The sequence below is a fragment of the Daucus carota genome, chromosome 8, assembly GCF_001625215.2.
Source record: "Daucus carota subsp. sativus chromosome 8, DH1 v3.0, whole genome shotgun sequence".
In the NCBI taxonomy this organism is placed as follows: Eukaryota; Viridiplantae; Streptophyta; class Magnoliopsida; order Apiales; family Apiaceae; genus Daucus; species Daucus carota.
Window position 1 is genome coordinate 12,205,822 of NC_030388.2, and position 72,089 is coordinate 12,277,910.

The 72,089-nt window shown below is 32.2% G+C and overlaps 4 protein-coding genes and 3 non-coding genes across 10 annotated transcripts in view; 2 read left to right on the forward strand and 5 right to left on the reverse strand.

Annotated features, from left to right (window-relative positions):
- Positions 1 to 26,605: 26,605 nt before the first annotated feature.
- On the forward strand, positions 26,606 to 32,878 carry LOC108199929 (cellulose synthase-like protein D3). Of its 2 annotated transcripts, XM_017367953.2 has the most exons (5): positions 26,606 to 26,902; positions 27,304 to 27,378; positions 27,722 to 28,614; positions 29,566 to 30,373; positions 30,890 to 32,878. In XM_017367953.2, exons 3-5 carry the CDS (start codon positions 27,764 to 27,766, stop codon positions 32,648 to 32,650), a joined length of 3,420 nt encoding a protein of 1,139 aa, XP_017223442.1. In that variant the 5' UTR covers positions 26,606 to 26,902; positions 27,304 to 27,378; positions 27,722 to 27,763; the 3' UTR covers positions 32,651 to 32,878. The 2 variants fall into 2 exon arrangements, with proteins under 2 accessions (XP_017223442.1, XP_017223443.1); XM_017367954.2 differs by lacking the exon at positions 27,304 to 27,378.
- Positions 32,879 to 33,175: 297 nt separating this feature from the next.
- LOC135148604 (U6atac minor spliceosomal RNA) lies at positions 33,176 to 33,306 on the reverse strand. The gene has a single exon (XR_010286681.1). It is a non-coding gene; the product is annotated as a U6atac minor spliceosomal RNA (small nuclear RNA).
- Positions 33,307 to 39,015: 5,709 nt separating this feature from the next.
- On the reverse strand, positions 39,016 to 39,175 carry LOC135149019 (U1 spliceosomal RNA). The gene has a single exon (XR_010287082.1). It is a non-coding gene; the product is annotated as a U1 spliceosomal RNA (small nuclear RNA).
- A 5,062-nt stretch (positions 39,176 to 44,237) lies between these two features.
- Positions 44,238 to 44,397, reverse strand: LOC135149018 (U1 spliceosomal RNA). Its single transcript, XR_010287081.1, has one exon. It is a non-coding gene; the product is annotated as a U1 spliceosomal RNA (small nuclear RNA).
- Positions 44,398 to 45,598: 1,201 nt separating this feature from the next.
- On the reverse strand, positions 45,599 to 51,619 carry LOC108198127 (UV-B-induced protein At3g17800, chloroplastic). 2 transcript variants are annotated; one of them, XM_064083304.1, is made up of 4 exons: positions 51,401 to 51,609; positions 49,244 to 49,521; positions 45,901 to 46,709; positions 45,599 to 45,810 (listed from the first exon to the last, which is right to left on the reverse strand). In XM_064083304.1, the coding sequence occupies exons 1-3, from the start codon at positions 51,506 to 51,508 to the stop codon at positions 45,902 to 45,904; spliced, it is 1,194 nt and encodes a 397-aa protein (XP_063939374.1). In that variant the 5' UTR covers positions 51,509 to 51,609; the 3' UTR covers positions 45,599 to 45,810; position 45,901. The 2 variants fall into 2 exon arrangements, with proteins under 2 accessions (XP_063939374.1, XP_063939373.1); XM_064083303.1 differs by having other exon boundaries at positions 45,599 to 46,709; positions 51,401 to 51,619.
- A 1,912-nt stretch (positions 51,620 to 53,531) lies between these two features.
- LOC108198129 (cation/H(+) antiporter 3) lies at positions 53,532 to 56,076 on the reverse strand. The gene is made up of 3 exons (XM_017365900.1): positions 55,834 to 56,076; positions 54,746 to 55,753; positions 53,532 to 54,662 (listed from the first exon to the last, which is right to left on the reverse strand). The coding sequence occupies exons 1-3, from the start codon at positions 56,074 to 56,076 to the stop codon at positions 53,532 to 53,534; spliced, it is 2,382 nt and encodes a 793-aa protein (XP_017221389.1).
- A 13,173-nt stretch (positions 56,077 to 69,249) lies between these two features.
- Positions 69,250 to 72,089, forward strand: part of LOC108197584 (protein AE7) — a 6,812-nt gene continuing 3,972 nt past the window's right edge. Inside the window, exon 1 of one of the 2 annotated variants that reach the window (XM_017365236.2) lies at positions 69,250 to 69,402. The gene's annotated coding sequence lies outside the window, so the exon portion shown is untranslated. The remainder of the gene's footprint in view (positions 69,403 to 72,089) is intronic. The other variant, XM_017365237.2, reaches the window with a different exon arrangement.

Here is a 72,089-nt window from a genome sequence, read left to right on the forward strand (position 1 = left end):
GATCTATTGGCTATATATTACGGGTTTAAAATGCCTGATGAAGAAGAAGCTAGGTATATAGAAGTGGAATTTGATACAGTGCTGGATTTAATCTTGTTAATTCTCCGATTGCGAATTCTTATATATGTATTGTTCTAATAAGTGTTCTTATAGGTGTTCTTATAGAACCAGAAAATTTAAGAATAACATGTTTAATCTAAACCACAAAATTTCAAAAATTATATTATTTTAAATTCATGACTTTGATTGCTATCATACTAACTCAAATCATATGTGATAGTTTTAGAAATTTAATGTCTAAAAGATTCATTATGATATTCCTCCAAATAGCTTTCCATTTATTTTGTTTTGTAGAATTTAATAATATATTCTTCACTAGGAGACGTTAATAAAAACTGAAGAATCCACGAACACCTATGATATTAAATAATGGAAAACACTTTAAAGAACACCTATAAGATTAAAGAATCAAAAACACTTTAAGGAATCATAAATTATAAAAAAAATTATTTGACATAAACAATATATTTATAATTAGAAAATATTATTAAAAATTATTCTGAGAATTTATAGAAGTCATATATTAAATTATCCTCCAAATTATATCATCATATTTTAAAATTTTTGATTTCATAATGTATTTTATTTTTTAAATGAGATTCTTTAAAGTGTTTTATTCATATTTTATATCTCTTTCATAATAACATTTTCTTGGTAAAGTCATTAATTTATTATTATTTTAAAATGTGAGAAACTTTATGTTGACTTTTGGTAAGGTGAATAGAGATTTGAAAAGGTTTGTATTAAGGATTTAACCGTATAATTTATATGCAGATTTCATAACGTGTTAATAAAAAGTGATAATAATAATTATATTGTAATATTATAAATAATTTTTATTTAAAAGCATAATAATATCAATAAAGTTCCAAGGTCTTAGACAATTATATGTTTTAAGGTGTTCCTTAAACAATTATATATTTTTACAAGATTGTATAACGTGTTCGTGAAAAGTGATAAAAATAATTATATATTATAAAATTAAAAATAAAATAAAATTAAAATAATATTAACAAGGTCTACTTTTAATATCTGCAAAATCTCTTGTATTTATTACTATTATGAGTTGAACGAGAAATCCTCATTCTTTCTTAACCGTTGTAGTATATTTTTCCTACTAATTTATATCTTTTTAATATTAAATTACTAACTCATTTTTACTGGATTCTTTCTTGTGTTCCTTAGACACAAGATAATAATTCAACGATCAAAAATATTTTGTTTTATTAAAAGTTAGATAATAAGGTATAAATATTTTAAATTATTTAAATAAGAATATATTAATCCATTAGTTCTTCAGCAATGTAACATATATTATCGAATAATTTATATTTCTAAATTTTTTCCTTTTGATTTCATAGATATTCTTTAAAAATGTTACTTACGAATACAATAAAAATTGTACCTTTTTGTTTTATTTAATTTAGATGATTAATCTAAAAAAACAAATAAATTAATTCATTAAGTGTCTTACTAATTTAAAATTTTCATATATTAATTCAATATATTCTTTCTTGGAGATTCTTTAAAGTGTTACGTAGCCATACAATAAAAATATATGGTTGTGTTTTTATGAAATTTACTAATAGAGATTTATTATTTGATTAATATGAAGATTCATTAAGATATTCTCAAAATACTAAGGTTCTAATGAGAGATCTAACAACATTTTTTTCTTGGAATATTTAGGCTTGTGCATAATATAATATATGAATTGTTCTAATGTAAAATTTAATATAATTTTTGTGAGTAAATATTGTGAATTTTTAATTTTATACAATTTTTATATATGTTTATATTTCACTTATCTTATCATTGATCCATTTTAGTGTTCCGGTGTAAGATTCAATATTTAAATATTATAGTATAATATTAAATATTTTATTATTTCAGAATAAAAATTTTATTCAGCTGTTGTTTCTTTATTTGTTGAAAATATAACATTAGCTTTGGAAGTAAGAATCTGAGGAGAATTCTGAAAGAATGGAAAGAATCTCATCCGTAGCAAGCAAATCGTACTACAGAAACATAAATAAGTAAACTAGTAAAGAAAATTTAAATTTCAAAATCATTAAATACAATGCATATATCATGGGATTGTAAACGTATGCATTAATATACACCTTGAATGTTAATATGGTAAAACTTTAATACAATCTTTTGATATGATAAAACTTTAATACAAATCTCTTAATAATATTAGAATCTCTATTAGAACACTATATAACTTTAATACAAATCTCTTAATAATATTAGAATCTCTATAAGAACACTAGGGAGAAATAAACAAGCTTAACACACACACACTCACTTTCCATATATAGTCATCCTTCTTAATTCTTTGGATGTCCGTTTCTTGCTCTTCAGCATCTGGTCGTCCTGATCTACATCATACAAAATATTATGTTCACGTACGGAGTAGATGAACCCTCTATCAATACGTTGCTCATAAGCACCATAAAGTTCATCTTGAATTCATTATCAGCAGCATTGTTTGAAATAATAAACTTGCAAAGTTCGGCAAGCGTGACTTGATAACATTGTTTTGCTCGCCCGAAAATTTCCACCCAACTTTTTTTCAGATGTCTATTTTTCAACAAATCCAACATCTACTCCCCCAAGAGGAAAACCCATAACTTTATGTACATCCTCCTCCGCTATCTCAAATATTCTTTTCATTAATCCTTAAAAACTGCAGGATTTGGTTCAAAAGATGATAGCAAAAATTCAGAAAGCTTCAACGGGGTACTCGTTCAGTTCAAAACCCATTATGGAACCAAACCCGGTAGAAGAAATCCATGATTTTTATCATCAGACAGTGACGACAAAACATCAACAAGCATACAAGGTTTAATTCTAATAATCGGCTTCTCTTGCCTGAACAAAAAACATCAACAACAAAGAAGAATCATTGTTCTTTATACTGTTCTTTAAACAAAATTGTCTACAAATGTGATTCAGAGAAATCAAGAATAACAACGAACCTTGAGAAAACAATGTTAGGATCAATCGACGATGACCTTACTAAATTCTGCAACTCTTCTCCACGGTTCTCATCCCTGAACAAGAACATCAAAAAACCATGAACAATTAAGGTTCCTTGCAGTGTTCTGTACGAAAATCGTATATAAACTGTCATTCAATGAGATCAAAAGTAAGAACAAACCTTGCGTCACCCATGTTAGCTTCAATCGATGTTGACATTTAGAACTCCCTGCAACTTTCCTCAGCAGTTACAGACTTGATTCTGCGTTGTATCTCGTATATATTAAGCCCTACAAAGCTTCCAAATTTAGGGAATCCCATAATTGAAGCGCGGAATCAAAAGAATATACACCTTACCTTAAAAAAACGTATGTGGATCGTATACATGTAATTTGTATCAGCGTATAAAATTATTTTTTGACTAGCGTACCCCTGTAGCTGTTCAAAGAGTAGAGATATGATCAACGGCTAATATTACGTCTCTCTAGTCTCTTGATAAGGTGCGTCTCCCTGGAACTTGACCATATATATATATATATATATATATATATATATATATATAGGAGGAAGATCCTAAGAAAACTCAGCTTATCAAGAAAACCAAGAAACCCACTTAATCACCGTTGATTTTATAATCATGATATAAATTATGATTTATCAAAAAAATCAATCAAATCTAATTCATAAGGGATATTATAGTAACCTTCAACATATATTTAATGCATTCAATTAGTACATATATTTAATGCATTCAATCAGTACATTTAATAAGATATGTAATTAATTGATTTTCTTTTCTATATTATCCCTATCTCAATCAATCAATCAGTATCAAATTTGAATTTCAAATTTCAAAAAATTCATCTTGCTAAAAAAATGATCGAATATCTTAGAGAATCTTGTTTATATATTTTGCGTTATTTTGTGTATGATAACGAATCTCTTAATATTGTTATAACGGATCATCTAATAATTTTGTTTATTACGATCTTTTAAGTGTTTTACTAATAAATTTAATATTTTCCTAAGATTCTCTTAAATGCTCTATTTATTTAAAGTAAATTTTTTTCTAGGATTCTTTCAAGTGTTTTACTCATTTAAATATATTTAAGTTTTTTTGAGATTCTTTTAAGCGTTTTACTAATTTAAATTGAATATTTAAAATAAGATTTTTCTAAGATTCTTTCAAGTGTTTTACTCATTTAAATCTATTTAAGATTTTTCAGATATTCTTTTAAGTGTTTTACTAATTTAAATTGAATATTTTTTTAAAGATTTTTATAAGTGTTTTACTAATTTAAAAATATTTAAGATTTTCCAAGATTCTCTTAAGTGTTTTAATGATTTAAAATTATTTAAGATTTTCTAGGATCCTCTTAAGTGCTCTAATAATTTAAAATAAATTCTTTTCTAAGATTTTCTGAGATTCTTTTCAGTACTTTACTAATTTAAATTGAATATTTTTTTAAGATTCTTTTAGGTGTTTTACAAATTTAAAAATATTTAAAATTTTCCAAGATTCTCTTAAGTGTTTTACTAATTTAAAATTATTTAAGATTTTCTAAGATTCTCTTAAGTGCTCTATTAATCTCAAATTTAAAATAATTTTTTTTCCTAAGTTTCTTTCAAGTGTTTTATTCAGTTAAATATATTTAAGATTTTCAGAGATTCTTTTAAGTGTTTCACTAACTTAAATTAAATATTTTTTTAAGATTCTCTTGAGATTTTCTGAGATTCTTTATGTATATGACTAATGTGAGATTCTATAAGGTATTTTATATCCATAACACACAAGACTTATTATTTATATAAATTTGTAAATGATTAATGTGCTAAAAAGATTTATGTATACTATTTGGACGAATCTTTCATTCAAAATATATAATTTTAATGCTAAAAGAATCCATCATAAATATTTTAAATATTTTTGACATAAGTTATTCAATGTTTAAGCCCTTAATTTTTATTTATATATTCTAAAATCACTTTTAAAACACCTTTGAGAATCTTAGAAAGAACACTTTTAAATCACTTTTAAGGAACTGTAATAGGAATCCAAAGGTGACACAAAGAACAGTTTTAAATGTGATTTAAAGAGTTGATGTAAAGATTACAATAAAGAATAATTTCAAGAATCTTAAATCTCCATGATTAATATTATTCACTTTTTGTCATACTCTTTGAATTTTATTACCTTTTATTAAAGATTTTATTATGTTTTAGTAAATATTCTTTGAAATACTTAATTACAAATTTGATTTGAGAAATCTATAAATACGATAAAATTTTGAAATTCTTTAAAAAATTCACCCTAAACATTTTAACATCATCAGTGAATTCGTTAATAGAATCTTAATATTATTCTCGAACTCTTATCAATATATTTTCCTACAAAAACTTAACGTTTTATACTACATTTCACGGTAAACATTCTAACATCATTAGTGAATTGATTAATAGAATCTTAATTTTTTAACTTACTGCAAAAATAAAAAAAACATAATACATCATATTTTTTATTAAATAGTAAAAAATTAATTAAAATATTAAATAGAAAATATTTATTATCATACCAAATGTTCGTAAAATCTAATAATTTTTTGACAAAAAATATTATTAAAATATTCTTATTAAACATTCTTATTAACATCTTACAAAATATACACATTATTTGATTAACATAAATAATAATATATACAATTTATTAATTTTTTTTCTATATAATTCATATCTCAATCAATCAAACAGAGCATTTACTGTATATTAAATTTGAATTTCAAATTTTAAGTTTCAAAAGATTCACCTTAATAAATAGAGAAGTTTTATCACAATATTTTAGTATTTATTTTTATTTATGATTTCTTAACGTAAGAGGTTTGTTAAAGTGTTCTTTTTGATATTATTATAATTTTTGTATTAGAATTCTTTTATATTAATTAGTTTGAGATTCTTCAAATTAATTATTAAAAGTACTAGGAGAGTCAAAAGAATATCATAGGGAAAATAATTTTTACAAGAAAAATCTCAAATTTTGAAAGAATTTTGCATGTCACAAATATTTATTATTAAAAATAATAAAAAAATCTCAATGAATCTTGTATATATATTGTAAAAGAATCTTGTATGGTGCTTAATAGTTATATTGAGTCATAACATGATCATTACAAAGTTCCGATGCATCGGATCATTTTTTTCATGTAGACCCGTATACACTTATTAAACTCGAATAATATGACAATATTGATTGTGGGATATTTTTAACAATAATCAAATCATTTTAACTATTTTAGATTATGGAACTCAAAATTACCATGTGATTCTACAGATTGATATCAAATGTTGAAGACGCAATGGAACTCTTATAAATTACATACTTAAGAAACAAATCGAATTCTAATAAGAAACATAATTGCAGACTTTTTTTTATAAGCAGTAGAAATTATATTAATAAGCGAATAAAATTCAGAATACAAGAGAACACAGGTTGATTATAAATATAACTAGAACACAAACTAGAACACCCAAAAGTTAACTCAAGATCAACTTCCACCTTAGTAAAGAACCTAGTATTCTAAGAAGATCCTTTAGAATCAGCCAAGCTTTCCAACTCGAGGAGAACCTGATCAACATCCATCAAGTCTTTACTCACATCGCGGAAACAGGAAATCAAAGAATCAAAAGGAAGGACCTTCGAGGAAAACAGAAGCTCTTCAGAACCTAACTTAGCATTCTCTAAAATGTTTAGATCATGGAGATTCCTGATCATTTTATCCTCTAGACTTGGGAACTCACAGAAGAACCAATTTTCTCATAAATTTGTCTTCCGCTTCGTTCTTCTTCGGTCCAACTTCTTCCGATTTCTCTTCCAACAACTTTCAACCTTCCTCGTCAGCCTCCCGTGCCTTCTTCTCATCTTCATTTTTCTTTATTGCTTGCCACTTCAAGGGATTATAATATGCAACACCCAAAAAAGCCACCCCATATCCGGCCAAATTAATCGGAGTCACTTGATCATTATCACCGATCACGAAAAAGCATCAACAACCAATTCTTACCTACCCCCAACATTCATAGTCAATTCAGAAGTATTCCGAACAAGCAAAAACACAGCAAGATTCAAAGCAGGTGCACAAATTGAATTTGTCCCCAAAAATCCAAAAATCAAAATGGAAACTCGAAGTCTACCCCAACACTGGGAACTCAACAATCAACCAAGGCACTGACGGAAACACAAAACAACATGGTGAAACATAATAAAGCGGAGTATTTGGGTTCAATTCAATCCCTATAGCAGCCAACGGAATCTGAATCATTACCGCTGATGTTGTCATGGAGATTCTTCTCCACCATTGAATTCTGAAAAAGATTGGATGGTTCTGGAGATTATACGAATGTGATAACAAATAAATTTTATAAAGAAGTTGTAAGATCCATGATAATGGGATGTAGTATAAACCTTGAATCGATGAAGTATAGTGTTTCAACGTGGGTGTCTTTTTCTTACAACGAGAGAGATTCTTTTCAGAGGAAATATATATGTAATGATTTTTTGTGCTATGATTGAATTGTGGCAGATGCCAAAAATAAAAGATTCTTAATTAATCAACAACAGATTCTTCACGATTTTGCCCCTGTGTGTGTTAGATTAGGATGTATATTTGATTGATTTCAATTTGGGAAATAATTATATATGACAAAAATAATCAACGGCATCTAAAAGGGTTCCTCGGTTTTCTTGATAACTTGGTTTTCTCTGGAACCTCACTCTATATATATATATATATATATATATAAAGGAGGATGCAGGGCATCTCTAAAATTGTTCGATTCAGTCTTATAACTTCTTGAATTTGGATAGAAAATATAATTATAATTCAAAAAATCAGGTTTAAGAATTCTAAAGGTAATATAATTCTTTTTTTATCGGATTCTGAAGGTAATAAATATTCTAAAATCTTGAAAAAGGATTTTAAAAATAATATAATTCTTTTTCTTATATAAGTATCATAAAAGTTATACAATTCTTGTTTTTAATTACATATTATGCAGCAAGCCATGTGTAATTTCACTGTTCTATAGCTTAACCTATTCATAGTCTGCTTTTAATCTAGATGGCTATAACTTGCTCTGACTTGGCAACGGAGGCTATGATTGTGTGCTACAGATTGCTCAACATTATACTAACACGCGTAAGTTCTCTACTCATAATCTTCTGTATCTTTTTCTCAATCAATTTTAAGGTGAGTAATTCGAGATGTGTGATAGCCAACTGTTGAATGTTGGTTACTACAATGTGCTTGTGTAATTGTCTAGATTAGCAAAATCAAGTGTCTGACTTCAATGTGTTTGTGTAATTGTCAAGGTTAGCAAAATCAAGTGTCCGACTTCAACCATTCTAGAAAACCAATCATCACACTGAACCTTAAAAGAATTCTGGCAGGAACGAAACTTAAACAACCGATAGTAAAATATCCAAGTATTTTTGTTCCGAGCAACCCATCTGTGATGATGCAGATGATACTTGATAGTTAGTACACCGTTTGACACAATTACAATTAAGCCAGCAAGAATGGCTAGAACACTTTAAAATCTGAAACACAATTAGCCCCTCCAAAACATTAATAGGAAACTGTTGCCTGTAGTCACTCCCCCCTCCCCCCACCCAGTCATGTTCAACTCTGTGAATAAAAATTTTATCTGTCAGAACAATATTTGATTGTGATATTAGTTATTATTATGCTACATATGTTAAATTTCTGCAATTGTTCTGTCTCTGTAACTGTTGCATGTGTAATGTTTGGTTATTATAATGTTGAAAGTTTCTGTTGTGACACGTGACAATTACATTGGTTTATTGGGGAAGCTTTATCAAACGAATTATGATATCATGTATAATAGTTCAAGGAAATAGTAATTATTTACGTTTTGATATTTGTTATATGGGATTTTATACTTTTAAATTCTTGACCATTCATGTTATTTAATCTGTTGAAAATGTATTTGTAGGTAAGTTGACCCTCATATTGACCGTCATGTGTTAGATTTTTAATAAGATTGAATACATGAACATTAGTATTGTGAATATTGTATGATCTCCTCAAATATCATGGTCAGTTTGTGTCTTTTAGCTGCCATTGTATAATTCGAATGTTATGAATAGTGTGATTTCTTGATTACCCTTCTTATTTTGCGGCAAATTGAACGTATTTAAAAGAAAATTGTTAGAGTATGAGCGAACATACCTTATGCTCTTGCGTTGGAGAAGCAGCGTGTGGTGATTTATTGACCTGACAAATACTAAAAACTAGATATGTTGGCATATTAAGAAAAGAAGATCCTCTACTAATAATGCTCATAACTCCAGAAACTAAGCAAGTACACCACTTTGAACAGGACACCATGTGCCAGTTTTCGATTATTCTGAAATCTTGAGGTTTAAAAACTAAATGTTGCATCCTGTGTCATAATAAATATTGTATTTTGACATGCCCACCGTGCCCAGTTGTCATTCATTTTGTGTTGTGTAATTGCAATAAGTCCTCCTGTTATTAGATTTATATTACTTGCTCAGTTATGATCAATCTTACAGTAAGGCAGAGCATTTTTCTGCCTTCCAAGAGGTTTGGCTGTGATCATATTTTTAACTTATTTTTTACAGAATACAGAATTTTTACATTCAACTATGGATAGATATGATATTTCCACACAAGTGCAACATTTGCAAAGGCATCTCAGCTGTAGCAGGCCAAGAAAGGATTCTTAAAATGCAGCTAAAGAAGCATCCATCAAGTGCCAATCATAACACAACGTTCATAGAGAAGAAGATATGCAAGCATTCACGATTTAGACGGAAGATATCCAGGACTGCAAATAGTTTCAATGGTCAGTTATTTGTAAATTTCTTTTCGGTTGCAAGCTTATATGTGAACATATATTTGAATAATTTTAAAAACGAATAGTCATAAAAATAACTATAAATGTATATAAACATACATGATTCGAACGTGTATTAAGTATTCTCCTTAAATTTAGTGCCGAAAATATTGGACAAAATTCTACCCAAATGGAATTGGAGTCTATACTACCGGAAGCAAATACATCCAGGATTGCACATAGATTCAGTGGTCAGTTTTAAACAAGTTTTTTTGCCGGTCTTTGCAGCCATTTATTATAGTTATTGAATGTATGCTCTTGCTTCTATATCACATATAGTACATATGTATCTACAAGCTTTTTTGTAATTCAATTTGTGGGCTAATTTACTTAACATGTGCTCATAATATTCTCATTCCATCAATCAACAGGGGTTTACATAAAGCCATGGAACTTTGGACCACTTATATATGTATGCAAATATTGTAGTGTTATGTTATGGTATGAAGAACGGATTGAAAAATCACGCACTCCTTTACAACCAAAATTTACATTTTGTTGCATGGAAGGAGTGGGCAGATACCATTACTTAGGGAACCAAGGGAATTACTCAAGTACCTGCAATCACCTGAATCTGAACAGAAGGGAATCAAATTCATGATGAACATAAAGACTTATAACTGCATGTTCGCAATGACATCTTTGGGAGTCCAAGTCGACACTGCTATAAATAGAAGTAGAGGTCCGTTTGTGTTTCGAAAGTGGTGTAAATATTCATTTTATTGGTTCATTACTCCCTGAAAAATGGCAACGACCAAAATATGCACATCTCCATATCTACGACACTGAAAATGAAGTTAAAAATAGAATAGCAACAATGCAAAAGAATGGTCCCACTGAAGACATTGATGAAGAAATTATCTCTCAAATATCTAAAATGCTGGATGAAAAAAATCATTTGGTCAAATCCTTCAGGAAGGCTCGAGACAGATATAACCATGGATCAGAAACTTCCTTTCAATTGCGAATTCCTGGCCGCAGAGCTCAAGATGGTCGGCAATATGACATGCCAACAGTTTCTGAGATAGCTGGCTTAATTGTGGGTGATATTGATAAGAAAAACTATAAACGTGATGTTATTGTACACCACCAAACACGCGGTCTAGAACAAATAAGTGATTTACATCTAAGCTATACATGGCCATGACATTATCCATTGATACATCCCTATGTGAAGATGGATATAGACTCGGAATATCTTTAAGAGATGGACAAAAATTAACAATGTGCTAGTATTATTGTTTTAGATTACAACAAAGATTGAATGAGGGTCACACTCTTCTCCGAAGCGACAGACTCCAGCAACAATATATAGTGGATTGTTACATGACAATTGTGCAACTCTGTGTTTAGATTTAGATAGGAAAACATTACTTTCTCGCAATCATACAATTTGAGATAACTGGTTTTTGGTTTTAATAGTAGATAGTTTATTTTACATTATATCAAGATTTGAAAACCATGTGGAATTAGGTTTTACTTTATATTGATGCTTAATAGTTTCCACATGAGATTGTCAGTGTCTTAACTCACAGTAATTAGCTCTTTTAAAATAATTTAAATACCAATTCTGCAATCACCTTAATATATAGTATCTACACCCACCAACACGCTAATTACAGTCATCATGAGATTTTAAAAGGTACATTTGTTTGAATACATTCATCTTTTCTGTAAATTTGCAAAATTTACAACAATAATATTACAAATTTATTATAATATTTAATTTCATAATTTATGAATAGTTATTATACGTCACCGCGAAGCGCGGCATTGACAGCTAGCTTACTTTTATATGACTACTGTTCGGCATATATTTGTGTTCTTACTCATGATTAATATTCTTTTATTGATGTCATTGTCATTTTATTCCCTCAAATAAAATTGCACGAATATATATGTTTTTTGTTTTTTGTTTGCTTGATGATTTGAGAGGGAATAGAATGTTTTGTATGATCATCGTTTAATGACCAAATTAACTGATTATCTTTCGTAATATGTAATAGTTTGTATTTAGAATAGGATTATAATTATAGTACAAAACCTCTCTAACGCTCTCTTCTTTTCCTAGTCGCCGGAGATTTCATCGATTTTCACTGATGAAAAGTTCTGAATCAGTTAATTTTTTTTTTGATTTGTTCTTATTTTTTCAATAATACTCCCCACCCGAATCCGTTCCTACATGTAGGGATGGGCATTAAAATTCCCTGAATACCCATGGGGATCCCCGTTCCCCGTGCCCATCCCTACCTACATGTTAGATCTACTCGATCTTCAATATGTTGATTCAGTGATAAAACAATTGAGATAAGTCAATGACGAGTTAGACGACTGCACAGTTTTAGCTAAATCTGGTGAGTACATATATTTATATTCGCTAAGGTAAGGATCGTGTGAATTGACCCCACGACAATGGTACGAGTTTAAAATCTTTTAACTTAGTGCTTTTAAATGTATTTGTCGTATATGTCCTTTGTAATTGGTTATATATTTCGTGTTTGAATTTTGTGATTCATTTATAACTACATGTGTAAGACTTTATATTGCAAATTGTTAGACTTGTTGTATCTTTAGTTTTAGTTGTTGTGTTCCTTTCGAGGGAGTTCATAGTTGATGGCTTTTTGATCGTATATTGCGATTTTATTTGTCGTTAATTAACGATTGTGTCATTTTGATGAATTTTCGGTGTTTGGCATAATCTTTCGTGTCTGATTCTTTCTTCTTTTCCCTCCTTTTTTTTCTCTCACTTTTTATTTTTTTCTTTTCCGCAGATTTTTGTCTTTCATCTGGGTTTTCTTTTCAGTCCTTAAAGTTTTATTGACTAAATTTTTGGGGCTATCTTTGCATGACCTTTGGTTAGTCAGTAGATATTTTTGAATGACTTTCTCTTAGTTCCGTGCATTTTGCTTTTATTTCGAGTATTTTTTTTTCAAACATCAAAAAATTTATCTAATTATTTGTGGGACATTTTGACATGCCCTCTGGTTAGATTAGATTTTCATGTATGACAGAAGCTCTTCCGATCTTTTCGGTATTATATTTCGTTACAATTCACCGAAAGTCTTATAAAAAAAATAGTATGACAATTGTGAAAAGCTGATTAAATCAAACTACACAATAATTATTATTGTGTCAAACGAAGAAAATGGATACGGATTTGCCCATATCCGTATCCATATCCGCCTACTCAAAATCGGATCCGAATCCGGATACGGATACACAAATTTTAGAATAAAAAGATCTATATCCGTATCTGGCCGGATATTATCCGGATACGGATATCCGTATCCGCTTTTTCAAACATCACCAAAAATCAAATATACATTCTGAGATTAATTAGAAAAACATATTTTGAACCGTTCAACAGCAAATGTATACCCAATCAGAAATTAATAACATACTTTAACCGAAATTTGGGCATTCAGGCCAAATATTTCGAACAAAATATTAATTTTAACAACTTAAAATCACAAAACAACACTATCTGCAACAATTTTATAAAGAAAAAGCTTAATGAAGATAGTTCCATTTTCTTCATTTGCAAGATACTTAATGTTTCTTTTTTATTTTAAATATTAATTCTTTTTCAAAATTTATATGTTAAAATAAAAAATATAAGTAAATAATAAATTTATATAAGTATTATTATATACATATAATAATAATAATTTCGCATACGGATATTTTCGGATACGGATACGCCTATATCCATATCCGTATCCACAAACTCCGGATTCGAATACGGATAATATCTGTTTTATTCCGGATACGGATTATATCCGCTTTTTCTCGGATACGGTGACGGATTTTTCGGATGGATGTCGGATCTTTCGAATTTTTTTGACAGCCCTATTATTGACAGACCTATTATTGAATAATAGGTAATTTTATCTAATTTTAAAGGTTAAGTTAAAGTTAGGTGAGCCCGTGAGAAATTGATACCGGTCAATTAACACTATCATTCTAATCATTACCTTTACAGACTAAAACATGCCAATCAATCACGCCAGCTTCGGGTAAATTAGCAGATTATTATCCCAACTCTTTCAGACATGACTTCTTCTCTCCGCAGTAGGTTTAAATTTACTCTTTAAAATTATCAAACTTCTCTAATTCTTATATTCCGCGTTAACACCAGATTTTTGATGGTTGTTTAGAAAAGTTTGTTATAAAATATTTTTATTTTTAATAATTTGATCTTTTAAGATATGCCAAGTAAACAAAACAAATTGACGTCTTTACAAATTTATTATTTTCGTCTGACATATATATTTAAAGTATAATCTGATAAAAGTGGGATGTTAGGAAATTTGTTAATTAGTATGGTTAGAGAAGGATATGGATCAATCCATACACATGTTTTGTAGTAAAAGTTTTAGTTATAAAATGATTTGATTACAAGCTTTTAATACAAAGTGTATTGCAACCGGAAATTGTTTGGACTCCGCCATGACAGGGTCATTGAGTTTTGACTGAACCCTTTAAGCAAAACAAAATATACATTCCGAGGTCAGAAACAACTTGCTTAAAAGAGCACGCAGGGTTTAATAATTCTTAGAGCTAAAAATGAAATTAAAGATCTTCCAAACGATCCAAACTGCACCAACATCACCGAAAGCAGCAACATCACAATACCTTATCATATAAAAGCCGGTGTTAGAACAGTGTTCGAAAACCCTAATCTCATAAACAGAGATTGGAGGAGCGGCACCCTGTCTACATGTCAGATATCAGCTATAAACATGCCGAAAGTGTAAATCCCAAAACAATCTTTGGTTGGTTGTGAAAGATGAGCTCTTGCCATAATTACCACCGCCTAATATTTAACACGGGAATTTTCAGATAAGAAAAACATCAATAAAATCATTCTCCATAGATCCAATATCGGATGAATCCAAACATAATTAAACATAAACATAACAAAAAACTCCAAAAGGAGAGACAAACCAAACACAGAAGAGACACACAAACACCCAAAAAATTGGATTTTATTAAAAGAAAATCAACAAAGATGAAAGAAAACAAAGGGATTGGGGCTTTTCACCGGAGAAAAAACCGATGAAAGCCCCTCAACTAACTTGAAAAAAACCGGAGACTTTTCAAAGCCTAATTTTTGAGAGAGAAGCGGAAGTGTAAATGCCTAGACATAAATGCGATCATACTTGATAAATCTTGCCGCAAATGGAAATATGGAATAGACACCGCCGAATTACAAATTACTCCCTCCGTCACTCTAATTTCTTTACAGTTTTTTTAACTGCTTGACACACATTGTAAGACTCTTATTGAACATAATTCTATAATTTATTTTTGAGATTTTATTTCCGTGTATAAAAATTCAAATATCAAATTTTTATTTAAAAGAAAGATAATTTAAAAATAAATTACGGAATTATATTTTCCAGGAGTATTAGAATTCGTGCTAAACTCTTATCCTCCAAAATAAACCACCAGGGGAAAAGAGGGAATATAAGCTTGGAGTTGATATGAAAATTAGTACTACCATAATCCAACGTTTGTGTAAGAGCTTCCGAAATATTTTTAGCATGATATACTTGATACTTGTTCCAAAATACTAGTGAATCTTTTCTTCTTTTTTTACCGCACACAGTAATTTAAAAAATTGCAAGAAATAGAAATGACAAATTATAAAGAACTAGGTTTTCAGCAACAATAATATTAAAATAATTTATAATAAATAATTATTTAAAATTTAGAACCCTGTGTTCATGACCTAAGAGCAAGTCCAATAGGTGTGCTAAATCAAGTCTTAAATCTAAAAATAGGGAATATGGGATAAAATTGCACTCCAACACGTGATGTGCTAAATCAGCACAAGCCTCCCCTTCCCTATTTTTAGAATATGCTAGCCACTTCTAAACTATTTTTATCATTAAAATATTCATTTCCCTCTCTCCTCCACATCATTTCCCTCTCTCCTCCACACCAAAGTTGTTTAAATTTAATATTATTATAATAAATAGGGAATGGATATAGGGAGTACTATTGGAGCTCAGGTGCTAAATCTTGTGCTAAATCACTAAGACATATAATTATATATTATTTTTAGGGAACCTCTTAGCATAGTGTTGGACTTGCTCTAATGTCTTACGGAATGTAGGGGTGTGCACGGGTCGGTTCGGCTCGATTTTTAGCTAAAACCGTTACCGAACCATACATGTCGGTTCGGTTCGGTTTCTACCTTGAAACCGTTACCGAACCGTTTCAAACGGTTTTTTTCGGTTCGGTTAACCGTCGATTTGGTTACGATTTTTTTCGGTTTTTGTATAATAAAATATATTATACAATAATCATCTCAAAAAAAATTTTAATGACAAATAAAGTATAATCACTAATTAAATATTATTCATTAGTACGTATTTTACCAAAATAAATAAGAAAGAACATATTTAAAATATAAATACTTATTAATATAATCGAAATGAAGTAGATGAGCACTGTTACGGTATGTAAAAGATGATCCAGAAATGTAAAGTATGAATCAGTCCAGTGTTTCTTATTTATACAAGACTTAGTTACACAATATCTCTCTATGGAAATGATGTTAATTACTAACTACTACTATAGTTGAGCTGGATAGTTCCTTACTTAGTAGATAATATACCAATAATACTAAAGTAATAATTTATTTTATATATAATATATAATATATAATAAAATTATGTTAGATATAATTGATGATTACTAATGTTCTTAAAGTTTGTTTTAGAACAGGAGTGATCAGAGTTTAAGCTGGAAGCTGATCAGAGTTTGATGAAGCTGATCAGAGTTTAGTAAAGTCTGACCAGAGTTTGATAAAGTCTGATCAGAGTTTACATAGTCAAGACTCGTCAGAGTTTACACGTGGAAAGAGCTCAGAAGCGGATATACTTCAAGGAAGGATAGAAGCGGAGGAGTGATTTGCTGACTATGGAAACTAAACAGAAAACTGGAGCAATCTTTGATTGATAGAATACATAGCTGATTTATAGGATATCAAATCAGAGATTGATTTTGTAACTGTGTCTATATAAACACAGATTAGGGTTACTCTATATGAGTTGAGTTATCGAGTACATTGTTAAGAACCCTAGCAGCTCTTAGTGATAAAAAATAAATCACTGAGAGAGTTTTTGTAACCATTCAAGCTTTGTGAATAAGAGTTTATTGTTTTCAATCTCTTATATTGTCATACTGTGTTACATATTGTGATCACTATATCATCTTATATAGTGAGTTTATAGGACCTAACAAGTGGTATCAGAGCCAGCTCTGTTAAGATTACTACAGTGAGATCTTAATCACAATCATGTCTGAAAAATCACAAGCTTCATCCTTTAGAGTTCCAATCCTTAAGGCATCTGAATATCCAGTCTGGAAAGAGAGAATGATCATATTCTTAGACTCTGTTGATGGACCACATATGCCCACCAAGCTCTCTGTTGGGCTTGCTGATGAACCTCAGAAGATGGTTCCAAAAGAAAAGAAAGATTATACCCCTGAGGACATCTTGTCAATTGGTAAAGACTCCAAAGTAAAACACCTTCTGCACAGTGCCCTTGATAATGCAATGTCTAATAGGGTGATTGGGTGCAAAACTGCTAAACAAATCTGGGATGCCCTGGAAACCAGATGTCAGGGAACTCAGGCCATAAAGAAAAATAGAAAAACAATCCTTACACAGGAGTATGAGCACTTTGACTCAAAGTCTGGTGAGTCCTTGACAGATCTGTATGACAGATTTGTCAAACTGCTGAATGACTTATCTCTGGTGAACAAGGAATATGATCTTGAAGACTCAAACCTCAAATTCCTTCTGGCTCTTCCTGAAAAGTGGGATTTGAAAGTCACCACAATAAGAGACAATCTTGATCTTGGAGAAATGTCTCTTGATGATGTTTTTGGAAGACTGAAGACCCATGAACTTGAGATGGAGCAAAGAAGCAAACGTCATGGAGGCAAATCAAAGTCTGTTGCTCTGAAAGTTCAAGAGGAAGCTGCTAAGAGCAAAGGAAAAGCTCATGTCACAAAGTCTGACATTGAGTCATCAAACTCTGATGACTCAAACTCTGATGTCTCAGACTCTGATGACAGTGATGGTGAAATGATGCAGTTAGCAGCATTGATGGTGAAAAGCTTCAAGAAGTTGGCTTATAAAAAGTTCAACAAAGGCAAAAGTTTTTCAAGGAAAGACAGAAACTCTGACAGAGTTTATGATAAGAAGAACTTCAAGAAGAATGAGGGCAAGGAAGGGAAAGCTGGAAAAGCTGACAAGTATACCTGTTTCAACTGTGGTGAAAAGGGTCACTTTGCATCTGAATGCAAGAAAGCCAAGAAGGAAAAAGAAAAAGCCTTTATCACCAAGAAAGGAAACTGGACAGATACATCTGATTCAGAAGAAGAAGTCAATTATGCTTAAGCATAAGCTTAAAGAGGTAAAGTCTGATAGCAAAGACAAGGAGCCTAGGAAAAATAGAAATGGCAAGGTTGGAATAGACAAGAGTAATAACTACATGCCATTTCCAAATGCACCTAGGAAGACATGCCATAACTGTGGAAATACTAATCATCTTGCTAATTTTTGCAGGAAGAACAAAGACATTAACTCCTTACCTACAAAGTCTGGAGTTAGAAAAAGTAGTATTAGATATAAACCACAAGATCCATGTTTTCATTGTGGTAGTTTATGGCATTCTATTTATACTTGCAAAGAATATCATAGTTTGTATTATGATTATTATCAATTGAAACCTTCTTTGAAGAAGATTAATAAAAGCTCTGCAAGTACAAAATCTGTTTCAAGTACAAACTCTGATCTAAAGTCTGTTAGCTCAAACTCTGATAAAAATAATTCCGCTGCAAAAGCTAACAAACTTAATAAGGCCAAAGGATCCAAGCAAGTCTGGGTCCTTAAAACTAACAATTAGTGGTCTTTGTGATTGCAGGGCAACAGGAAGAATATTCTAGTCTTGGACAGTGGATGTTCAGGACACATGACTGGAAATAAGGCCCTGCTGTCAGAGTTTGTGGAGAAAGCTGGCCCAAGTGTTTCTTATGGAGATGGCAACATAGGAAGGACTCTGGGATATGGCAACATCAATCTTGGAAATGTCATCATATCAAATGTAGCTCTTGTTCAGGGGCTAAAGCACAATTTACTCTCTGTCAGTCAGATCTGTGACAGAGGATATCATGTTGATTTCTATGAAGAACACAGTGAGATAGTAAGCAAGTCAACAGGCAAGGTGGCAGTGATTGCTCACAGACATGGAAATATTTATGAAATCCACCTGCCTACAAACTCTGAAGGAAAAGAAATTTGCTTATCTACAAGAATCTCTGCAGAAGAAAGTTGGAAGTGGCATAAGAAGCTCTCACATCTAAATTTCAACTCTATAAATGAGCTTATAAAGAAAAAGCTTGTGAGAGGACTCCCTGAATCACTACTCACATCTGATGGATTATGTGATTCATGTCAAAAGGCCAAGCAGAGAAAGACATCCTTCAAGAGTAAGACTGAATTCTCAATAAAGAAACCATATCATCTTCTACATGTTGATCTATTTGGACCAGTTAATGTACCATCCATTGCAAGGAAGAAATATGCTCTTGTCATTGTTGATGAGTATACTAGATACACTTGGGTATATTTTCTTCACTCTAAAGATGAAACAGCCTTGCATCTGATGGATCATGTGAAGCAACTGGATCATGGATCTGAAGACAAAGTGAAGATCATTAGAAGTGATAATGGAACTGAGTTCAGAATTTCAACAATGGAAGAGTTCTGCAAAGAAAGAGGTGTAGTGCAACAATTTTCTGCACCTGGTACACCACAGCAAAATGGTGTAGTTGAGAGGAAAAACAGGACTCTTATAGAAGCTGCCAGAACTATGCTTGATGAGGCTAAATTGCCTACTTATTTCTGGGCAGAAGCTGTTCAAACAGCTTGTTTCACTCAAAATGCAACACTGATTAATAAGCATGGCAAGACCCCATATGAGATGGTGAAGAAAAAGAAGCCAAATCTGAAGTACTTTCATATATTTGGGTGCAAATGCTTTGTATTGAAGACTCATCCAGAACAGCTTACCAAGTTTGATTTAAAAGCTGATGAAGGCATTTTTGTAGGTTATCCTCTGATAACAAAGGCCTTCAGAGTCTACAATCTAAGAACCAAGGTGATCATGGAATCCATACATGTGTCATTTGATGACAAAAGAATTATGGGTTTAGCAGATATGGATGATCATGAAAAACTGCATTTTGAAAATGAAGAAATATTCTCTGATTCAACAAACTCTGATGAACAGTCAAACTCTGACTGTGAGCAAAATACAGCAAACTCTGGTGAAAACTTACAGGTTCATGATGATGAAGCAAATGTTGAGGGGGAGCATCAGAATGTTTCAGACTCTAGCTCATCAGAGAATGCTGACTCAAACTCATCAGAGAATACTGATTCAAACTCTGATAGCACAAATTTAGGGGGAGCTACAGAAAATGATCAACAGAATCAAGAAAGCATGGATCAAGGGGGAGGATCCAATAATGAGAATGGCCAACTTCCACATGCTAGGAAATGGACAAAATCTCATACACCTGATTTAATAATTGGAGATCCAGAAGCAGGTGTGCAAACAAGGACAGCTACAGCAAATGAGTGTTTACATCATTGCTTTCTGTCACAAACAGAACCTAAGAAAGTGGAGGAAGCTCTTCAAGATGCTGACTGGATTCAAGCAATGCAAGAGGAGCTAAATGAGTTTGAGAGAAACAAAGTGTGGACCCTAGTACCAAGACCTAAAGATAGATCCATAGTTGGTACAAAATGGGTTTTCAGAAACAAAACTGACAGTGAGGGTGTCATAACAAGAAATAAAGCAAGGCTTGTGGCAAAAGGGTATTCACAACAGGAAGGTATTGATTATGATGAGACATTTGCTCCAGTTGCAAGATTGGAGGCAATTAGAATCTTTCTGGTCTATGCTGCTCACAAGAAATTCAAGGTATTTCAGATGGATGTCAAAAGTGCTTTTCTAAATGGGAAACTGGATGAGGAGGTATATGTTGAACAACCTCCAGGCTTTGTGGATCCAAAGCATCCAGACTATGTCTATAGATTGGACAAGGCACTTTATGGACTAAAGCAGGCTCCAAGGGCATGGTATGAAACTCTGGCTCAATTTCTTCTTGAAAGTGGATTTACTAGAGGTACCATAGATAAAACCCTGTTCTATTTGAATCATGGTAATGATCTGCTTTTAGTCCAAATCTATGTTGATGACATTATTTTTGGCTCCACTAATGCTAAACTCTGTCAAAGATTTGCCAAGCTCATGCAGTCTAGGTACCAAATGAGCATGATGGGGGAACTCAGTTATTTTCTGGGTTTACAAGTTAAACAGACTGAAGATGGGATTTTTATAAATCAAGCCAAGTATACCAGAAATCTTCTGAAGAAATTTGGTATGCAAGACAGTTCAGCTGCAACTACTCCTATGGCAACAGCAACCAAACTAGACAAAGATACTGGTGCATCAGTGGATATCACAAACTATAGAGGAATGATTGGATCTTTGCTTTATCTGACTGCAAGTAGACCAGACATCATGTATGCCACATGTCTATGTGCAAGATTTCAGGCAGATCCAAGAGAGCCTCATCTGATTGCAGTAAAGAGGATATTCAGATATCTCAAGGGAACCACATCATTGGGATTATGGTATCCTAGAGAATCAGATTTTAGTCTAATTGGATACTCTGATGCAGATTTTGCAGGTTGCAAAATTGACAGGAAAAGCACAAGTGGGAGTTGTCAATTTCTGGGTGGAAGACTTGTTTCTTGGTACAGCAAGAAGCAGAAGTCCATTTCCACATCAACAGCAGAGTCAGAGTATATAGCTGCAGGCAGCTGCTGTGCTCAAATTCTTTGGATGAAGAATCAATTGTTAGACTATGGGTTATCCTTTTCTAAAATTCCTATTTATTGTGATAACCAAAGTGCTATTGCTATGACAGGAAACCCAGTTCAACATTCTCTGACAAAGCACATCAGTATAAGATATCATTTTATAAGGGAGCATGTGGAGGAAGGAACCATTGAACTTCACTTTGTTCCTACTGAACAGCAGCTAGCAGACATTTTCACCAAACCATTAAGTGAAGCAACTTTTACTAGGCTGGTGAATGAGCTAGGAATGATATCAGGAACTGAGTAAACATACTGGTTAGATCTTTCAAATTTGAAATTGTCAACTTACCATATGTATTGCTCACACATTTGTAATGATATACTCTGATTATTAAACTCTGATGACATTCTCTGATGATATACTCTGTTTGCTATACTCTGATTGACATTCTCTGACGTCATTCTCTGACGATATTCTCTGATGTTTGTAAACTCTAAATCTTGATAAATTATCTCATTTTTATTTCTCTGAGACAAATAACCTGTGAAGATACTATGAAGCATGATCTGAATTAGTAATCATGAATCTCAGTTAAGTTCTTTAATCTTGATCTCAATTTTGTGCTACTACGTTACACCATATGCATGTTGATATCATTGAGACTCTATTACTTCACATATCTTAATTATAAGCGAGACTGATTAATTTGCATTTTCTCTCAGTAAATCAGACAGTGTTTATAAACTCTGATGCTATACACACCCCTGGAAATAAGCATGGTACTCCTTTGAGATCTTAGATGTCTATATGACAGTGATTGGGAAGACCCAAACATTTACTGGTATTAAGTAATTGCCAAGATTTTATAATCTATGGTGACCAGTCACAATCTCTGATTACTGGAGAAATACTGTTGCAAAAATATATTTAAAGGTCGTAATTCATTTACACTGAAAAGCGTCCTTAAAAAAAAAAAAGGGTTAGTTTATTTTATATATTTCTCCATCAGAGTATGTCTGTTGTCTATGTCTTGAGAGTTTAAATAAATTATTCTTGTCTACCTTATAATTACGAAATTGTGAAATTCTCTAGTCTCTGATTTAATATGTTAAATCACACACATTATTTCACAAGCACATTATTGAGCTATGGATTTTATGACAAACTCTGATTTTTTGATGAATTTTCTAAAAATTATGTCTTTATTCTGAGGTAATTAGAAATTTATTTTCTTTGATTTAAATCTCAGAGTTTAAATTTCGAGGGATTCGATCTTGATTTTCTAAACTCTTATACATTTCAGGAGTTCAAATATTCAGAGAATGTGAAGAGAGTATCCCAAACGGATGTATTGTTAGTGGGTTTACATGAAAAACATTTTAATAGGAGAACGTGTAATCAGCATTTATAACTGCACATGTTTTACTGCACTCATGATTATTAATCTCGTTTCTCCATCCCACTAACATTCATCTACCAGTTAAAATCTGACAGGTGTCCAAGTGAACAAAGAGCCCAAGTGTGAACAGCTAAACAAAATCTGAAGAGTTTATCACATCAGATTTTATTGCTTATTATTCACTTATACACTTAATCTTTACACTCACTCTCTCAACAAACTCTTACGCTCTTCTCTCTGAATTTCAAATCTTCTCTAACACACTTTCTCAAAACCCTTTTATGAAGTTTAAAAGGTTTGATCTCATCTGCAGCATCAAAATCCACTTCTCCAACAAATGAGGTATGGGATAAACTCTGGCTGAGCCACCAGCATTCTCTGGAGCCAACAAAAGCTGAAGATTTTCTATCTATGGCAGAGAATAAAATCTCAAACTCTGATGTCATGTCAAGCCTCAAGGCTACAGTTCTTTATCTAAAGACATTTCATCCTGCTCAAGCTCAGACATCTAAGTCTATAGATGGTCTTAGAACAGAGGTAGCCAGTCTCAAGGAAACTCAGACTATGGAGAAGAAAAGGACTCTACTACCTCTGAAAGATGATGTTAAGAAGCTGGTGTCTGCAAATGAATCTCTGGAAAAGAGGATGACCACCATTGAGTCTACTCAAGAGAAAATGTCCAAGCAGCTGGAAGCCATTCAATCTTCGCTTTCTCTGATCACATCAATTCTGATTCCTGATGAGGATGATGTCAAAAAGGGGGAGAGAGTAGCTAAAGTCAAATGCAAGTCTACTTCTCAAGCTCTGAAGAGAAAGAAGAATGATGATGATGATGATGTGGATGACTTCACAAAGCACAAGAGATTTCAAGCAGGGATTGGTGGAAGAGTTTCAAACTCTGACAGTCAAAAACAGTCTAAGCAAAGCACAGAGTCTGCTCCAACACATAATGTCACATCTGGATCAAAGCACAGACCAGTGGCTGGAGCAGATAAACCATTGACTGATGAAGAGCTTGCCAGATTGATTTTTGAACAAGAAAATCCAGAAGCCAAATTGGATTTGGAGTTGATTGCTGCAGAGGAAGCTGAGCTGAAGAAAGAACATGTTGAAGCTATAAACTCTGGAAAGATCCAAAAGCCTGCAAAATCAACTACCAAGCCAAAAGAAAAAGGGATATTGATCAAGGAAGCTACTGTTGCTGATCAGAGTTTACCAGTCAAAAAGATATACTCTGAAGATGAGTATACATCCAAGGGAAAAAGCAAAGTAGATGAACACCTTGAGAAAGGATTGAATAAGAAGAAGTCTACAACCTCTGACAAAGCTCAAGTTGTAAAGGAAAAGAAATCAGAAGCTGCAATCTCTGACAAAGCTCATGTTGCAGAATCACAAAAAGGAAAATTAACCTCTGACACAGCTCAAGTTAATAAGGAAGCAAAGAAAGACACAACCTCTGACAAGGCTCAAGCTGTGTTCAAACCAACAACTACTCCATTGCCAGGATTTGCAAAGCCTAGTCTGATGACTGAGATAAACTTTGAAAAGGGCTCAATTCAACCAATCTCTCATCGTAAAGCAGGAAGAGATAAAGGAGGGCTGGGATCTAAATATGAAAAATTTGATCAGAGTATAGGATCAATGTCAACAGACCCCTCATCTCTCTGTGCTCCCAAGACTGGAGCATTGCAAGAAAGAATGGACAAACTGGATTCAGTCCAACTGGTGAAGAATGACAGAGGAGATAATATACTTATCTACTTCATGTCTGATGGAACAGTGTTTAGAGTAATTGAAGCTGATCTCTATGCTAAACACTGGGAGGAATTGAGATATGTCTCACACATATTTCTTGTAAAGAACAAGTCATGCCAACACATCTCCAATCTGCTCAAAGATCAAATCAGAAGAAAGATGGGTATTACAGGAAACAAAAATGCTGGACCTTTCATTCCTAAATACTTTAATCATCAAGGAAAGCTGGTTGAGATGAAGAAAAATTCAGCAAGAATAGTAACAATAGCTGGAATCAGGACTCTTGCATTCAATGAAGAGTCTGATAAAGCTTACAATATCAGGCTGGATAGAGACTTGAAGAGAAACAAGATATATGATCTCAGAGCTGCAATTTACCAAACTGGAGTTTCAGATCCGGAGCTGAGAGAGATCAAGAGACAAATGATTACAGTACTTGAAGAAGCTGAAAGAGAACTCCTCAAAGGATATCTAAAGACAGCTCATGGTGTCTATGAAGCTAGGGAGTAAAGTATCTGTAAGTTTTAAAAAGTTTTCTGTTATATAGCTAAACTCTGTTGCATTTGACTTATCTGTTTTGACATCATCAATTATCTGTTAACTTGCACATAACATATTTATGCACAAGTTGGGGGAGATTGTTAGATATAATTGATGATTACTAATGTTCTTAAAGTTTGTTTTAGAACAGGAGTGATCAGAGTTTAAGCTGGAAGCTGATCAGAGTTTGATGAAGCTGATCAGAGTTTAGTAAAGTCTGACTAGAGTTTGATAAAGTCTGATCAGAGTTTACATGGTCAAGACTCGTCAGAGTTTACACGTGGAAAGAGCTCAGAAGCGGATATACTTCAAGGAAGGATAGAAGCGGAGGAGTGATTTGCTGACTATGGAAACTAAACAGAAAACTGGAGCAATCTTTGATTGATAGAATACATAGCTGATTTATAGGATATCAAATCAGAGATTGATTTTGTAACTGTGTCTATATAAACACAGATTAGGGTTACTCTATATGAGTTGAGTTATCGAGTACATTGTTAAGAACCCTAGCAGCTCTTAGTGATAAAAAATAAATCACTGAGAGAGTTTTTGTAACCATTCAAGCTTTGTGAATAAGAGTTTATTGTTTTCAATCTCTTATATTGTCATACTGTGTTACATATTGTGATCACTATATCATCTTATATAGTGAGTTTATAGGACCTAACAAATTATATAATACTATATAAGCGGTTCGGTTTTTCGGTTCGGTTTTAGGTGTAAAACCGTAGCCGTCGGTTCGGTTAACCGTCGGTTCGGTTGAGCTACGGTTTTTTTCGGTTTTTGTCGGTTTCGATTTTTTTGGGTGTGGTTTTTCGGTTTTTCGGCTCGGTTTCAGTTTTTCGGGTTTTTTTCTCACCCCTAACCGAACGAGTAGAAAGGATATAAAACGCGGAAGTTGGCTGGTGTGAAATCTCCAAAACGGGACCCACCAGGGTTCATTGTATTACAAAGTACGAGTATATTAACGTGTGCGTATGCCAGACTGCAGACAGGTTCACACGAGAAACAAACGACACGCAGCCGTATCTCTCATTTGTCCGAACATCTTCTCCTCTCTTCACTTTCTCTCTTTACCCCCTCAACATTCCTTAAATACATTCTCCACTCTTTCTCTACTTGCTTCTTTTCTCCTGCTCTATCTGTCTTTTCCATTTTTCCCTATTCTCTTTCCTTGTACTAAATCTTCTTTTTAAGTAATTCTTTTATTATACCGAATCAACTGAATTAACTTACATATTAATTATTGCTCCTATTCTAGGCCACCAGCTGATGTTTTTTCTGCTCTGCTCTCTTCCAAGCTCACGATTTTGAGGTCCCCTCTTCTTTTTTTAATCTTTATACAAGATTATGATGATTTACATGTACACATATTTTTTTAATAGTATTAAAGTATTCTGATTGCGCCATCCTCTTGTTTATGTAATCATCTGATTAAATTAACTCATAAATACCAAGTAAGCAGACTGATTTTTTCTCATGGGTTTGGTGTATATTATATTATTATTATGTGGCTGAATGGGTCTACTGAGAATATGTATTTTGTTGTCATAGCTGTGAATTTCAATGTTTTACACACGTAGTATTGGCACATGTATCTTGAATGTTTCCCCCACACGTTATTTCAAACGCCCCTTCCCTTTTTTCTGTTTTACTTTGTGTTATATATGCTTCTGTGTTTGTATATAACATTCCTGCTCTATGTGTCTGTATCAGATATTATGATGGTCTGAGAAGCTACTTTATTTTGGGTTTTCAGTTCGACTTGTTTCTGCATCTCTCAGATATAGGGTACTCCACTTTGTTATAAGCTTACTAGTGCTTTCTTCTGTGTTTCTGATTCAAGGGTTGCTGCTTCTTTTTTTTTTTTGAGTGACTTATAAGTTACCAATATGAACTGCTGCTTATATATCTTCGAATTTGGTTCATATCTAATTTTTTAGTTTTGCGATGACAGAAGGAATTCATGTTGAAATTTTGGGAATAAAGATGCTTTTGAAATATGTACTCATGATCTGATGTTCTGTTTTTTGTTGGATTATTGAAATAGAGATGTGTGTTAGCTATATTTAAAAAATTTGTATGTTGCGTTCTTAAATGAAATACTGCTGATAGGCTTGTGATTTGCTTTCAGAATTAGGTGATATATAAAAGCTCCTGGTTGTTCACCACAAGTATGGCTTTGCGATCGCCGAGAGCCCCCCATGACAAGGGGGAAGGTACTTCTGTGGTGACCTATGTGAGAAGGACTTCATCTGGTAGAAATGTCAATTATTCGAGAGATGATTTAGATAGTGAAATTAGTGGTGAATTTAATAATTACACTGTGCATATACCTCCTACACCTGACAATCAACCGATGGATCCTTCGATTACACAGAGAGTTGAGGAGCAGTACGTGACGAGTTCTATTTTCACAGGGGGGTTTAACAGTGTTACTCGCGCCCATTTGATGGACAAAGTGATTGAATCAGAAACAAACCATCCACAGATGGCTGGAACAAAAGGGTCTATGTGTGCTATACCGGGTTGTGATGGAAAAGTGATGAGTGATGAGCGGGGCGAAGATATTCTTCCATGTGAATGTGATTTTAAAATTTGTAGAGATTGTTATATTGATGCTGTGAAATCTGGTGGTAATGTTTGTCCAGGATGTAAAGAACTTTACAAGTCAACAGACTTGCATGAGGATGTAATGGAGAATGGACGGGCAATGCTACAACTTCCATTTAATGTTGAATCGAAGTTGGAGAGGAGATTATCATCCAAGATGGACAGAAGGTTGTCACTGGTGAGATCAACTAGTAACTCTGCACTAGTAAGAAGTCAAACGGGGGATTTTGATCATACAAAGTGGTTGTTCGAGACAGGTGGAACTTATGGATATGGGAATGCTATGTGGTCGAAAGACGGACTAAATAATGAAAAACATGACGACGCTAGTGAGCCCAAGGAGTTTCTTAGCAAGCCATGGAGGCCCCTTACTCGCAAATTGAAAATACCTGCTGCAGTGATAAGTCCATACAGGTACAGTATTATAATTATTCGTTTTGGTGTTCTGCAATTACAAGGTTTCAATATTATACAGTGTTCTAAAAATCGCCGAGTCGGCCGAGTACTCATTCCGAGTACTCGTTTTTAACCCCTCGTCCGATCCGAGTTCCGAGTAATCGGGTTCAAAACCGATTTATTACAAAATCGGTCAGAACTCGGTTTGACTTCGAGTACTCGAGGTCAAATCCGAGTTTCACTTATCAATTTTTTTATTGTTTTATTTGAAAATTATTTCAAAAGAGACTAAACGTAAATTTATATATGTTTTGGTATTTTTATTTTTTTTTGCAAAGTATTGACATTAATTAGAAAGTATATGTATTTTATCATTAAAACTTGTGAAAGATTATTATGTCAAAAACTATCAAACAAGTAACTTTTATTTGAACTTCATTATTTCAAGTGTGTTATTAAAATATTTATATTGTTAGATAGTTTTATATTAATCAGTATATAACTATATATGAGAGAAAAAATTAATTTAAAAACAAATCCGATTAGTTATCCGATAACTCATTCCGAGTACTCTCCCGAGTTCCGAGTACTCATTTTTCCGGAACCAAACCGAGTTGGACCGATTTCCGATTTTTACAACCTTGATATTATATAACGAATTTTTTGTTGTTATGCTACAAACAAAAATTGTTTGCATCTCTTTCTTTTCAGTTTGACATCTTTTATTATTATAAATTGGTAGAACTTGTAAATATACAGCATACTAGTATTTTACGTACATAGGTTGCAGGTTTGTATCAAAAGAAATCTACCTCGTTTTTTAGCAAGTCCACATATTTTAATTTTGGAATTGCTTTGTTTTTTTAGTTGTATTATTAGCTTATTTTGTTGTGCAGTATTGTTCCGTATGTGTTTTTTTTGTGTAAAGAAATCAAACTAATACTATTATCCATGCTAATGTATTTTCAGGCTACTAATTTTTGTGAGGATGGTTGTCCTGGCATTGTTTCTCCAGTGGAGGATCACCAACCCAAATGAGGATGCAAGATGGCTCTGGCTTATGTCGATTATATGTGAACTTTGGTTTGCTTTTTCTTGGTTACTTGACCAACTTCCAAAGCTCTCCCCTGTTAATCGTTCTACGGACCTTAACGTATTGAAAGAGAAGTTTGAATCACCAAGTCCAGGCAATCCCACCGGAAGATCGGATCTTCCTGGTGTAGACATCTTCGTCTCTACTGCTGATCCAGAGAAAGAGCCACCACTTGTTACTGCCAATACAATTCTTTCGATTCTTGCTGCTGATTATCCTGTTGAAAAGCTTTCATGTTATGTGTCTGATGATGGAGGTTCTCTCCTAACCTTTGAAGCCATGGCAGAAGCCGCAAGTTTTGCTGATTTATGGGTCCCATTCTGCCGGAAACATGACATTGAACCAAGAAATCCAGAATCTTATTTTAGTTTAAAGAGAGATCCTCTTAAAAATAAGGTGCGTCAAGATTTTGTCAGAGATCGTAGGCGAGTTAAACGTGAGTATGATGAGTTTAAAGTTCGGATCAATGGTCTTCCTGATGTGATACGGAGGCGTTCTGATGCTTACAATGCACGGGAGGAAATGAAAGCTGTAAAACTTCAGAAAGAACGAGTCGGTGAAGAGATGCCCGAAACTTTGAAAATACCTAAAGCTACTTGGATGGCAGATGCCACACATTGGCCTGGTACTTGGATGGCTTCAAATCCAGATCATTCCAAGGGTGATCATGTAGGAATCATACAGGTGATTTTTTACACTCTTTTGTATACATACGGTTTTCTTTTACTATTGATTAGTCTAAAGGGAATGGTTGAGTTTAAATGCAAACTCATGGTGGAAAGCCTTATACTTGCTGGACATTGAAACTTTAGTTCCTGTAGGAATGATCGTGAAGGAATATAAAAATTACATGACTGAAGTTTAGAAATTTCTGTCCAGTTTTTTATAATAATAATGAGCAGCAACTAAATCACTTGACAGAGACAGAGGCATGATTATTAAACTTGCAGTACTGCTTGTCAATAGGAGTATATTAGTTAACCTGAATTTGATATAATTAAGATATGCTGCAATATTTCTTGGTGAATATTCGCTGGTTTGAATTTTATTCTCGTTGTTTATTGTTCATTTGTCAGAGTTTACCTTTTTACATTTTTTGCAATAATAGATTCGCAAGAAAAATATAATACTTAAATGCACAGTTCAATCTACATATTTTGCAGTACAATTTATATAGTGTTTTAACTTTTTATATGGCAGGTGATGTTAAAACCTCCTAGTGATGAATCCCTACATGGCACAGACGATGATGCAAATCCTATTAATTTTACTGAGGTTGACATTCGGCTTCCACTTCTGGTTTACGTTTCACGTGAAAAACGCCCTGGCTATGACCACAATAAGAAGGCAGGGGCTATGAATGCTTTAGTTCGAGCCTCAGCTGTTATGTCAAATGGACCTTTCATTCTTAACCTGGACTGTGATCACTACATTTACAACTCCCAAGCAATAAGAGAAGGCATGTGTTTTATGATGGACCGAGGTGGTGATCGTATATGCTATGTACAGTTCCCTCAGAGGTTTGAAGGAATTGACCCATCTGATCGGTATGCGAATCACAACACAGTGTTCTTTGATGTTAACATGCGTGCCCTAGACGGTCTCCAGGGTCCAGTTTATGTTGGTACTGGATGCTTATTTCGAAGAATTGCACTGTATGGTTTTGACCCGCCAAGATCAAAAGAATACAACTCTGGTTTCTGGAGTTGTTTTTCTGGCCGCAAGAAAAGGAGTGCATCTGTTTCTTCTGCTCCTGAAATAAACGGATCACTTAGAATGGGAGACTTGGACGACGAAGAAGAAATGGCCCTTCCTCTTTTCCCAAAGAAGTTCGGAAACTCAAGTTTTTTACTTGAATCTATCCCGGTGGCAGAATTCCAAGGTAGGCCTCTTGCTGATCACCCTTCAGTAAAGCATGGACGCCCTCCTGGTGCACTTACCGTCCCTCGAGAACTTCTGGATGCCTCTGCTGTTGCCGAGGCAATCAGTGTTGTCTCATGTTGGTTTGAAGATAAAACTGAATGGGGTGGTCGAGTTGGGTGGATCTACGGCTCTGTAACTGAAGATGTGGTGACAGGATACAGGATGCATAACAGGGGTTGGAGATCTATCTATTGTGTGACAAAGAGGGATGCATTTCGAGGAACTGCACCTATCAATCTAACTGATAGACTCCACCAGGTTCTGCGGTGGGCTACAGGTTCAGTTGAAATTTTCTTTTCTCGTAATAATGCTTTTCTTGCCAGCTCAAAGATGAAACTTTTGCAAAGAATAGCCTACCTCAATGTCGGAATTTACCCCTTCACCTCATTTTTTCTCATCGTCTATTGTTTCCTCCCAGCACTTTCCCTCTTATCTGGAGAATTCATTGTCCAGAGTCTTAACATCACCTTCCTTGTATATCTTCTGGTTATTACCATAACTCTTTGTATGCTGGCCATTCTTGAGATCAAGTGGTCAGGGATTGATCTTGAAGAATGGTGGCGAAATGAACAATTCTGGTTAATCGGAGGCACAAGTGCCCATTTTGCTGCTGTTCTCCAGGGCCTACTTAAAGTCATAGCAGGAATTGAGATATCATTCACCTTAACCTCAAAATCATCAGGTGACGAGAATGATGAAGATTTTGCTGATCTCTACATAATCAAATGGTCATCGCTCATGATTCCACCAATTACGATAATCTTCATAAATATGATAGCTATAGCCGTTGGTGTCAGCAGAACAATATACAGCACGATACCGCAATGGAGCCGTTTGTTAGGGGGAGTGTTCTTCAGTTTCTGGGTTTTGGCTCATCTCTACCCTTTTGCCAAAGGACTCATGGGAAGGCGCGGAAGGACGCCAACAATTGCCTTCGTTTGGTCAGGGCTTATCGCAATCACAATCTCGCTCCTTTGGGTTGCAATCGATCCCCCATCAGGGAGCACTGAAATTGGAGGCTCCTTTCAGTTTCCATAAGCTGTCATGTAGCTAATGCAATCAATACATTGCTGATTCATTTTATATGTTATGCACAGAAAGGGTTACTACTTACTAGTTACAGCTTCCATTTAAACTGTAGCTTGTACAAATTACATATATACATTGTTTATACTGTTCATGCATGTTCCATTAGTGCAATTTTGTACTCCTTCAAATGGCTTTTTTGATCATTTCTTGAGTGTTGTATTGGCCAATTTTTTTCAACATTGTGTTCAGAAACTGAGAACTGCTATGTTATATGTTCGCTTAAAGTAATTTGCGCGGCAGCACCATCAACAAATACTATATAATCCACAGCAGAGTGCCAGGTTTTTTTTTTTTTTAAGGATAACCAACTATTTAGAAAGTTCTATAGGTTTGTGATCCTTTTTTTATATCTTTATATTTAAATATTCCTTAAATATTCTCTTGGTTTTTCGTTTCAGGACAATCACCCAGGCATATAAGCCTAAATTGTAGAAAAGAAAGAAAACGATTGCTAAACTGAATGGTAAAAAAGTAAAAAAAATTGGGTTATAAGATCCGCCGGAGCGGAAAGCCTTAACCGGATGTGTGGTAACAGGTAATGCTCAAGAGAGCAGTTCCCGTCCCTGTCAGGGGAGATGCCAACCATCTCTCCTTTCTACGAACACAATCTTTTTGGAGAAATTTACTTCGTATTTCAAGCAAGCACGGTTGTTGATTTTCCTGATGTGGGAGTATCATTGAAGTGAATACATATACTATGCATTAGTTCTACTCAAAATATTACGACAAGCTATCTGATCCATAATGTAATGTAACGACATGAGGTGAAAACTTATTTTTGTTGAGAAGCTTCGAACGAGTTCGAGAAAATTTTGACCTTCTCGCTCTGAAGTTCCTCTTCGGCATTTTGTTGATGGCATAGTGAACATCTTATGACTAACACCTCCTTTGATATCAGTAACAAGGTATAGCCAATACAATTTAAAACAAAACTCAGCTTTATTTGGTGGGGTGCGCCAGGCCATGGCAATAGTGCAACACCAAGGCGACGCTTGAAGCTCCCACTAGCAAGCTATTGTGATGGATCTTCCCTTAATATGGTATGCTTACTCCATTGGTGTGATCGTGCTTATAAAGCTCAGCTTTTGTTCCTCTAACCTCTTTCTCTCGATGTGGTACCTCGAGACTTGCAAACACTAAAAACACCTAATATTTGAACAAATAATTATGCTCTAATCCCCTGGGAGTAGGGCTGCTCATGGGTTGTCCAACCCGTTCAAACCAACCCAACCCAACCTTGAACTAGGCCGACTAACCCGACCCATTCCAAACCGTGGGTTAATTGGGTTGATTTTTGGTTGAGCCGTTTATAATGGGTTGGGTCGAAATATGACTTTTAAAAACCCTAAACCAACTCAACCCGGTCAAAATATATCTTTAACACTCTGATACTCCCTCCGTTTCTTTATTCTTTTCTCGTTTGATATGTCGGGACTGTTCATAACATGTGACTAATTACTAATTTACGTCTATAGTCGTGAGTGATCTTGTTGGATTCGTATTCACGAGTACTTTAATACAATGAAGTTTTTATATTTAATACTAATACAAAATTAATGATATTAAGGATCAAAAGTGTGTATTGGCAAACGTGCTAGAGAGAAACAGGAAAAGTAATAAGAGACGGAGGGAGTAGAATATTTTTGGTTGCTTACGGAACTATATTTACTTACTAGCATTTTACCCGTGCTACGCACCGAATGATTATTTTTATAAAATAAAAATAAATTTGTATACTTACAAATTCAAGTACATATTGTTTTATCATTTATATAATTTTATTACATAATATAGGTATAAATTTTAAAAAAAAATAATATTATTTCTTAAATACTCTGCTCAACACCCTCATATTATATGAAATGAAATAATTATATTTTCTTTTCAATCAAATATTATATAAGGATCGACTATCGTTTAGAGATCATGGAATGCGAATGCAATCCCTGCTCCCGGTTTCGGATTCAAAATCTGAATTATCTCAATTTCATACTGAATCCTGAATTTGCACCGATGTTGATCTAAACTAATTTGTTTTTTATAATATGAGATATTGAAAACTAATAAGAGAATAAAAAATGTACAAATAAATTTATATTATCGTCAACAATTATGTAATATTTGTATATGAATTTTTTTTATAGTATATATGAGGATTGGGGAGGCAGTTAGTAAACAGGGAAGGGAGCGTGGCGGGTAATTTCAGGGCCATAAATTTTTTCAATTTTCCGTATTAAATAAAGTAATGTCAGATTAAGGTCGATCGGGTCGGGTGGATGCATCCCCTGATATCAGTCATTATTATTATAATATATAATTTAATTAATTTGTACGCAAAAATTCATTTATATCCGCATGATTAGTCTTCGTTGCCATAGTTTAGAAAATTTGTATGCACTTCACTTATTTACGAAGTAATATAAATTATTAAATTCAATGGAGCATGCCTTAAAAGTATAAATTTGTAACAAAATCACTCATGTAAATAAGATTTTATGAATTTAAAAAGATAAATATATTTTATTTTTATATCTATTTTAATCACGAACATAATGAAAATTTTCTCCTAGTAAATTGTAAAGTCATTGTGAGATTTCTATATTGGTCATTCTGTATGTTAACTTGTGTTTATTTTATATTATTTTTCTCATTATAATTATAAATTTACACTTATAAAAACGATGTTTATATTAGAGGGTGAATATCCAATATAACTCATTTTCTGCGCATATTGTCCATAATGATCACCCACACTAAAATGGACCAAAATAACCACAAAGAGTCGCATTCTCTGAATGCGAATACTGAGTGCGGATCTAGTTAATGCGCGTGCTTTGGCTGATTTTGTGCATGAGCATCAATCGTGTGTGAGGATTAAACTAAATTTTAAATCTGCTTGCAAGTTACGCATATATAATATGCGTGACCAACAAACACGCATAGTCAGAATGCGTGTCATTTTTTTTTGTTCCCTTTTGAAAACACATATATGATCATACATACAGCATCACGGAGTCCAAAGCTATTTTGGATATGAAGAAATATGCATGGGTTGTCTTTATTTGGATCAGAAGTACTCCGTAGTGGTTAAATCACTTGATTCATATACACGCATCCTTTGAATGCGCCACTGATTGGTTAAAAGAGGCATCAAAAAGGCATCAAACTCGACGTTTGTTATTTTGGGCATGCATTACTTAAATATTAGTTATTTAGGGCATTTTCACTATATTAGATGAGTATGAATTTAATTTTATAAAATACGAAATATTTAATTTTATATCATATAATACTCAAAAGACCATGTATGTCACGTAATACATGTTAATATTTTAACCACCGCAATAAATTAGAAATATTGTTTAGTCATATAAAAATTTATGGGTGGACTCGTATAAAATTATTTTAACCACCGCAACATATTAGAAATATTTTATATTTAATTTTATATTATATAATACTCAAAAAACCATGTATGTCACGTAATACATGTTAATATTTTAACCACCGCAACAAATTAGAAATATTGTTTAGTCATATGAAAATTTATGGGTGGACTTGTATAAAATTATTTTAATTTTAACAATATTGTAATATTTATGTATAAATTTTTTATAATATATATATGAGAACTGGGGAGCCAGTTAGTGAATGAGGACGCGAGCGGGCGAGTAATTTCAAGGTCATAATGTTTTTTAATTTCCCCTATTGAATAAAGTAATGTTGGGTTAAGGTCGATCGGATCGGGTGGATACATGCCTAATATCAGTCGTTATTATTATATCATATAATTTAATTGATTTATACGCATATTCATTTAATTTGCATAATTGTCTTTATAGCCATATTTCTGATAATTTGTATGCACTTAACTTATTTATGAAATAATAAAAATTATTAAATTCAATCGAGTATGCCGTAAAAGTGTATATCTTGTAAAAATTCACTTATGTCAATAAATTTTATGGATTTAATAAAAAATTTGTCTTAGTAAATTATAAAATCAGTGTGAGGTTTATGAATACTGGTCATTCTGGAGGCTAACTTGTATTTATCCTATATTATAATACCTGAGTATACCCAGGTATGCAGTTAACCAATCACATTATAATTATATATTTATAATTATAAAAACGATGTTTATATTGGCTAAGTGTGAATTTAATTTTCTAAAATAGTAAATATCTAATTTTATATATCATATAATACTCGAAAGACCATGCACGTCATGTAACATGTTAATATTTTATCTACCGCAACAGAAGGAAACTGTTTTTCTTTGCCATCAAGTAAACAAAAAGCTCGTTCTAATCTGTAGGGTGTAGAGACTCGTATAATTTTAAAAAAGATTTATCAAATTGATCTAAACATATAATTATTGATTATTCATATAAAAAAATTTAAGGATGGACTCTGATTTGTTCTAAAATTATTTAAAGTTAACGAATGAATATCATTGGCTTAAAATAAGAAATGATATATTGGTACTAAATTAATTCCTCTCTTTTTTATTGGTTAACATCCTAAATAATTTATTTTTTTCATAAATTTAATTGAATTGAATTAAATTACTTAAAGTAAATCTCAAATTCTATTATTATCTAATTAGATTATTTTTAATTAGATAATGAAAAGGAGTCTAATTAGTTTAGTTATAATCAGATAATGAAAAGGAGCTGATTAATTATATTGTATAATAAAAAACTGTATTGATTAACTCATGATTAACTTGTATGTGGTTAATATTTTGGATAAAATTTAATAGAAGAAAAGTTGGATGATGAATAATATTACTGCTAAAATAATTCTTTTTTTCTGATTGGTTAACTGCATAAGGTGGTTGAAAGAAAGTTGAAGAATTAATATGATTGGTCTAAAATTTAGGAATGACATCTGATCAGTCCTAAGATAATTCTTCTTTTTTATTGGTTAACTGCATTTGAGGATGGACTCTGATTTGTTTTAAAATTATCTAAAGTTAACGGATAAATATTATTGGAGGAATGATATATTGGTACTAAATTAATTCCTCTTTTTTTATTGGTTAACATCCTAAAATAATTTATTTTTTCATAAATTGAATTGAATTAAATTAAATTACTTAAAGTAAATCTCAAATTCTATTATTATCTAATTAGATTATTTTTAATTAGATAATGAAAAGGAGTCTAATTAGTTGAGTTATAATCAGATAATGAAAAGGAGTTCATTAATTATATTGTATAATAAATACTATTAGTGCTAAAAAAATTCTTTTTTTCTGATTGGTTAACTGCATAAGGTGGTTGAAAGAAAGTTGAAGAATGAATATGATTGGTCTAAAATTTAGGAATGACTTCTGATTGGTTCTAATATAATTCCTATTTTCTGATTGGTTAACTGCATATAGTGGTAGAAGGAAAGTTGGAGAATCAACATGATTGGTCTAAAATTAAGGAATGAGCTCTGATTGGTCCTAAAATAATTCCTCTTTTCTGATTGGTTAACTGCATAGTATTAGTGCTAAAATAATTCTTTTTTTTCTGATTGGTTAACTGCATAAGGTGGTTGAAAGAAAGTTGAAAAATGAATATATTTGGTCTAAAATTTAGGAATGACTTCTGATTGGTCCTAAAATAATTCCTATTTTCTGATTGGTTAACTGCATATAGTGGTAGAAGGAAAGTTGGAGAATCAATATGATTGGTCTAAAATTTAGGAATGAGCTCTGATTGGTCCTAAAATAATTCCTCTTTTCTGATTGGTTAACTGCATAGCTGGGTAGACTCAGGTATTATAATATAGGATTTGATGATAGAATGTGCAGTGAGTGTAGTGCAGTGTGCAGAAACAATTAGAAATAAAGCTTTATAGTTCAAATCAAACGACTCACATTGCTAGTTCTTATGATTATATATCATGGCGGAAACATGATTTTTAATAGTTATTAGTGTATTAAGATTCAGCTGTCCCCCTTAGTATGAAGAGAATATCTGCACTCTAAAAGCACCTGATATTTTGTATCGGTGCAGTGTCCTATGTTATTACTAATTGTATACAACAAAACGGTGCAAAACATATTTTGGATTATGCTTATCTTGCAAATTTGCAAATTTTTCAACCCGATCAACCCAACCCGTCATATAATTAGTAGGGTTGGTTTCTAATTCTTTTTATGATTAATGGGTTAAATTTTTCTAACCCATACTAAATAGGTTGGGTCGCTTGAATGACCGAAACCGGCCCATGTGTAGCCCTACCTAGGAAGACACAAACAAATAACAACAATAAAATAAGGCTATGTAAAAAGCCTCAGTTTCGTTTTGACTTGAATTGTGGGGACTGCGCGAACGCAAGTCCCCCTTGCACAAATTATGATGTAGGCTCCACCACTTGGGTAGACCTTAGGCAAGCACCCCTCCTGAGTGCAATGGAGGTCACTAACCTAGGCCATGGACCTTCTTGATCATACATTGACCCCATCCAGGTAAGTAATTTGTGAGGTTGCCCCTTTGTCCTCATTTATCTTTTGCTTCTAATGCTCTGTTCTTATTCCCCTCGATGTGGGTTCTGCGTGGCAACAAATCTTGCCCCTCCCCCCTTTCCGTCTTGGAATTGTAACCTTCAAGCAAATTAAGCTTGCCCACTTTATTTGATAAATTTATTTATTTTGAAACCATAATTAAGCTTTCCCACTTTATTGGATGAATTTATTTTTTTTGCACCATGGTTTCGGACTTTCTGTTAACCGAATGTATACCTTCCTGCACAAACATTTTTAATTTTGATACGGTTGCATTTGTCTTAAAAAAACATAGATAAATCTCGATCGGTCTCTACTATGCGAAATTTGTTGGTTTAGGTATTAATATCTTCAGTTCTGGTGCCTCACTTGTATAGCTGAACTCTTTGAATTAATATTTTTTGAAGTGGTAACTTCTAAATTTATAAAAAAAAAATTACTTTTTGAAGAATTCAAAGTAGCTCACTTATGTAGAAAAAGTCCTCTAAATTACTCTAATTTGATAAAAGTATTTGATCAAGGGTTCGATGTATCACAGTTATATAGATATAACTATATCCTTAATTATTCTTTTTAACTAGCTTATAACCCGTGCAATGCACGGGCGGTTATAATATTTGCTGTTTTATCGTATATATTTTAACTTAAATTAATATTATTGTGAGAATAAAATTATGATAGAATAATATGATTAAATAAATTTTTTATTTAACTAATGACAAAATTCTAAATAGTTAATTTCGTCAAATGACTAATTAAAAATTAGGTCGAGCATATATATTTTACTGAGAATGTTAAAATACGGTTTTTTTCATGTTATAATTTAAGGAGATCTATAAAATCAGATATAAATCAACCAATCAATCTTTTAATATTTCATTATTAGTAATTAATAATATAGTATGGAACATATTAAGTTAAAAAAGACACGTCAAACCAAATATCAACCCATCATACTAACCTAAATGTTTGGTTTAATAGATAATAAAATATATATTATAACATGTTATAAATTAAGGAGGTTTGTGGGTCGAATACCAACCGGCTCACCGAACTCGACTGACCTACCGACTAACTGAACTTTTCGTTTCAGATTTAACAATATTATAATAAATTATAGATTTATAATATTACTTTTAAATTGAGTTCATTAGTATATTCAAAAATAATGTTAATGTATTTTGATTGAGAAATATCACAGGTTATTTATTAATAATTATATATAATAATATTATATTTTTATATATGTAGCTCGTGTTAATTGTAGAAGATCCGTTTTTTAGTTAAGAAATTTAAAAAAGATAATGTGTTTTAGTTAAAAAGGTAATTACTATGTTTCTCGATGTTATTTTAAATGATGGAGTTTTTTCAGTTAGAAAATATAAAAAAAAAAGATAACATATTTTAATTAAAAAGAATAATTGGTATATAGATAGGCCCGTATTTTGGCCCAAGTACCGACTGATCAAACTTTCAATGTTTCGGCTTTAATAGTATAATAATATAGATATATAATATCTTTTTTATGTGAATGTTGCATGTGTTATTTTTGGAAAATCGATTTTTAAATTAGGATTCTGAAAAAGATAATGTGCTTTAGTTAAAAAAAAGTAGTTGCCATGTTGTCCAATATTAATTTTAGAAAATTGAGTTTTTTTAGTTAAAAAATATAAAAAAAGATAATAGATTTAGTTAAAAAGATTATTGATTATATAAGTAGGCCCATAATTTGGCCCAAGTAGCGACCGATCAAATTTTTAATGTTTCGGCTTTAATAGTATAGTAAACTAATATTATTGTGAGAATAAAATTATGATATATGTAGCCCGTGTTAATTGTAGAAGATCCGTTTTTTAGTCGAAATATATTAAAAAGATAACGTGTTTTAGTTAAAAAGGTAATTACTGAGTTTTTCGATGTTATTTTACATAATGGAGTTTTATTAGTTAGAAAATATATATATAAAAAACATGTTTTAGTTAAAAAGAATAATTGGTATATAGATAGGCCCGTATTTTGGCTTAAGTACCGACTGGGCAAACTTTCAATTTCGATTTTAATAATATAGTATGGATGGGTATATATTTTTTAAGGTTTGATTTTAGTTTTTGGTATAGTCAAATAGGTCCTATATTAGTTTTCTGTTTTGATATTATATTTGTTTTATGTTTTGATTTGTGTATATTTTGTTTGAAGTCCACTAATTTTGTTTGAAACCGGCTAATTATAAAAGTCCGTATAAAATCCTGTGTATCGACCAATCAAATTTTTAATGTTTCGGCTTTAATAGTATAGTATTTTTTTAAGATTTGAATTTAGTTTTAGTATAGTCAAATAGGTTTTATATTTGTTTTATGTTTTGATCGTATATTTGTTTTATGTTTTTTAATTTGTTTATATTTTTTTTTGAAACCCACTAATTTTGTTTGAAACCCGCTAATTATAAAAGTCCGTATAAAAGCCCGGGTGACCGACCGGCTTCAATAGTATAGTATAAAAGCGATTGTATATTTGTTTTATATTTGTATTTGTTTATATTTTGTTTTAAGCCCATTAATTTTGTTTAGAACCCGTTAATTATAAAAGTCGGTATATAGATAGGTCTGTATTGGCTCAAGTACCGACTAAGTAAACTTTCAATTTTTCGATTTTAATAATATAGTATGGATGGGTATATATTTTTTAAGATTTGACTTTAGTTTTTGGTATAGTCAAATAGGTCCTATATTGATTTTCTGTTTTGATATTATATTTGTTTTATGTTTTGATTTGTGTATATTTTGTTTGAAGCCCACTAATTTTGTTTGAAACCGGCTAATTATAAAAGTCCGTATAAAAGCCCGTGTATCGACCGATCAAATTTATAATGTTTAGGCTTTAATAGTATAGTATTTTTTTAAGATTTGAATTTAGTTTTGGTATAGTGAAATAGGTTTTATATTTGTTTTATGTTTTGATCGTATATTTGTTCTATGTTTTGATTTGTTTATATTTGTTTTGAAACCCACTAATTTTGTTTAGAGTCCATTAATTATAAGAGCCCGTTAATTATAAAAGTCCATATAAAAGCCCGCGTACCGACTGTTTAGAACCCGTTAATTATAAAAGTCCGTATAAAAGCCCGTGTACCGACCGACCAAACTTTTAATGTTTCGGCTTTAATAGTATAGTATAGAAGTATAGATAGATACGATAAACTCTCAAAATTATAAAAAGAACTGGTTTCGCGAGTCCAAAATACCACACTTATATGTCCGCCTCTAAATTAATACTCTTTAAAGTGATAATTGGGCTTAAGGGTTCAAAGTAATACACTATCTGAATTAGTAAAAATAAAAGGTTCGAAGAGTACAGGGTAGCTCACTATATACATAGATTCCAATAAACTACTCTCTCTATCCCTATCATTTTCTTACACTTTTTTTTGCATTGTTTGACACATTTTAAGACGTGTATAAAATATAGTTCCATAACTTTTTTTTAAAAATTTTCTTTTTTATATAAAAATTTAGATAGTGAATTTTTATTTAGAAGAAGAAAAAGTTTTAAATAATTTATTAAACTATATATTTTATGAGGGTATTAAAATGTGTGTCGAGCTCCCGTCTCCCAATGTAAACAATTGAATGTAAACAATTGAGGGGATGGAGGGAGTAATACTTTAAGCGTAGTTTGACGGAACATAAATCGAAGTTTATAATTATTATTACCGCGTGACTAACTAGCTTTACTTTTATCTTGCTCTGAAGTATGAAATTCTTGACTAGTTCTCTCCATAATCTGCCTTTTGGGCTCCTGCAGCATGTTTTTCTCTTTGTATTTTTGGCTTGTGCTCAAGATTGCAGGCTCCATGACCATATGTGCTCCTAGGCTCCTAGCTTCGCTTAAGTTTGAAAGAGAACGAAGAATTGGTTGTTTACAGATGGGCAAGCTATAAATTGTGATGATGCAAGTGCTACTTTAAGAAGTGTAGTATTGCAAGTGTCAAGATATTCGTCCAACTTCAAGGATTTGCGTGAAATTTACACATCTCCTTAGATACTATCTGTATCAGAATCTAGTGTCAATCATGTGTGATCCTATTTAGCCGTTAAAAGACCTGTTATTGCTTGCCAGCAGCTGATAGGTGTGGTGACAGTTTAGTAAATCTTAGTTAAGAATGTTTACGTAAAAGGTTTTGCGACAACCTATATTAATTACCAGCTTACAAAATTCAATATACTGTGTATATCATGATCGATAACAGTCGAGGCATTGGTCGATGAAAGATTGATCACTGAAGGAACTGTTTTGACTCTTTGTTGGATCCTAATTAGCATTACGTTTTAATGAGGAATTAGATAAAACTGTGCACAACGTAAAACCAATAATTACGTTTTCAAGTCTACCAGACTGCACTCTGTCTCTCTGCCAAGCCAAGGCAATAGTGCTATAGTGACGGGACCTCCCCTCAAAATATAAATTTAATATCGTGTGAGTTGATGGCCCACATATCAGATACTCCCTCCGTCCCATTTTAATCGACACTTATTACTTTTTGGGACGTCCCAAAAAGAATGAACCTATTACAATTACTATTTTTTAACACTACTTTTCACTATTACACCCGCTACTTCTTCCACTATCTCTATTCTATAATAATATAAACACTATTACACCTACTACTTTCCTCCACTATCTCAAATCTATTATTAAAATTTTGATGGGTCCCATCACTTTACCAACTTTTCAACTAATTTAATTTATTTTACCACCTTTTTTTTAATCTCCGTTTTCTTAATTTCCGTGAAAGTCAAAGCATGTCAATCTTTTTGGGACAGAGGGAGTACTAAACTGATAAGAACAGATACTACACTTGATAAAACCAACCTTTGTACCTCTAACATATTTCTCTCGATGTGGTACCACGAGACTTGCAAACAGTAAAAACACCTCCAATATCCGACTATGATTACTCTGGTAAACACAACCAGATCGCAATATCAATAATAAGGTTCTGTTAATTAAAGACTTATTAACGTTTTGACTAGAATTGTGGGGACTGCGCGAACGCAAGTCCCCCTAACACAAATTATGATGTAGGCTCCACCGCTTGGGTAGACCTTAGGCGAGCACCCCTCCTGAGTGCAATGGAGGTCACTAACCTAGGCCATGGACCTTCTTGATCATCCATTGACCCCATCCAGGTAAGTACGTTTAAAGATTGCCCCTTTGTCCTTATCTATGGTTTGCTTCTAATGCTTTTTTTACTTCCCCTCGATGTGGGATTCTGTGTGGCAGCTTCTTCCTTCCCCTCCTGAGCCTCCTCCCTTCCTGGATTTTACCTCTGAGTTATTAAAAATTGGTAGATAAATTATCTATTACAATGATGATATTAAATTATGTTCTTCCAAGATTCATCTCTTGCTAACTTCTTAATTTAAATTAGCTTATACTTTTTAACTCAGTTTCAAACTAATAACACAAAAACTCGGTACTTAAAGTTTATAGAAACAGCCTCCATGCCGTTTCTTCCTCCCTCTGACGGTGAGGATGAGAATCCCGTATATATGACATTGGCCTAGTTTCGAAAGTTTATTTTAACAAAATAACAATTTAAATTGAGAGCTTAAACATTAACACTCGGTTCCTTAGAAATATTTTTGAAATAAACAAAAGTAAATAATAATATCTTAATATAATATTAAAATATAAATAACAAAATAGCAACTTTAAAATTAACCCGAGAATCCCCTATCCCCTAATATATAAGAGCGGATTCTCCCCTAATATATAAGAGCATCTGTTGTCCCAACTAACTTCCCTAAATATATAATAAACAATTCAAATTCTAAAAAATAGCAATCCTATATTGATTGATCACTTTAACAATGATCCCTATTTGTGTTCCCTATTATTACTATAGTATTAAATTCAAATTCTAATCCTTGTAACAAATAAAAATAAGAAAAATATGGGAAACAGTGTCCAAAAAATGAGAGTTGAATATTTAATCATTAAAAAACAAATGAGGAATGGGTTAAAGATTATTTATTTATGAGTAATGAAAAGTGGATCCAAAAATTTAGGAAATGGAGATGCTCTATAAGGTGGTATACCTTTCATCCACAAGCCTCGTACAAATACTAAAACAAATTTAGGAACCATTGCTTATTTGCTTGTGAATACTTTTGTAGGAAGGGGTTTTCTTGGAAGCCCATCGTAGGAAGTTTGAACTCTTTTATGTTTTAGAGTCTCACTCATACCTCTTTTGTTTTTTTTGCTAAATCTCACTCGTATCTTTTCCTTTACTTTTACTTGCACAAATTTTCATAACCTACAAAACACAATTACACTCAGTATTTTGGTTCATTTCCCCAGCTTTCAAAAAGGCCTACAAAATTACACTAGAACACTGGCAAAATAGACGGAACAAAACTTTGCCTTCTTTGCAGTTGCTACCAACCAGTACCGAGATAAAAAGCAAAATAAATACAGCCCTCGAGTGTTTGTGATCAAGATACACCAGTCATCGTAATGTACAGTCGATTGAGCAATTTGTTCAGCTATGAGTCTGACTACATACACCAAGGGAGATACTTGCAGATCAATTTCACAGCAGAGGACCCTGAATTAGCATGTTCTGAACTTCTGGTATAAACTGTATTTACAAAGGACCTAAAATTTCCACAAAAGAAAAGGAAAAAGGAAACACTACCTCAGCCCTTTGTAAAGTGATATTTTGATTCAGCATAGCTTTCTGCATCCCATAAAAAAGAACCAAATGCAACTGCCTCCAAGACCAGCATTGTCAAGCCAGAAAATGTGACAGAAACCACTTCATCACTACTTGTATCAAGGGAACCATCTTCAGCAATTCTGATATCAGGCCTCCCAAACAAAGCCTGCGTCTGCTTTTCAATCAAAGAAATTGCTTCTTTTGATCTAATAGTCGCATATCTCTGGAGTGTTTCCGCATCCAAATACATAACATAAGATCTTAACCTATATGACTTGTCTTCAAGAGAATCTAGTGATCCTCCATCTCCATCATCCGGCATTAACCTTATCAATGAATCTGGATCCCAGAATGGGCTTTGTGGTTCTGGTTGCTGAAAAGTTGGTTGCTCTTCTTTAAAACCTTCAGGAAGGGTGTTCATGGATTGTTCAAGTTGAAACCTTTCATCAACTCTTTTCAGGAAATATCCGTACATAATAGAAGCAGCATACAGCTTTCCGAGTTTTAGTTTGCTAATCTGAACAATGTCATTTACAGGACCAACTACCCTATCCCCAAGAACAAGTGATAAGTGGCTCTCGATCATCTCAAATGCTTCAGGGGAGTGTACAGATTTTAACTTATCTTCTTGATTTGGCCAGAAATCCACTCTCCCAACAGGATCAGAGGTTGCTGATACCTTCTGGATCAGAGAAATTCCGCTGTCCAAAAACTTTTGTACGACCAAGCAGTAAATAATTTCTTCAACAGCCATCTGCCTTTCCTTCTCCTTCAATTCAGCTATTCTCCTGCAGTAATATGGGTTCACAACTTTACATTAGTTTAAATGCCTATAGTCCCTTTTCCCCTAGCTTTTCTTTTATGCGCATAAATTCATGATAGTTATACTCTCCACATGCAGTCAATCAAAAGAAATCTTTACTCGTCAGAATCATACGTTGCCAGTATTTAACATGTTCTTAATATAGGATAGAATAATTTGTCAAGCATAATCACACCATAAGCTGGTTTTTATTCATCAAAGTAAACACAAACATTAGGCAACAACGGTTATTAATCTGAGATTGTTCCCCACTATTCAGTAATGAGATGAATAACTTCACAGTGACAGACCAAGAACTCGAGATCAGTATATCACCCATTTCATTCTGAGGTGACGAGGAATCGTAATTCTATTCTATATTTATTAAGTTGGATTGCATTGATAAGTTCCATTTTAATTATAACTATGACTTGAAAGTAGCAAGTTATCATGTTGGTCACTTTAAAAGTTACAGCAAGAGATTCTTGGTTCCTTTTATTAGAGTATCTCTATCATTAAGCTAGTTGCATTTTATACAAATAAGATCTATTAAAAATATCTATGAAAAAAGCTGACAAAATCTTGCTAGATTACTGATTCCTAAGATGTGTAAGGTCTTACATATTCCTTGTGCAATATGGGTTCCATTTTCATATCTAACAATTTACTTATGAGTAATATACTGATATCTGACACCAAACTTAGTTGCCAATAATCTCTCAACTGCCATATACAATACCTGCCCACTTTACATTCAAGAGCAACTCACACTAATAAATAAGCCATGTTGATGTAAAGCAAGTAATTGATATCTTTTATATTTATTTATAAAGTATTGAAACTAATTTAAAAGCTCAATTATATCGTGGCAAAAAAAAAAGAAAAAAGAAAAGAAAAAGCTCAATTATATTAAACAGGTAGATACATTCTAGGCTATGGTAGTGCTAGTAAAGTAATAAAACGAGTCTTGTGCAATTCTTGTAGGATCAGCTGGCTGTGCACTGGGTTCGGCATCGACATTGATAGTCTCATTCAACGTTGTGATGGATGACGAGCCCCCATAGTAAACGAAAATGGGAATATTTAAAGCGTCTTCTCTATTTGTGGTTGGAAAAATTGAGTCCCCAAAGTAGATCAGAATCAATCTCAATGAATCCATATATTATTGTACGTGATGATAAGACATTGACTTTAGATTTGTCTAAATAAAATGGAGAGGCATTAGTGAGCTCACATATGCCCAACATATCAGTCGATTAATCAAACCATATAACCTAACTAAACTTTGTTTTATCTATGATTTCAAGAGATAATGCACTATCTTATAATCTTAGTTCTTAAAGGCTTGTATAAGCAAAGACCTAAAACACAAAAACCTATAAAACTACAAAGACTACTAAAGATGGTGAGATCCAATTATCACAATATGATTCCTTCCCAAGAATTTGAAAATTTACTATTATAACTCACAACTGTTATAAGAAAATCTTAATTTATTTATTTTTTGTCAGGAGAAAATCTTAAATTTTAAAAACTCAAAAAAAAAAAAAAATGTGAACACAAATCTTATTAATACTTCCTACCAAATTATGTTCCTTGCAAGTTAACGCAGAAAAGACTTAATATAAATGCCGAGAGGCAAAGCTAATCTATTGTCATCAATAGTCTATTAATATTTTTAAAAACCATGGATACTACTTTACCTTCCTCGAGATTGGATGCATGCATCTCAGATCACAAATAGTCGGCAGTTGCCTTAACAAAAGTATAATATTCAAACACGTGTGTTTAAACCTTAAAAAATGCTACATATGACCTTTCTTGAACCACAAATCCACAGCTTCTACTCTCCAGTTAGCCAGCCACTACGTATTTCAAACCAGGAAATCAACTAGATGTCCAAAGTTACCATTTCTTAAAGGCTTGTATTTAAATTTCATATATTATATGCTTATCATCAAAGAACTAGACATCCTGCTTGCAGAATAAACTCTCAATACTCTCAACCCTTTTCTTCCTACATACTTGAGAAACAATACAGATCTAAAACCTGAACCTGCCAAATGGAGGTATCACAAACAACCAAATACCAAAGAATATCTGAAGAGGTTCCACGTCCATGACAAATTATGACAATTACAATAGTGATAAATAAAAGAATTCTTATATAAACATAGAGACAAACTAGTACAAACTGGAACAGTAAATACTAATAATATGGTAATATTAATATACTGGAGGTATTAATAAAACTTTACATCTTGACGCCAATATTACTTCACGAATATTATAACTTAAAAAGCCCAACCTAGGATCTGGAGACTAGCTGATACAAATCATGAGAACTTACATATATTACAATTTACAATTAACTACAATACAAAGATAGCAGTGAGCTTGTTTAAAAGAAACCTCTATTAAGCATTCAAAAGAATTTAGCTTCAGTTAACTAGACAAATAACATTATAATTAAAAACATAGAGCTACAAAGCTGGGCACCATAAAATTAAATTTACTCACCTGTAGAGGGCTAGATCTTGAGAAGAAGTAGCTTCTTCACGTTGGGTTTCTCTTTCATTTGTTAAGTTCTCAAGCTGCTGATCAATGGCTGCAGGAAGCAGATGTGGGTGGGTGTGCAGAATTTGTGCCAACAGCTGACCAACTGGGGACTCCAGCTCAAGAGGAGCAAGTCGAGATGAATCAGGACTAGGATCTCCTGATGCTTTCACAGTCAAGGTTCTTGCTCTGGTAGTGTATGATCCCACCCCTAACTTTAAACTGAATGATGAAGGGCATCTCTAGCAGTTACCAAGAGAGTGTCAGAACAACTCAAGAAGATATTTTGATAGTACAGATTTAGATACAGTTTAGAGCTGAGAACACAATTTCATGTCTCTTTATTAATATACCCCTTTTGACAGGTTTCGCCATTTCTATCACATTTGTCACCATAATTATTATGGCTTCACCATGCCACAGCCATATGGATGATATGATGCCATGACACCACAATACCTAAATGCTTATTTATGCATATGGATGATATGATGCCATGACACAACAATACATAAATGCTTATATATGCATGACACCTATAGTCATCCAATTACCTACATATGATTATTAAATAATGTGTCTAATTGTCTACGATTAAGTGTATCTGTTATTATAGTGTCACTGCTAAGCATATGACAGCTTCATTATTACTATATAAATAGTGTATCTATATTCAAAATTTAATTGCTAAGCATATAACTTCTCGTCCAAATTGAAGTACCCAAATTAACATAAGTATCTTAATGTCAAGCTGCATTTGTCCTACAATATTGTGATTGAAGCTATAGACATAAAAACCATGTCACATTCCAGATTTGATACATTAAATTTGGGCTCTGGCCCTGTTACTGGAGATTAACCAAAAATGCTGGACCTGTGTAAAAATTATAAAACTATAATTTGTTTTATTAACTTTTATAGTACTGTAATCATAATCTATTGGGTTTTACGCTTAAATCAATCACGTATGCCATTTGGGCTTTGTTAGCATAGGCTTATTAATTTTTATGAAACCCTTATAAAATTCGCCTCCCATTTTTGGAGATAAACCCATCTTGCTGGATAGTTATGGGTTCGTCTAAGAAGAAGAATTTTATAGATAAACGGTGCCTTGTCTACACATTCATCTAGAAGGTTTGCGTTGTACTTTATTATAAACATTTAAAGTTTAGCTGGTCAGCTTTTTTTGGTTTTTGGTCCTTCAATTTTTATCTAATAACAAAATGATATATTCTATATCTAACTTACTATTAGAAGTCTAAGCTTCGAATCTTGTCAACAACATATTTGTTTTAAATATAAATCCTATTATAATTACAATATATATTATTCTAATATTAGCACATCTTTTACAAAAATATTTTGAAATACTAATAAGATCATAAATTTTAGAAACAACCCGTGCATCGCACTAATTAGAAGTTAGTTAGGTTGTTCTTGAGTATAGCGACATTAATGGTAATGGTTAATGTGTGTGTATACATATGGGAACAACATAAACTGGTGTTAATGGTGTGTGTATATGTAAGTAGTATGCAAGTACAATGTAGATTTTCAGGTCTTTAAAAATAAAAGACGTTTACTTGAATAGAGGTAGTAGATTGTTGTACAAGGTTTGCTAGAGTAGCCAAAATTAGGAGGAAGGCTCATGTATTTTTTTTTTAGGTACTTCACCCGCAGAATCTCGTAGCTCAAAGATACTGATAGTCCGGCATTGGCCAGAATACTATGGGGATGAGATAGAACTTCACCCGCGGAATCTCGTAGCTCAATAATCTTCCTAGACCACACAAGCTATAATATATTTCACATTTAAAATACAATCCATGGAATTGGAGGCTGGAAGATGCGTGCAGTTGAGTAAATTAGTATCCATATATAATGCTTGCGATAACAAAAATATTATAATTCGAACAAGAGTTAGTTTGATTCGATAGGGGAGAGTTAGGTCCAAAAATGAATCCACAGCATTAGTTGTAATCAAAGTTTTGAATAATGGAACAATCAAACATTACATGAGATATGGATGAAGAGAGAGAGAGGGGGAGAGAGAGAGAGAGAGAGAGAGAGAGAGAGGGAGGTAGAGAGGGGGAGAGAGAGAGAGAGAGAGAGATGGCATACTTTGAGAGTCGCAGGAGAGAGATAGGGAAAGAGAAGAGATCTGGAGGTGTGCGTGGTGGAGGATAGTACCAACGAAACGTCTCCAGCGACGGAGCTTGAAATCTGCATTTTCACGATTATCTACCTCTATATAGTTTTAGTATTGTGTGGTTTCTCCTTTGCATTAGCGATAAATACAATACAACTCAACAGAACTACTGGACTTGATATTTTATAGGACTGGACTAGTTTCTGAGCTGCAAGGCCTCCTTATTTATTTACTACTATTAAACTACCTAATATGTTGCCTTAAAAAAACACCTGATATATATTTTACTTTTACGTTTTACCTGCTATATGCAAGACAATTATTTTTTTATAGAAATAAATCTAATATATAAATTCAAATATAAATTATTTAAATATTATCCATACAATATTATTATATAAATATAAATTATTTAAATCGGGAATGTTCCGGAGATTAACTTGTCCCGATCCATCCTGACTTTCATATATAATATGAATATTATATTATTATTATGAAAGATATTAATGATAAACAAATTAGTCTGCTTCATATTATTTGCTTTGTTAGCATAAATTATTACATTTAGGAGTAATGCTAGGTCTACAGAAAAGAATACAGAAATTGGTACAGAATGACGTGGATGACACTTAAAGTGTTTTTTTGTTCTTTTCTTTTAACTTTGTACTCAGCTGTGCTCATTTTAACTTTGAGTTTTAAATCTATCGTCACTTTTTGTTATACACACAGTTATATATTTAAATACTTTATAACCTTCTTCATATAAAAAAACATATTGTATCATAGCTCTGATTTCCATCTTTCTAATTTCTACTATCCGATGCATTTATTATGTATATACTATTACTGTATCTCTTAAAGTTAAATTAGTATTTAATATACTTTTGTACCGGACTAGTTTCTTTTATATTTCACATATTTAAATATTTATTTTATCATACTTTAACTAACTCTCTATATCCAATTGAATTTTATACATTACCTTTTAGCATGCTTCTTAAATAAAATTTAAAGCATAGTTCATAATTTTTTTTCTGAATAAGGTGTCTGAACTTTGATTCATAAAAAATTTTAAAAATATATCATGAAGTTATACAGTATATGAGTCTCGAAATATGTGCAAATAGTACATGGAGGAAGTATGTGTGATACATGAAATTTTTCTTACTATTATAATAATTTATTTTTTTTGAAACATATTATAACAATTTTTATAATGACAGTACTGCTTTTAAATTAAGATTCACATATGAATAGTAAAATAGATATTTGAAATTTTTCAGAATATAAAATAAACAAGTTGTGTACAATATATATTAAATATATCAATTAACTGAGAGAAATAAAATCATCAAATACAAATATAAATATAAATAATAACACACATATAATAACTAAGTTATGTCAAATTTTTTGTGAATTTTTTATCCGGTCAACACTTTTTTTATACATCACTTTTGAGTATTTAACCATTTTTAAAGATATAAATTTGAATAACTTTTGATTGGAATGTATATATTTGTAAATTTTGTATACGATATATTGTATTTCTTTCAATTAACAAATATATTTAATATATATTATACGGAACTTGTTTATTCTATATTTTAAAAAAAATTAAATAGAAGGAAAAGATGTCAAATTATTAAAATAATAACACACATATAATATCGGAAAAAAATAAAAATGAAAGATATTATAAGATAAAAGAATAAAAAATAATTAAATATATAACTATGGGTATATCAAAAAGTAACAGTGCGTTTAAAACTCAAAACTAAAACAAGCACAGCCCACAGGAGTACAAAGTTCAAAGAAAAAAAAACACCAGAGTGCATATGTGGGTGGAATCCACAATCAATTTCTGTATTTTTTTTCTGTGCACCTAGCATTATGAAAAACAAACGAAATAATGACTGCTGCGAATGAATTTATCAATACAATCGAGTTTACATTTCCTATGCTTAAAGTTTTAGGACAAGGGGTCGCTCTGAACTAAATACAATTTTAAGAAAAAGAGGGAATTTACAAAAGCATTCGGAACTAGTTAAATTCCTTGTCTAGAACGAACCTTCATGAAATGACAAACTAAAGTACACCATGTCATTTTTTGGCCACAATTTGCTGCTGCATCACCAAGACTGAAATAGGTCGGCTAACATCTGCAGCAGCCAGAATATCTCCTATGGCCCCCAACTCTGGCAAGTCACACCATTCTGTTAAGCCTGTGAGCAATGGCGAATTCTCATTATGTGTCCTCCCCACCATTATCATATCAAGATCACCATTCTCCAGCATGGAGTTTATCAACATTGCCGTCTCTGGTCCATCTTTTGATTTCTCCTCTCTGTATTCTATGTTTCTCTGGTGTGCTCCTTGCATCTTTATGTCCCTTAGTGTTTCCGTGTCAAGAATTGTGTCCCACTGATTCTCTTGTCCTGCATTTCCTGTAACTATCCGAATCACTGTTAGGCAAGTGCCTAATGAATTTACCATCATTCTCTTCGCATAGGCTAATGCTTCACGGTCATCTGCACCTCCTAAGAAGATGACACATATGTGATACAAGGAGTCCTTTTCGTTCTCCATTGATGATTCGTGGACTCTGATTTTGCGACGATCAATAAGAATGCCTACTGAGCATGGAGACATTTCGAGTACTTGTCTGTTTATAGTTCTCTGTACATTGCTATCATATACGATTTTGCCTTGTGGACTCCACTTCCGATGGAATGGAATGATAATAAGTGAGACTAACTTGTCGAATGCAAGAGAACAAATGTCGTGGTGCATGAATTTAGGTAATGACATGGCGGTGAACACTTGAACATTGGCAACTCCAATGTTCTGTTGTCCAAACTTTTCAAAGAGATCTATGAGATGATGTGAGCGTGAGGTAGTGGCTGCGTTCTTTTGGCCTAATCCGTGGTTGATTAAGACTGGTGTAGCTCTCCCTACAAGCTCCACTAGGTGGAGGGCGTAGATTGCTATAGGACTTTCTTTGGTAGGACTGGAAATTTCTAGAAGTTTAACGGCTGCAATGGCGTCGTCTTGCCTGTCAGCACAAGCAAGGACTCGTAGCTCAGCATTATATGGAGTGTGTTGAACGTTTCTTTTCTGATAGCCCGAGTATGCTCTTGAATAATCATAGAGAATTCCCACGGAAAGATGTGCCGCTAATGCCATTACAAGTATTGATAGAAGAACCACCGTAAAGGTTTCGTTATCAATGGACTGCAGGGAGTAATCCATTATAATCAGTAACACCAGACGAGTAAGCAAATGGACAAATACTTAGCCAAATCAAACCAACATACCTGAAGTTTATACACACTTTCGTAGAGTGCACCTTGAACAAGACCCTGTGTAGCCATGATGATGGAAAGATTAACAGCATCTCTTACAGGCATCTTGTTGAGCATAGCCGTTCCAAACACAAATACTAACTTCCCCACAGTAATTGAACCTAACACAAAAAGTATTGTATACATAAAGGAGAAATCGAAAAACACAGCTAAATCCATCTTTGTTGCAGAATATGTGAGAATGAAAGGCCCTAGTAAGCCTGATATGAAAGTGTCCATCCTATCCGCAATTCCTGAGCCTAGAGGCGGTCCAGAAGGAACAGCCAACCCGATCACGAATGGAGCAAAATTGAACGGCAGACCGACATTATCACATGCTAAAGCACCCACAATAACACCACAGCAAATGAGCGAAATATAGTAGTTCTTGACAGGCTTTCCTTCAGGGGTCCATTGGATAATTTTTAAGAAGAGCAGACGACAGCCCACCGAAGCAACCATTATCATAATGCTCTCTATCAAGGTAAGGCTGATAACTGGAGCTCCATAATCTGAAGTGTAAATTCTGAAAGTAGTTGATACTGCATTTTGACATACATAAAACATATCAACTATGAGTCCTGCAGCTAATGCAAGGCGCCCAAGCTCTGAATTCATGATCTTGAGGTCAATGAGAAGGGCGACGATGACAGGAAAAGGGGATAATGTTATAATCCTGATCACAGCTCTCACAGCAGGTCTTCTGTAAATTGGCAAATAATATTCCAACATTTTGTCACTGCCAATAAAGGAGCCTAGGATTAAAGGCCCAACCGCCGCAACAAGGCCAATGGACCACCCCTTTCTTCCGGCTTTTGTAACCATGCTGGGATCCATCTTCACTCCAACTAGAAACATGTAGAATATGAATGCCAGTTTTATTAATGTGTCCAGAATTATATCATCGTCCGGGAACAATAGTCTATGCTTGTCAAATCCCACCAAGTGTCCCAGCAATGTTTTTCCTAAAATGATTCCTGACTGCATCCATGTGAATGGACTCGGTAAACATAATTTGCATGACAAAATGACTTGAAAAAATTAAAATTAAAATCGAATACCAGGATTTCAGAAAAATTCCGAGGAAAACTAAAACGCTTGAACAACGCATGCAGGGCCTGCGCCACGGTGAACATTAATGCTAACTGTAATTCAACACGCGGTAACAAATAACCCAGGAAATCTTGAAAGCTAACTTCTGAAAGACCGGGTGAATTAAGTGGTACATCCATGCTGCAGATTTCCTTGTATCGCTTGACATCGTCACCTTGCTTGAGGAAATCTGCCTGGTTTATAGATGACATGATTTTGATTGATATAGAATAGGCCTAGCTCAATATGATCATACTAATATCTCATTATATGATGCTTATTACAACATGCATTTTAATTTTTAAGTTAACATAAACATTGATAAACACATATGGCAGAAGGAACAAAGTGAAAGAATGAAAGATGTATTGACCATGTCAAGATTTCATGTCAATGATGTAGAGAAAATGCATGAGACCAGGAAAATTATGGAACCACAAAAATTTGTTAGACCTCAAATTACTAGTGATTAAATATATTATTTTATGAGCTTGGTAATATGTGTTTATATACTATAAATTATTGATTGTATATGTGTTTGTTGGATTTGTCAACATTAAATGTTATTTTAAAGGCTAAATGCACTTTTAGCCTCCAAACAAATGTTCGAGAATGTTCACATATACGGTCTCAATATTTCTAATTCAGCGGATTCAACGCTATAAGTATACGATATGTTCCAATTAGCCCTCATACCAAAAAATGGTATATAACAGATGGACAAACATGATATTTCACACTCGTGAGGATTAAAAAGGCATTAAACATTTAAGGTTGGAGTTAAACTATACATCTAATATATTGTTTAAGTATTAAAAGGAATGTCTAGTGTATAATGTAGGGATCAAAAGAAACGAGGAAACCTTATCCTTAATATTAATTTTCAAGCTTACCAGCCTCTATTATATCTTTTTTTTTCTGACTCCATCCCAATACGAGGACTAATCTGAACATATCATATATGTTTGGAGGGTTAAATCGGCCGAGTTAAAATATTGAGTCCGCATCGGTAAACACCCAAACATTAAGCGTTAAAAGAATATTAAGCCTATTTTAAATAGATATGATGGAATAATTAGCCTGCTTTTTTATTTTAAAAAATGAAATCACTAGATTTATTCTTATCACTGGTCAAAATTATTATTCCCTCCTTTTTAATATATTAAAGAGCTCAAATCTTTCATCTATCTGATTATTACAAATTCGCAACCCTTTTGTCATTGCTTGACCTTTTAACATACTCTCTCCGTCCCTTTTTAGTTGTCACATTTGGTTTTGTGCCGGTCAAATTGACCGAAGTTTGACTGAAATTTATTGATATTTTATCAATTAATAAAATAAAAAAATATATCACCGGAAATAACTTTTAATCTACTTTAAGATGTAATTTTCAGTTTTTTAAAATAATGAAAGAGTGACATATATATAATCTTTGGTAAAAACTCAGTCAATTTGACTAATAATAATAAAAATGTGACAACTAAAAATGGACTGAGAGAGTATTTAAGTATATTTTGGTTATATAATAAAATTAGTATTTAATTATTAAAATCAATGTTTAAGTGAATATTTTTGTTATCACAATTCGGAAAGCTTGTAGCGTAAGAAGAGAGTCAGTCTTGACTAGAACCTTTTTTGAAGAGACCCGAGCTACACTTCATTCACACCTCTTGCATTAGCTCTGAAGACATACTCCCTTTATCCCATGAGTCGCATAATCAGATCATTTTGACATTTTAAACGTAATTTGAGATGTAAAAAATAATATTTATATATATTATTTTTCAAATATTCCTTTTAAAATAAATTTTTAACGCCTATACTTTTATTCAGAAAAAAAAAAAAGATTTGCAAAATAATACATTGAAGCATTTTTTTATATATCAAATTACGTGTAAAAAGTCAAAGCTACTCTTATTTTGAGACAGAGAGATTAGCTTTTTCAATCAAAGTAATCGTTCCATCAACTTAGATCCTCAACTAAAATATTAAAGAAATCAGACGGGACATGACCCACTCTGAAAATACAATCTACTAGAAGAGCGAGTTAGCCAATCCGCTGCCATGTTCCCAAATTGATTAACAAATACATTATCATGATGATATTTAAGAGAGAACCATTACAGAGAGAACTCATAGAACCCTTACCTTATTTCTAGTATTAGTTAGTATTCTGCAACAGAACTTCACATGCATAAAATCTCAATATCTATGTTTATATTTTAAAATTATTTTTGAACAAACACAACGATCAAGCAACATGAAAAAAACATGTATTTAGATTTAGATCCTAAAAATCTATTTAAAATTTAGGGTTTTACAGCAGAACCTTAGTGGTTTCATGTTTCTATTTTAAGGACCGGTTATCCCTTGAGCGCGACCCTCATTATCAATATTATTCGTTGAATTTAACATAATTTTGCAATCATCAGTGATAGTGTTAGAATATGTGATGCTTAATAATACAAAGTTATTTTATTCTTACTTAGAATAAAATTGAATGTAGTTGATCAATTGCTAGCATGCTTATGCAGTAGCAGTTGATCAGATCCACCCATCAACGGCTGATGTGGTAATGTAACAAAGCTGGAGTACCTTAGCAATCGATAGGCTAATAATATGATCTTTTAGATTAGCAGTTGATCAATCAATGGATGAGTAGATAGGGTGACATGATTGTAAATATTTGAAGTCGTGTAATCTATCCAAGTGAAGTGAAGATCGATCGCTAGTCAAGAAGCATCAATGGCTAATTAAACATACAATCAATCACTACATCAATTCCATCAATGGCTAAAACTGGAAGGCTATCAATCGCTAATTCAAGAAGCTATCAATCACTAATTATTTTAGCAGTTGATGAATAGCAGTTGAAAGCTACAAGTCAAGTAAAGGACAGAAAACACATGGGTTGATGTGATATGTGCTGCACCAGTTTTGGAAGCTAAACTAAAAGCAGTTTAGTCAAATATTGAGAACCTCGAAGCCTACCATTTCTGGCCAAGCAACAATAATTTCAAGCTGCCAAATGCACTATCAAGACCAAGAAATTCTACATTTGTAATAGTTAGAAAAAGAGTAGGAAAATACTTTTGCAGGCTATTCTTGTTTGTAGTAGTATATATTCACATTGTAATTTTCATTTCAATGCATCCAAACACTGAGAACTGAAAAGAAAAGTATTAGAGATAGTGAGCAAGAAATTGTAAGATTCTCATTCTTTTGTAAGCAGCCAAGTAATTCTTACTTGGAAGGTTCTTAATAAAAAAATCTCTCAGGTGGATTAAACAATCGACCTGAAATTTTAAAGATCCTTGTTCTTTTAATTTCACTTTTAGTTTTAAATTTCTCTTGTGTTTTGATTATGATCCGTTCAACAAAAATTGGCTTAAATTTTTGTAGATTATATTCAAACCCCCTTCTACAATCTAACTTATTATTTGCATTGTCTGAATAACAGATTGTATCAAAAGGTGAGTGGATTACATCGTTACTTTGAACAGCCTTTACCGCAATCTGGCAATTAGATTCTACCAAGTACGATATCAGCTTCTTGTCCCTTGCAACCTTCTCATCCTCTTCTCCTTTAATCCCCCTAGAGCTTCTAAGATACTGATATCTTCCTAGTAGCTTCCAACTCTGTCAGAATTGTTAAAACTGGAGACATCACAATTGATCCTAACACTATTAACATGTGATTTGATCCAACATTCAAGATATCTAGGTGTAGCTACCGGACTTATAGGACTGATAAACCTCATTACTTGAACTCTCATTGTTACTTTACACTAACTATAAGAAATATTTTAGGGGGGCTAAATTAAAAATTCAAGAACACAACACAAGTACGATAGAAAATTAGTAACAACGCCAAGTATTAAAAATACGGAATTGAATGATCCACCCGTGAGATTTTTATTGAAGAATCTGTGGATTGATTACAATTCGCACAGCTGCAGGTTCAACAATCAAACTTTTACAACACTCACAATATTTGCTAATGTTTGAACAAGTTCAACTGATGCTACTAACTTGGTTATATACTCCAAGTTTACAAAGTTAACTAAAATACAAAAGTTTCACTCTAAATAAACTTTGCTGCACATATTTGTCTTATGCGTGTCTTCTGTGATGTCTTCATCTTTGACCATCTTCTTGATTTGATCCAGATTGCATTGCACAAGATAAGTATGTTTCTGCTTCTTCTTTATTGTCCGAAATGGGCTTCCATGTCCAAATTAGTGTAATCGATCCATGTGACTTGTCAGAATTAGGCTCCAGTCACTTTCAACGGCTATTAGCTTCATCCGTTGAAAGTTGCTTCATCCATTGAATGATTTATAAACTTTATCGATCGAACACTGTACCAGTTTTAGCAGTTGAAAACTTGATCTTCATCCATCGAATGTAGTACAGCCTTCATCAGTTCAATTACTATGATTCATCCGTTGAACATCCTTCACTTAGACAAAATTACATAGATTGGATATTTACAATTAGCCATCATATTCTAATCATCCGTTGATGTTTCTCAAGATAAACAAAATAACAATTACAACTGATAAAATGATAAAGATTCTAATTTGAACAAGTTACACGGTGTTTATGTTATCATCAAATTTATTGATTCCTAACACTCATCCATTGTCTTATAATTATTAACTATATCTAAAAGGGTAATGTTAAAATTTTTGTCTTATAATACCTCGGAAGTACTTTTAGTTTTCAAAACTATTTGAAACTTTTTGGTAAAAAAAGTAAGAAACTTCTGTGTGACGTAGACTTATAATTATAAGCAAAGAACATTTTAATATTGAAAATATATATATATATTTAAATAAATGTAATACAGGGATGACAAAAAGCACACGAACAAACAAAAAACCTAACCAAATTTTTATAGTACAAATTATGTACCATATTAACTTATTATAATATAGTATACATAAATACAATAATTTCTACTTATATATATAATAAGGCAACTAAGGGCAATAAGTGTCAAGAAAATGGCTGTGAAACGTCTAATATGCCCTTACTCATCATATAATTACAAGAATACCAGCCAAAAATTCATTTAATGCACTAAAATTATTAAATGTTATTGATTACTCTAATTACACATAAAATAATGACATTAATTACACTTATCATCTTACAACTTTAATCAATTAACACAAAAAATATTCATGTGTATTAATTTTTGACTTTTTATTTTAATTTCGCTATCATAATCACTTAATTGATATCCCAAAATTTTCATTTATATTAAACATCGCCAATTTTACGCACTTTCCGATTAATTCAGTCTCAAACATTAAAAATTATACATTGAGTTCGGATATATCTTAAGTATTATCAAAATATTCCAATACGCCATACACTTTAAGTACATGATGACAACATAAAGACAGCTTATAATAAAAAGAAAATAGGAGCCTGAGATAGTGGTAGTGATACATTGTCCTCTAATCACAATCAAAATATCAAAAATTATATATTCATTACAAGAATTCTTGTAATATCTTGAAACTTAATCGTGATTTGACAACGCGAGCCAATCAGTCCAAATATGTTTATGATCCATAATAAATTTTAAAAATATGGTGATTAATATTATTATTGCTAAATAGTAAATATTATATTTTCACTCTCTTAAACAAAAGAATCAAACTTACGTATTTTATAAGAAAAAATAGATAAATAATACGCACACTTACATATTTTATAAAAAAACAGATAAATAATACGCATATTCCAAATAAGATAATTATACAAAAATATTATTTAAAATACAATATAAATTAGCGCCCCGTGCGTTGCACGAGTTTTTATGCTAGTTATTCTATAATATTTGAATATTGTTATGAAATGTATATGTGGATGACTTTTGGTGGATGTCTCTAGATCTTTCTTGTACATGTCTTTTGGCTTTTCAAGTCCTTGCAACTTATAGGACCTTTGGCTTTTTACATACTTGTAACCTCTCCATCTTGTACCTATAAATAGGCATCAAGTTTGAGTTTGTAGACACACCAAAAATATAATACAAATCACTCTTTTCTCTCTTCTCTCATGTCTAATATTTCTTTCTCCTTTCATCTATAATATTTCTTAGTTATCATATATTTTATCTAATACGTTATCAACACGACTTGCTCTCGTTTTTGTTACTTTGATGGCGCATCTTATGTTTAAGAAGTCCAACACTTCAACGTTTGTTTGTATCCAAATTTTAAGTGGTTAAGGTTTGCTCTAGTACAAGGTATGGCATGTCCTTATTATCAAAAGATCAGAGTTCCCTTTTTTCATTTCAAAGTAAAGAGTTTTTGGAGTGATTAATCTGAAAATCAGCCATGACAATAAGATTATAAGGTACACATCTTTATCATCTTTTTCTTTTTTTTTATAAGTAATGTTTTAATTCCTTATGTTCGACTTGTGCTTGTTCATATTTCTCCTAAAATTCATATATTTCTTTAACAAAGAAATTAAATATTTTAGACTCCCCGAAAAGGTTATTTGTTTACCTAATATTTTTCCAATCCCTCTCTTTAATATGTCGAATTGTGAGATAGGCTTAAGTTAGTGATGTGATTTTGGAATTGGTACACCTCAACTTCAAAACTTCATATAAAATTGCATTCTGACCAGGTTCTGAGTTCTATATTGTTTTGGTATTCCGTAATTTATTTTTATTGTGAAATGGCTACATCTTTGTTTTTGATGAATCTTAGCATTTTCAAAGATAAATGAGCTATTTAAAACTTTTGTGATTTGCATCTTTTTCTTGTAGATTATTTTGGATATTACATATTGTCCTTTTCATGCTCGGTAAAATATGATGTTATTAATGTACCTTGTGTTATTTTTGGAGTATGATAATGTTTTGAGTTCAATACATGTAATTTTGTTGGTGATGTATATTCACGAATGTTTAAAATTTTTAATAATGATCATATTATTTTGATATAAACTTGTATTTGTGTGTTTCTTATTATACCTTGGTAGATATCCTGCAAATTTTTATAACATCTATGATTTATGTTAGAATAATTCAACAAGAATTGATTATGCACAAAATATGTTAGAATTGATTAATTCTACAAGAATGATTTATGCTAGATTGATTTATGTCATTTTTGTGATTTGAATGAGACATCTTGTGGCACATTTACATAAATCTGTTAACTCTACCTTTATACCTTTCGCACATGTTAAAATGTTTGTATTATGCATGAATCGAATATTTGTGAGATACTTGTTTTTACTAATAAAATCATAAGTTATTAGTGACTCTCTAATCCAAAAATTGTACATGATCAATAGATAGTAAGTCGTCCTAATCTTTAAAAGGTCATGAGTCATATGTGCTCCATTTTATCCTAAAAAATGATTTTTCTCATGTCATTATCTATTTCATATGAGTTTAAATTGATAGTAAGCTTTTTAATGACTTGGCTAATTTTTCTATGAGAGAGATAAAAAATTTCATATCATTCTTATCTATGTACATTATGTATGACCTCAACTCTATTCTTTGTATATGCATCTCGGATTAATATATGCTACACAGATCCTTGCTTGTCCATATTTAATCTTTCTTCGTAGAGGACATCCCAATTTTTGAGATAGCTTATGGGCACACATTATGTCTTGCTCACATATTAAAATATATTACATGTTCATGTTTCAAATAAGTGATATTATGTGATCTCTATATGATATTCTTGATGTATAGAATGTTAATATCACTCCTTGACTTTAAATTTATAGTTGATTTAAAACTTAGAATTTGAAAAAGTGATTTTTTTATCCCACTTGAGCTAAATGATGTTGATATTATCGACAACACCTATTTGACGTTGTTTTTAAATTGATTGTATATGATTGCAACTAGACGTTGCACGTAATAACAACTAGAAGTTGTCTTTATATAATAAAATACTTTTATTATCACATTGACATTGTGTTTAATTTTTGTGAAATTTCTAAAGGAGTTGCAATATGTATGGGAACGATGCGTAGACCGAGTACTGCATTTATCTTGGTGGGGTGAGAGAGGCTCAATTTTTCATAAATATGATATTGAGCGAGGTCTATAAAATAAATGTTGTGTGTTTAAACACTTGATTACATCCCAGAAGAGTGATATAGTAGAATAATATTCAAATCACGAGTTTATCCTAGATATATAATATCCCTGAAGGATGGTTCTATATAAAGAATAGTATAATATTTGGATATAATAGATTTTAATTGAATAAATATTATATTGTATCCCGCAGATACAGTATTATGAAATTGATGAAATATTTGGGTTGTTAAATTCATGAGTTGATATCGTGACTAAATGTGGTTTACTAAATTTGAATTATTGATAAAAGTATTATGTATTGCAACAAATGACATCGTACCATAATGTGACAATATTAGAAATTTAGAGGATATCAACCATGATAGTAGCACTGGTCATGAGATTACAAATACTTTAAGTCATATTCTTATTATGTGTATAAGGAATATTTCTCTTGATTGATATAAAGATAACTAGTATCAATACTTCATATCTAAAATGAGTCATCCAAAGGGGAGGATTATATAGGATGCCTCATTATAATTTTTCTAAATATAAGATTCGGGAAGAGAAATTATAAAGCTCCGGAAGAGCATGTATAAGGCTCTCGAAGAGCATGTATATTTTTATCTACTCTCAGAAGTACATTTTACTCCAGAAGAGCATGTATAGTATTAATGCAATTATTTTCTCCCAAGAAAATTGAAGAATGAAATTAATATAATTTATCGCATTGAGATATCAAGTGCCTTTAAATATTGAGTCTAATTCATAACACTAAAAGTATTTTGGAGAAAGATTCTCTATTGATTTATAATAAGCATAATTGAAATTGATTTTGAAGTAAACCAGAAGTTTACTTATAAGTTTACAATTTGGCCTGACTAGCTAAACCATCTCGATTTAATAAAGGTGCGAATAATAATTGATATATATGGACTTTTGTTGAGGAACTTGTAGATTTTTCTTCTTATCAGTGATACATATATTATTTGCTTATAAGTGAAAATTGATCACTAGCAAAGATATCATTGTGATTTATCATCTTTGAGAATAAATTAATGAAGATATGGCATGAGATAAAAATATCATGTTGTTGAACATTGAGATATTTTGTGAAATATATGGTTGTATACAAAGTTATTATTAACTCACAGCTTGAAGTATGCGAGATTCATTATTTAGAATATATGTTTATAATGCTGGTGCATCTCATAATGAGTATTATCTCATCCATAAAATTTTTTGAGTATTTTGTATCACATATTTATCGATTCGCATCATCATATAAACAAATGTTCTTAATTTCTCCCCCTTATAAATAAATTATTTGGTCATCACAGATTTTCCACCACGTTCGTAAGATCGATTCCTCAATTGGATATATATTTCATATGAGTGCATTTGGAATCATCAATATGTATTTGTTGTGACTTCATTTAATGAGTTTGTTTTCCCAAAATCAGGGGGAAAAAATAAATAGCCGGTGAAAGTAGAAATATGAGAATGAGTTATCATTGCCTCATCTTGATGCTCAAAATAAAGAATATGAACCAGAAGTTCATAAGATAATTCATTTTGATGACCAGAAAATAGTGACTATGTCGCAAACACCGACTACATATGCTCCAATGATATAAATGTCGCACAAAGACAACCTCAATATACTACTATGTCTAAAGAACGCCTGAAGCGTGATAGACAAGTTGGTTCCATATCTTATACAAAAAAGTGAAAAGAGCAATAATTGATGATGGCTAAATTGAGAAATCAATAATTTTTGAAGGATCTCCAGAAGAGATTATATTGAAGGATCTCTTGAAGAGATTATAGACATGACAGATTAGAGAAAATAAAAGTATCGAAAACCATTGAGATCTCGATATATTATGTCTTGTCCTGAATAAAGTGGAACCATAAATCGAATCGACGTCGATGATATTTATAGAACTTGAGGTTATTGATAACAATGAGGATCATGAAGCATAATCTGTTAGAAAATATTGATAAAATTGGCCAAAGAATAAATGATATAATTGAGGCAATTATAAAGAAAAATTATTTGGACCAGTAGTCCTCTCACACCTGAAGTTGTGAAAGTGGTGCGCCCTACAAATTATTATCTCTTAAAAATAGAGAAATTTTTGAAACTGTAGTTAACACACCTGAAGGTGTCAAGTCGGTGGGATATGAATGATTTTTGTGTGAAAACGAAATGGAGTTTCAAAAAAAATTATGAATGTGAAATTCAGATAATTGTATGATGACCTTGTATTGGTCATGAAGAGTAATAGTATTTGTGGTGGAAATAATTATTTGATTGCTAAATAGTCACGCAATATGTGAAGGTTCAGTTTAAGTTTTATAAGACCCACTTGACAATAATCATCCTAGAAGGATCTTAACTGCCAGAAGCAGTATAACAAACTCTCGAGAACTATACCCTCTCAAATGGGAAAGGGATTCGGACCAACAGTCCAACACAAAATTATTTTGACAAATACATCATTATATATCAAATTATAGGTGACAACTCATAAAGTCTCTGGCCATAGCAGATGGAAACTAGAATGTGTTTCTAGTTAACATTGAATTGAGTTGGACCTGATTAAAATACTATATATTATATTATGTGATAAAGTGTTTTTTTGGTGTATATATTGAAAGAAGATTAACTCTTGGATGAATGATATATTGTCATATGTGAATCCCAGAAGGATTATAAATACACGATAGTACACTAACTATTTGTGAACACTCCTGAAGTATCGTATCTAAGTAAAGTACAACATGTTTTATCATACACGTTTTGACAATATTTAAAGCAAGTCTCCACTTTAAGGGATCGCTCGCTCTAAGGGCGTGTTAGTCCTGAAGTTACAAAATGATAATTTTATTCCATCTCCACTAACCTATTCTATAAGGTTTTAAGCTAATTTTGCAGGCATAAAGAAGTAAGAGGTCAAAAGTTGAATAAATTATAGTGGAGATTTTCTATTTCTGTGAATTTGATTGTTGCAGGCAATTTTTATTAAGGAAGAGCAAATGCACGCTGCATTCTTTTTCTCTTATCCATGGGTTTTCCTGGTAAATTTTTTAACGAGGCAGCATCGCGTGCAAGGAATGATGATCAAATGAATCCAGCAGATTTCGTCACAAAGACACTTCCTGCCACTCCTTTCGAGAAATTAGTACACATGACTGGGATGTGCAGACTTCGAGATATTTGCTAATTTTTATAATCATATTGTAATGAGGGGGAGATATAAATGATAAGTTTTGTACAACTCATGTACTCTTTTTCCTTCACTAGGGTTTTTTCCCACTGGGTTTTTCTTAGTAAGGTTTTAATGAAGCATGATGTTGATACAAGTCATCCAAGGGGGAGTGTTATGAAATGTATATGTGGATGACTTTTGGTGGATGTCTCTAGATCTTTCTTGTACATGTCTTTTGGCTTTTCAAGTCCTTGTAACTTATAGGACTTTTGACTTTTTACATACTTGTAATCTCTCCATCTTGTACCTATAAATAGGTATCAAGTTTGAGTTTATAGACACACCAAAAATACTAGCATAAAAACCCATGCAAGGCACGGGCCGCTAATTTATATTGTATTTTAAATCATATTTTTGTATAAATTATCTTATTTAGAATATGCGTATTATTTATCAGTTTTTCTATAAAATATGTGAGTTTGATTCCTTTCTTTAAGCGAGTGAAAATATAATATTTACTATTTATCAATAATAATATTAATCACCATATTTTAAAAATTTATTACGGATCATAAACATATTTGGACGGATTAGCTCATGTTGTCAAATCACGATTAAGTTTCAAGATATTACAAGAATTCTTGTAATGCGTATATAATTTTCGATATTTTGATTGTGATTAGGTAACAATGTATCACTACCACTATCTCACGCTCCTATTTTCATTTTATTATAAGCGGTTTTATATGTTGTCATAATATACTTAAAGTGTGTATGAAGTATTCGAATATTTTGATAATACTTAACATTATTCGGACTTAACGTTTAATTTTTATTGTTCAAGACTAAATCACCCTGAAAGTGTGTAGATTTGGCGATGTTCAGGATTGAATCAATATGAAAGTGCATAAAATAAATAAAATTTATGGGATTCACTTAAGTGATTATGATTGCGAAATTTAAATAAAAAGTCAAAAATCAAAACACATGAATATTTTTGTGTTAATTGATTAAAATTTACATGAATTAATTGCTTGATTAATGACTTCTACTCCCTCTGTCCCTCTCGTTTCTTTACAGTTACTATTTTGGAATGTCCCTCTCATTTCTTTACGTTACTATAAATAGTAAGTTTTTCTCATTATTACACCCACTATCTTCCCCTACTATCTCATATTTAACAATAAAAACTACTATTACACCCACTACTTTCCTCCACTATCTCAAATCTATTATTAAATATTGATAAGTCCCACCACTTTACCCACTTTTCATCTAACTTTACTCATTTTTCATATATTGTCTTGGTCTCCGTGTCCCCCTCCAATCTAAACAATTAAAGGGGACAGAAAGAGTAATATTTTGTAGCCACAAATTTGTTAGAGATACTTTTATAAATGAAATTTTAATGTAAGATGATCAGCGTAATTAATGTCATTATTTTATGTGTAATTAAAGCAATCAATAACATTTAATAATTTTAGTAAATTAAATGAATTTTGGCTGGTATTCTTGTAATTATATGATGAGTAAGGGTATATCAGACGTTTCACAGCTATTTTCTTGATACTTTTTTACCCTTAGTTGCCTTATTATATAGATACTAGCCTTTAACCCGTGCGAAGCACGGGCGGATATAAAATTCGTAATTTATTAATTATAATTTAAATTTTAACATCATTTTAATAGTATTTTAGAATTGATGAATTGGATTTTAACCCGATTATATTTACCAACTGATTATATTTTTTGGATGACTACAAATTATACCAATGTCGGTTTATTATAATATAGTATATAAATTATATTAAAAAGAATAATAGTGGTGTTTTTATTCTCTACTACATCTCAAGTGTTTGTAATTTAAATGGTATAAAATTCTTTAATGTTGTAAGAGCAAGAGAAGTTTGCATGTGATAGACTTGTAGGTACAACGGAGATGACCAAACCAAAATTTTGTACGACTACAAATTAAACCTATGTTGGCTTATTATAGTATAGTATAGATAAGTAGATATTTCTTAGTTATCATATATTTTATCTAATAGATATCAATTTATTCGGTTCGGATAAAAATTATTTTTTCCAGAAAAAGACCAAATTATATTTGGACGGGTCCGCGCTTGTCCATAGCATACAAAAGACTTGTATTTCCCTGTACCCGCCCTTTACATTAACTGCCATTCAATTTACATATTTTCGATTCTTTGTTCGTGAATAAGCGACCCTAAGAAAACCTCTCTGTAAGTTTGTATTTATGTGTTATAATTCAGTTGATTGATTCCATGTTGCTTCAATTCTTACCTGCCTATTCTGTTGTTATGTATGTATATGTATATATAAACAAGTTGTTTAAGTATTGATGAATTGAATTGTGTGTGCCTATCACCTGTTTGATCAAATGTCTGGACCACTTTATTTCGGCCTTGTTGTGCTCATCATTCATTGGTTTTGCTGCTTCGTTTCTGGGTCATCCTTGTTAAAAAATTTGGCTCGTTTTGTAGTTGAAGATAGATTGGTACTCGGTGATTGTCGGACGGATTGAGATTTCAGCTAATTGACCTTGCTAATAATATGACACTAAAAGTCTAAAATAGACACCATAGTAGATGAATCCAAGTAATAACAAGTTACGAGAGCCTCCTCAATGTTGCCCTTTTGGATTATATATTTTATTTTGGACTATTAATTATCGTATTCCCTTGCCATATTGCCATTTATATGAGTTGCAATTTAATCATATTGGTAGTGGAAGGTTGCAATATTGAAGTAACATGACTAGTACTGATTCAGACAGACTGCACATCACCATTGTTGTTCTGCATTGGATTGTATAGAACCATTTGCTTCATACACAGTATGACTTTGGGACAATGCTCGACCAATTGTTTGACCATAGGAGTTTTTGGCGTTAAGTATATCTTTCGGTTAATTTTAGAATACATCATTTACTCAAATCTTCACAATGGACTTGAGCCTGGCTACTTACATGGTCACTGTTTAGTTTTATATGCCTAGAGAATATATTCATTTTCAATTTGACTGGATGCTACATATGGCCTCATCCACCTTTTGTCTCATTCACTGACTCTGACTTATATAGCAGGCTTAGTCATCGTGCACCAAATAAATAGAGACAATTCTTTACCTAGTAAGCTTACACCACCATACAGAGTGGACTATAAAAATAGGGCATTCTGTTATCTTAGTAAATAAAATTAGGAACATAAGAGTAATGGTAATGGTTCCCCGTAGTCTTTGTGAAATAGAAATTTATATTTTGTATTAGGTTAGTTGACTTGTTTTTTTTAGGACTGATATTTAGGAGATGTGGGTAGAAACATATATATATATATATATATATATATATATATATATATATATATATATATATATATATATATATATATATATATATATATATATATATATATATATAAACATTGTTTGTATTCTTGATATCTAAGTTGGAACAAATAAAAAACTTCTGAATGAAACCGTAAAAGTCAGGTCGAAATTACTTCAGACGGGCACCAAAATTTTACTATGGTATTGCACTAGCAATGGTTTGTTGATGCTGGTCAGAAGTTTCTAAATTACTGGTGAGAGTAGGAGTTAAAATTATAACCCGGTGCACAATGCAAGGCATCTTTTCTTGATTTGCTTTCTGCTATGATTCCTTGTTTATGTACCAAACAGAGTCTAGTCTATAATTTTGTTTTTAAATGCATTACTCATTAGTAGTTACTACTAGGCAACTGCACACAAAGATCTTCCATTCTGTATGCTGTGTTTCTCCTTACTCCCATCTCTAAATTAAACTGTATATTATAAAAGAAAGTCATTCTTATTTTAAATACCCACACACTCTACAATATGCACCTAAAATGTCCTGTAGTAATTCCCTTGAGTTCTGTTTGCTAATTGTATACAAAATATTTACCGTTTTTCTTTATAACACTTGGGCTAAATGACAGTTTGAATCCAAAAAGTACAAGCTTTTGTACACAGATAACCTTATATTGTGTTTGCTGTAACTTTTTGTGTAAAGGAGAAGGATGAACATCTGGATCTGATCATCCGATGCCATAATGTTTCATAAACATGTTCTGCTTCTAATTTGTTATGTATGATTCAAGTTTGATGGGTCATATATGTTTCTTATGAAAATATTTACCCAATGGTTCTCATGTTTAATAGAAAATATGAAATCCTAGAATTTCCCCAAAACTCATGTGCATGTATGACATGTGGTAATGTGGTCTATTTTTCAGACAATATTTGATCCTTAGAACTATTTAATTATGTAAACATCAAGGTTCTGAAAATTAGTTTCAATTTTTAAATAATAAGTTTTTATGTGTATATTTTTGGGTCCAAGATAAACACATGTATATGTGAAAAATGGCCACAGATCTCGCAAATTCTGGAAGTAATGCCCAGAATAACAGAGTTGGAACGCCTGATAATCTAGCGTTTTCAATTTGGGAAGAAAACGCTAGATCGCGTAGCGTTTTGGTATTTTAACCCCATCAAAACTCTACACGATGCAGTGTTCTGTTCTTTTAACCCTAACAAAATGCTAGACGATATAGCGTTTTGTATAAATATATAAAACACTACACGATGTAGCGTTATTAAATGTTATTTGGGGCTATTTTTCCGGATCATGATATTAAGGGCATTAATCATGGATATAGTGATAGTGAGGGCCAACACCCTGTATATGTTAGGGTCCAACATGTTGGTTAACCTAAACTTAGAAAGCAAATATTGCTAAAATTTATTATTTTCTGAGTGGTGTTGTTGCGCCATTTGAAAATATTCCGTTGAATCTGTATGATTACTGAATATGTGTATTAGTTTGGTTAATATAAAGATTCAAATATTATGCGAAAATCATCTATGAGTGAAAATGAACAGTGGACCC

Excerpts from the sequence above, each read along its gene's own strand:
- LOC108199929 (XM_017367953.2), top strand. The coding sequence starts at position 27,764 with ATGGCTTTGCGATCGCCGAGAGCCCCCCATGACAAGGGGGAAGGTACT. Across the intron at positions 28,615-29,565 it reads GCAGTGATAAGTCCATACAG|GCTACTAATTTTTGTGAGGA; the intron begins GTACAGTATTAT and ends ATGTATTTTCAG. Across the intron at positions 30,374-30,889 it reads ATCATGTAGGAATCATACAG|GTGATGTTAAAACCTCCTAG; the intron begins GTGATTTTTTAC and ends TTTATATGGCAG.
- LOC108198127 (XM_064083303.1), bottom strand. The coding sequence starts at position 51,508 with ATGCAGATTTCAAGCTCCGTCGCTGGAGACGTTTCGTTGGTACTATCC. Across the intron at positions 49,522-51,400 it reads TCTCTCCTGCGACTCTCAAA|AGATGCCCTTCATCATTCAG; the intron begins GTATGCCATCTC and ends GGTAACTGCTAG. Across the intron at positions 46,710-49,243 it reads CAAGATCTAGCCCTCTACAG|GAGAATAGCTGAATTGAAGG; the intron begins GTGAGTAAATTT and ends ATATTACTGCAG.
- LOC108198129 (XM_017365900.1), bottom strand. The coding sequence starts at position 56,076 with ATGTCATCTATAAACCAGGCAGATTTCCTCAAGCAAGGTGACGATGTC. Across the intron at positions 55,754-55,833 it reads GGAATTTTTCTGAAATCCTG|TCAGGAATCATTTTAGGAAA; the intron begins GTATTCGATTTT and ends ACATGGATGCAG. Across the intron at positions 54,663-54,745 it reads AAAGTGTGTATAAACTTCAG|TCCATTGATAACGAAACCTT; the intron begins GTATGTTGGTTT and ends TACTCCCTGCAG.